Raw genomic sequence first — 72,089 nt, forward strand, 5'->3', positions numbered from 1 at the left:
ATTGATGTATGGTTAACGATTAGCAGGGATGCAATGGTGAAGGTTTTCATACAGTGAAACCATAATAGAGATCACCTAGGACTAGGGATACCCTATGGTTACCGGATTATTCTTGTTAATTTAAAATGCTTGGTTTCATTATAATCACCTAAGAACTTAGAGGTTAGATTGAATACCAAAGGTTTCCCTCCGAGGTCTTAGGGGGAAATAATCTTAAGATCCGGTGATTGAAACAATGTTCAGTATTAAGGAGATATACACTCAAGGATCATTACAGGAGATTTTTATACACCTGCCTTGGCATATCATATTAATCTGTGAAAATATTTATTTGCTCTATTTTTCCCTACAGTGAATTTTACCAAACCAAAACTCTTACTTTTGTTCAATTGAGTGACTGTTACTCCTATATTGCTGCACAATCCTCGAGATTGATCTTTGGGAAACATCCCTCTTATTACTACATCGGCAAAAATTGTACACTTGCTATTTTTCCGATCAAGTTTTTGGCGCCGTTGCCGAGGATTGCCAAATATAAGTTTAAAATCATCTCAATTGAAATTTTGTTGCTCTGCAACTAAAATTTATTTTCCGTATTTTTAATATTTTATTTCGATTATATCAACTAATATGTGTCTGATATTTGTATGCGAGGTAAGGCCTCAGCTAATTTTCCTTTTGATGCAGAAATCGAGAGAACCTTGCGGGCAAGACTCAGACAAGCTCTATTAGCTAGATTGGAATCAGACGAAGAACAACTTTCCATCCATTCAAGCTCAGATTCAGGTTTCGATAGAGAGATTGAAACTATGGATGATGTTCCATCACCAGCAGAAAGACTGTTGGGAGACTATGGAGGTGCAAATGCACAAACCGGCAGATTAACTATTGTCAACCAACCAGTGAACGTGGCTAATTTCCAGTTGTACCCGAGTACCATTAATCAGCTTGAAAGGAAGCATTTTACTGGAAAAGTGAATGAAGATGCAAACAAGGATTTGCAGAGGTTTCTGACCATGAGCAACACTCTGAAAATTGATGGTCACATTGAAGAAGCCAAGAAGTTGAGAATGTTCCCGTTTACCTTAGCGGAAGAAGCTGAAGAATGGTTTTATTTGTTACCTGCCGGTAGCATCACAACTTGGGAAGAAATGGAAAAGGCATTCCTAAATGAGTATTTTCCAGCGTCGGTATTTCTACGGAAGAGGTAAGAAATTCTAAATTTTAAGCAGAAGGACGGGGAAACTTTGGGAGACGCCTATAAGAGATTCAAGAGAGTCCTGGTAGCCTGCCCCACCCATAATATGGATGCAACTGAACAAATGCAGATGTTTGTGAACGGTCTTAAAATAAAGACCAAAAAGCTGATTGATACCGCAGCCGGTGGTTCCACAAATTTTTCAACAGCCACCGGTATCAAGAAGATCATTGAAGCTATTGCTGTTAATGAGCACATGGAGTTGTATGATAGGTGTCAAAGCAAACCAGAAGGGGTTATAGATTTAAAGCTGGAAACTACTAAAATTCGTATTTAAGATACTATAGCTGCTGAAGTTGAGAAGAAGCTGAAGGCGATGAATATAGGTACCCGACAGGTGGCACAGGTTCAACCGGCTCCTACTGTCTGTGTGAAATCTGTAATGGTCCACACCAAACTGTGTATTGTTTTGCAACTCCTCAACAAGTGGAGGAAATCAAATTTTTAAAGCAAAATAATCCTTATTCCAACACGTACAATCCGGGTTGGAAGAATCATCCCAACTTCTCATGGAAATACCAAAAAGGAACCGCTCCTCAAAATGGTCAGTACCAAACTCAATATCAACAACAACAACAGCAACAGGCCCCTAAGAAGGCTGATTGGGAGATTTTGTATTGAAAGAATGGCAGCTCATCATGTTCAATTTCAAGAAGAAACCCGGAACTATCAGAAAAACACCACAGCATCCATTAAATATCTTGAAGTCCAAATGGGTCAAATCGCTCAGCAATTAGCATCGAGTTCTCAAACACAAGGTGCTCTACCTATTGCAAATGTGCCCAATCCTAGAGAGCATCATAATGTGAGTGATGTGACAACAAGAAGTGGTAAATCGGATGAAGTTGTTGAGGAAGTGGATGAAGAGGAAGACCAATTGATCAAAGTGGACCTGGAGATCAAAGAAAATGAAGTTGTTAGGGAAGAAGTGGTAGCACCAAAACCTGTTGTAAAAGAAACAGTCATTGAGCCTAAGCCGGTTGTTAAGCTTCCCTTCCCCACTAGAAATAAGAAAAAAGGACAACATGAGAAAAACTTTGAAAAATTCTTAGAGTTGTTCATGAAGCTGGAGATTAACATTCCTTTGTTGGAGGCACTTGAGCAAATGCCTACTTATGCGAAGTTCATGAAGGATATCATTTCGAAGAGGCGTACGACCGACACTAACCCAATTATTCTAACCGAAACTTGTAGCGTTATTTTGTAGGGCATGAAGATTCCGATAAAGAAAAAAGATCGAGGAGTTGTCACCATCCCATGTACTATTGGAGATAGGTCGTTCAACAAAGCTCTTATTGATCCGGGAGCTAGTGTGAGTCTCATGCCATTATCTATTTACAAGAAGCTTGGTATAGGGGTTGTGCAAGATACCAGGATGATACTCTAATTCGCCGATCATTCGGTCAAGAAACCGTATGGAATTGTTGAAGATGTTCTGGTGAAGATTGATAAGTTTGTTTTCCCGGTGGATTTTGTAATTCTTGAAATGCCGGAAGATGAAGAGATCCCTCTCATTCTGGAGAGACCCTTTTTGGAGACGAGAAGGTGTTTAATCAACATAGAAGAAGGAACCATGATGTTGAAGGCTTATGATGGGGAATTGAAAATCAATGCTCGAAACACCATGAAAGACAAAGATGATATTTGTACCAGTCACACTATAGAGGTTCTGAATCAGGTGACGACATATGATAGCCCTTTGAATGCACCACCGTCACCTTTGGAAAGAGTGTTGAGTTTGTCCAATTCCGACAGTGATAAAGAAGAGGACAACGGGGACCCCCAAGTGCTAGCCTTGCTGGATGCACAAACCCCGTGGAAAGGATCTCGACCACACTGGTGGGAGGATTTACGCCTACCTCACTCTAGTAAGGAGGGTGAAGAGCCAAAGAAAGGAACGGAGTTGAATGTGGTTAACAAGGACCACTCATGAGTATCTGCAAGATGTCCATGATGGATAAGATGAATCAAAGGGAGTGAGAATCAACATTCAATATAAACAGTGTAAAGAATTCTAAGGTAGAGAATACACAAAAATCACGCATTCATTACACGATCCACAACAATATAGTCTCACACCCATTCTTAACAACATGCACATATTCGCAATCAAACGACAGCATCATGAACAATCAACTACATATGCAAATATGTAGGCAATGTACTCCACAACTGACTCATTATGCATGAGGTACCATTTATGAACACTCAGGTTCATCTCACTCTTGAATCTCCACCATAGGACCAGAGTACACCAAATCGTTACCATTACCATAGGTAACGCTTCACCAATTCCTATCTAGAACCAGTTACTCGCTCCTGAATCCCCATCATAGAACCAGAGCACACCAAAATTATACCAAAGTTCATACACCATGATGTATGACTCTCAATAACATGCATTATCACCAAAAGGTTCACAAAAATAATCACCATGCATATATCACCATTATGCACAATATCATTCATCATATGAAACAATTAGCCAATGTTACGACCATCAAAAAACAACACCAAACAACATCAACTCAACAATTTCATATTCATAAGCATTCAATCATGGTAATTCATTATAAAATCAACACATCATTAGGTAAACAACAACGATTCACTAATCGATCATACAAGTCATCATATACATCCCTATAGTAGACAAATGACTATAAATCAAATATTTCACCAAGCACTACCATGAGGTAGCTCTGCGTGCTAGCTTTCTAAGGCTTCTAACGGCGTCTCATTTGGACTTACGGAATGAAAGATACGGCCAAAATCGTCGAACAATGCAACCAAGGGTAAAACAGAATTTTCCATAATATGGCATATGACAATCAATTGTCACCGAGGGATTTTCTCTACCGACTTTCAAAAATACGCATTTAATCGATTGATCCCCTCATGCAATTGATTGCAATATCAAAATTTTCAAAAAATATAATTGAGCAATCGATTGCTCTAGTATGACAATCGATTGTCATGGCAAATTTTTCCATAAATAAATGCAGGCAATCATTTGCATCAGGAATGTCAATCTATTGACATTGTGAGTTTTTCCTGAAATTCCAATTTTCACATACGATCATCGTTCCCCCTTCATCCATAACCCGCATACATGATCCCAATCAATTTTCTCCAAAATCAAAAGACCCAAAACATGAATTTGGCAGTGAATCATATTATTATAACCATTACCAATTATAACATTCATATTCATTATGATCCATAGTAATTTATCAACAATTCTAACAATAATTTCATTAGCACTCATGAACACAATTTAAGGATTCGAACATTCATCAATGGCAGAATTTTATACATGCATATTCATGATTATTCGAACATAATTCAGTCATAGAAAACACATATATACACATAATCAATAAACAAAATTCCAGATTTCTAATATAATAACTATTCATCAAGACTAACCATGGAACCCTAACGAGAGTAAGAACCTCTCTTCTTTACCCCATCGTGCAATGCACACACATTGATAGCTTTTTCTCCCTCCTTACCTTAGATTTTCAGCAATGATGACAATTCTAGTGATTCCTATAAATTCTCCCTTCAAATTTTGGTTCTCCTTCCCAAAGCTCTTGTTCCTCTTGACTCTTTTTTTTCACGTACTGACAAAACATCTCCTTAACCTAAATTTCTCCCAACTTTTAGAATTTATATGGTTCTAATTATTTTTTCCTAATTATAATTATTGCCCATCAAGTTTTTAGTTTCTCTCCTTCCACCCCATTCTTTTCTCAATTCACCCAATTGGCTCAATTCTCCTATTTACCAATTTTCTCATTATATTTCTAATAATAATTAAAATTAAAATTATTCTAATTATTTTCTAATTTATTATACCAAGCTACTACATTCTCTCCACGCCCTACCATTGTCACTACACCCCTAACAACATAATCATACTATTTCATTTAAAGACACATCAAACACTAAATAATTAAATAAACATTCTAAATAATTCAATTAAATAATTTAATCAAAATTGGAGTGTTACACTCGTGGTTGTTGTTTATATTTTCTACTCCTGGTTTTGTGTGTGCTCTTGTATGACACATCCATTGACTGTGCTCATGGTTAATACTGACCTAGCTATTGTGCAAATGGAGCTTTGTCAAATTATGGAAAAAAGGGGGAGTAATGGTGTGTAGTGGAGTAGTGTGACTAGTAATTACTACTAACTGGCTACTAATTTTGTGATTTGGTGTATGAGTGGTAATATTAGTTGAATGACTTTATTGTGCTTAGTATTGTCTGGTACTAACTGATGGTTTGATTGTGTGCAGACATGCTGAAGCATCTGGCCTGGTATTTGGCCCTCAACCTTGTGTGATTGTGTGTGCAAAAAATATTTTGTGTTAGCAGTAGCTTCTGACCTTTAACTACTGACTGATAATTGTGTGTGCATGCATGACTAACTTATCATGAATGATTCCATGTTAACTATTTATTAGAGCATCATTATGTGTCAAGTGACTAATATGTAGCATCTAATATGCTATTAAGATGTGTTGTTGTTGCTCTAACTTATGTTGCTGATGTATGCTCTAAAAGGATACTTTTCAGTTACTGCTGGTGTTTTGAGTATGGGACTCCTTGATACTCGACTATGTTTTTGCTTGAAAAGTTGTTTTGCCAAAATTTTCCAAAGGGGAGATTGTTGTTCCTTTTTGATTGGTTGATTTATGCAAAATAATATGGAGTATGTTCAAGTTGTTTCTGGTGTAGAAGGGACACATATGGAACACGATGTTCTAACATGTGTGCTGCAATATATGGTCTCTAGCAATAGACAGATGTTATCGTAATTCTGGTTTAGATCTAAATTCAAGATTGGATATACAAAGAAAACTTAGATGAAGAGAGTTAATTTAGAGGTTATGGTGCAACATGTGGAACACGGTGTTCCAGCATGTGTGTCATGCAAAATCAGGCCCAGATCAGCCGACCATGATGGATGTTGTTAGGTTCAAAAATTCTGATTGAGAGTCAATCAGATTCGTTGCATACTGATTGGCAATATTTGTGTGATTTGTTTGATAGCTGTTTAAGATTAAATCACATTCAAATGGAGATTTAAATTTAAATTTGAAATATAGCAAATCATAGATTTTGGAGATTTTTATGGAGCATATCAAATCCAACAAGATTCAGCTATTGTTCTGGACAAATTCAATTCAGATATCCAAGGGAAAAAAGCCCATAATACGTTGATATATAAGGAGACTCAATTCTTATGTTTGAGTAAGAATTTTGTGCGCTAGATTAAGTTCTTAGTGCCTAGAGTTTGTGAGTCTTTTGTTTCTTGTATTTTACGCTAATATCATCATAAGTATTAGTGTTGGGTCTAGATTTGTACACCTCTATATGTTTCAATAACTTGGCATCGTTGTTGGGTTTTCTTACTTGAGTTGTAAATCCAACAATCATTAGAGTTGTTATTGAAGTTGATCACTAGGGGTTAGTGATTGAGAGAAAGTTAGTGGGGCTCTTATATTTATGGTGAATCCTAAATAGAAAATCACTAGGATTAAGAAGAGGTATTGAATATCATGGGGTTTATGTTCTTATAAGATTAATTGTACTAATTCAAAGTAATGAATTTCCTTTCTTGGGAAGAGTACCCCCCTGACATAGGTGTAGTTTCACTGAACTGGGTTACCAATCTCTTGTATTTTTTTTTTATTTCTGCATTATGTTATTGGTGTTGTTATTGATGTCTTACTGTTTTAACAAGTTGGACCAGTTATCCCAACGTCGTGTCCAATATTTGTCCCCTCAAGAATAGAATTTCATCAACGATTATGAAAGGTTTCTTCGGTGTTTAGTCTCTCTTATATATAGGCAAAGATGGTTGAACGAACCAGATCACCATGAAAAGGAAATTACAAAATCAACAATTGGATTTTCCCCTAGGAAACATAAACAACTCGAGTGCACTCAACTACATTATAAGCAACGACATGCCCTAACTAGTCATTTCAACCCACGTGTTAGAAGGAAATAGTGAAACATTTAAATGATAGAAATGCATTTAATGCACTTGTTCCCCCCTAATTTTCAATTGAATCCAAATATTTCACTTCTAGTTCAAATCAGATGACATCCTTGGAGACCGGTCACGACCGCTAAAGACTTCCTTGGCTCCCTAATTGTCCGGAAAGCCTTAGGGACAACTGTTATGGGTCAGTCAAAACCCCAAATGGAAGAGGCCTAAATCAATGCAGGTTCATTTGACTTGATCCAAGGTATAAAAGTCATCTTAAACAAAATGCAAGGTACACTTTTTTATCTTCACTTTTCACTACAACCATCTTGAATTTTGAACTGACTTAGGAGGTGGAGTGGTAACCTTACAAGTCCATCTTCGCGCCAATGTATTGAAGATCAGTACCACCGGCTCAGGATTCCTCACCACTACAATATGGTTCTAGTACGGAAATATATATATTGTAGTGTTATATTTTTACTGGGCCCTAAAGAGGGGTAGCTTACGAGGAAGGCCATTAAGGAGGGGAGAGACGAGGTGTCCAACGAAGCCACCGACCGCCCAGAATGAGCCTAAAGGTCTCCCAAATGCGGCAATACAACCCGCATAATTGGGCTCCCATTATCCTAATCGCCCAGTAGACGTGGTGATGACATGGACCCACAATGTCCTAATCGCCCACTTGACAATCATCACAACAACAAAATTAGAGAAGGATGAGGAGTTAGAAACTCTTTTAAACCATAATTGAGATTATAATTGACAGTTGCAAGGCAGTATGCATAATGATTAGCTTTTTGCTAAATATGTTTGATATCACACTTCAAATTTGTTTGATCTACGATCGGTAACGCTTCAACAAGGATGAGCAATTGGAGATTATGAGTCTTCCGAAAGATGAACAAATTAATCACAACAAGGGAATTCATCTTGATTATGCCCTAGAGCTCGTCCAAAACGAAGGTTGACAGCCCAAAGTTACAAGAAAACATAAAATCCCTTTGAGGCCCTAATGAGATCCCTAAATCTAAAATTCATGTACTACTAAAGTAGGTGAACATTATAAAAATACAAGAAATATTGGTTTGAATTATGTTTGCGTTTAAAAAAAATATTGTTTGTTTCAAATGTAATTTTAAGTCAAACAAAAATGTTTAATGTTAAAGAGATAAGGAATGAGATATTGACACAAAGAATTTATCATCCCCCCCCCCCCCCCTAACTTGGAGATACGTCGAGTCTTGTCACACTTGAGGTATTTTCACTATGATCCAACAAGTTACAATAACTGCTAAGGTAACTGATTGTGTGTTCACCAATATCACTCAAAACAAAGAACATATCAAAATAAGATCTCTTTGTCGTCTCAGAATATGAAAATAATATTTATCCCTTTGAGAAATACAATGAAATAAATGGGTAATTGATAGGGTGTTTAAAATTATGATTCAACAGAGGATGTAAACAAATATAATCATCATTACAAATGTTTAAGCTTTTAACAATAAGTATATACCATTAAACAATGAGAAGTTGTTTATTTAAAGTTATATTTTTGAAATTTGTCTTCTTTTCTCAAATTGCTTCTCAAATGTTCATTTAGAATATTGTTCAATATTTTGTAATTTTATAAATAAAACAGTGGGAAATTGAATCTTTATATAACTCCATTTTTGTTGATCATTGTTTTGATTTTGATATTTGATAACTCCTTAATATGTGTATTATTAAAGTAGGATATAACATGTCCTTGTACTCATAGTAAGTTTTGTCTCACACGATATTGTACCTTTGTACCTTGTCTATTATTACATAGTTTTCTCTGAAATTTGATATGTTCACTTTGAGAGTGAAATCATCAAAATTATTCTTTTAGAGAATTAAACTGATAAGTTTAAGTTTAGAGTTGAATAGACAAAACCGATGATTGGTTGAGTACTCATATTCAAATGATATGATGACAATGTGTACAATAGATACAATAGTGAAGTCTTCATGACAATGGTCTAGAGGATGCTTCAACATATACAATACCAATACCAAGATGTTTGATGATCACTTTGTTAAATTATATCTTTCAGATTCATCTTAAGATCATATGATCGTTTCGTAGAACCTTCTTACTCTTACTAAATGATAGATTATATATATATATATATATATATATATATATATATATATATATATATATATATATATATATATATATATATATATATATATATATATATATATATATATATATATATATATATATATATATATATATATTTATTATTGTTAATTAATATTTTTTTAACTTTTGAATCAATAATATGATTTTTTATAATGTTGGAGAATGTGAGAAGCCTAATAAGTAGAAACAAATGAGTTTAGTTAAATGAGATAAGAAATTCCATCACTTCAAGAAACACTGAATTTTATACATAGACATCACGGATAACCAATTAGGGTATCCTTTAATTTCATTACCATATAACTATGGCGTGAGGGTTATGTGTCTTATTCTATTAAGACACAAAATCTATGGGGCCATGAGAGGAATCTATCTAACCCTAGCCATTAACCATAGCCTATAATATTCCACCTACCATTCCAAAATTAATAATCTAATTACAATCTTTTCATCCCACACCTATTTTCTATTTAGTGTAATAAATAATTTTGTCATGTTTGGAAAATATCTCTTGCCTGCTTAGAAGTATGCATTATAAGATCCTATATGTTTTGTTGTCTCTTAATTAATATATTATATGCTTCTAAAGACATATTTATGAAAATTATTGTTCTTCATTATTCTTTCCCTGATTTAAACGTTGAAGTAATAATCTTATCTATCAATTTTCGAAAACATAGATCCAACATGCAAAAAATTGTCTCGTTATTTCACCGATCATTTCTAATTCAAACCATTACTATATTGCGTTTGTCTCATTGATATTTGATGTATATATTTGAAAGAAAAAAAAATGAAATGGGACATAGACATTGGGAAGGATGGGAGAGCAGAGATTCCAGTTCCTTTAATTGAAGAAAGGGATGGGGCATCCTTTCAATATCAACATCTGTTCCTTGACCAAAAGACTATTATGCCATTCTTTGATTTCTTTTTCTCCCATACCAAACTTGTTAATTACCAAAATCTTTATTTTTTTTCACTCTAAAAAAGAACAAAATATCCACTAGAAGGCATCAACACCTTTGAATAAAATCCAAACCTCATTCAATTGTTTTGTAGCCCCCAACACCACTTTCCTTTTGCTTACATCACTCTTTTCAGAGTACACTGTCCACTGTCTCCAACTCTCTACTACATCTTTCTTTGCACATTGTACACTACATTATGTTCTTTTTAATAGTCAAATAACAAAAAATTATCATCGTCGTTTCTGAAACCGTGCAAATACAGACTAATCTACGAAGAGTCTCCAAAAACTTGAGACGACCTGTGAACATTTATTTATATTCTCTTTCTGAGAAACTCACTCACAGTCACATTAACAATAATAACACGGGAAAACACACACAGAGAAACAAAAGCAATGTTAATGTTGTGGTACAAAACATTACACAGGAAGAATCCGTTTAGGAAAGCATGGAGATAGCAATGTGTGTCACTGTCAAGAAATGAAAGCAATAAATGATGATGTAATTAGGTAATCTAAATCATTAATAGCTGAAAAGAGAATCATGAGTTTCTTCATATATATAAAAATAATAATAATGAATGGTCAAAGGGATGGTCGATGATATGAAGAAACAGCATAATGAGCTGACAACAAGCTTTTGTGGTGTGTCAGATGAGAAATCAAAGTAATGACTTCTTCTTTTAGTCATTATGTAACTGTAAGAGGTGATAATGTAACAGGTGCAAAGAAAAGGAGAGAGAAGATAACAACTATTATCACATTTCTTTCCTATTTTCATCCATATAGCTACATTTTCTTCTTCAACTTTCTTTTCAATCTTTCATCATCACATTATTTCATTTGAAAATATATATATATAATTATATATATATATATATATATATTGGCATATGTAGTAATTAGTAGTGGATTTTGTGTCTTATTAGAGTAAGAAGTGAGTTATTACTTGGGAGTAGGTTCTGTGATGCAATAGTGAATGAAACAGTAATTTGATGTTGATATTTCGTTTTTACTAAGGGATTTATTCTGGCAGTGGCACTATTACCTAGTTCTACTAGTACCAGAAATCAGAAGAAGAAAAATGTATAGTATATAGATACATATAATATATAATATATGTATAGTATACTAATTAAAATTTATTAGGTGTAATTTTGTATGTGGTGGAATTGAAATGAATGGTTGTGTGTGGTTTATAGGAGTCATGAGAAGGTTGCTGATACCTTAAGAAGAGTGTCAGGAAACAGAACGGTATGGAGAGAAAAAAATGAATTCAAAATTTGAAGGAAAAAAAAATATGGAATATAGTATAAGATGCTGCTTCTGCAGAAGCATACTATATAATATAGATCTAGCTAAGAATTAAGATAAGAGTGTGTGTGTGTGATCAAATCAAAGACATGTTCTTGTTTCAACTTTAAGCCACATATAATAAACTACAGTTTATATATGTGAATAATATTGTTGTTGATTGAAGATGATTCATGAATTTGGGGTGAGGTTTGGTTGTGTTCAATTATAATATTGAAAAATGAGGATTGTTTTTTTAAGGTGGTGGGTCCTATGATAAAAAATTAAAAAAATTAAAAATTAAAAAGTATATGATTTTAATTTATTTCACCTCATTTCTTTTTTTCCCCACACACCTAAATGTGTGTGGGGGGTATAAAATATAAATGTGAGATTTCCTTGTTGGTGTGTGCTTATATAAAGGAGGAGGTAGGATGTTGAAGTTCCCTACTATTATTGAAGATACCTATAGCTAAAGGTTTTCAAGAGAAGATATATATATATATATATAATAGCATCTATAGTTTCTATAATTGTGAGTGTTTTTATTTTTATATATGGAAGAACATCATCTTACTCCATTAGCTGTTACTCATCTTCTTCAACACACTCTAAGAAGTTTGTGCATCCATGATAATTCTCAATGGGTTTATGCTGTTTTCTGGAGGATCTTGCCTAGAAACTACCCTCCTCCCAAGTAAGAAACTATTTTGGTAGATATATACTCCTTCTGAAATGAAATATAAGCATTTCAGAAGGAGTATATAGATATACTTATAGTGCTAATAGAAGTGATTTTTTTTTGTTTTATATTTTGGAATATATATATATAGGTGGGAAGGACAAGGGGCTTATGATAGATCAAGAGGAAACAGAAGGAATTGGTAATGATATTTTTTTTTTATGAATGTATTTGGTAATGAAGAATTTGTGTTGATGTTTATTATGCATGCATAGGATATTGGTTTGGGAAGATGGATTCTGCAACTTTGCAGCATCAGCAGCAGCACCTGAAATAAACTCTGCCGGTGATTGTCCTAACTCGTCCTCGTCGGTTTACGGGAACTGTGAATTAATTCAGCCTTACCAAGGTCTTCAACCTGAGCTTTTCTTCAAGATGTCACATGAGATCTATAACTATGGTGAAGGGTAATGTTATGTATCTTAATACCATTCACCAATTGCTTTTTTTTCTTGAGAAAAGTTCTCAGAAAATTTGCTTAAATGCTTAATTAGTTAGATTTTATGCAATTTTATGCGATTTTATGCAACAGATTGATTGGAAAAGTAGCTGCGGATCATAGTCATAAATGGATATATAAAGAACCTAATGATCAAGAAATTAATTTCTTGTCAGCATGGCATAATTCAGCAGACTCAGTGAGTAAAAAATGAAACTATAATATTGTATCTTGCATTCTTGTTTTATATTACTAACAAAGTACTAAACATTAATAGATTAATTTGATTATATTATTATAATCTATAGTTAATGATTTTGCATTAAAAATGTGTTGAAAGTGAATGATTTCTTTTACAGCACCCTAGGACTTGGGAAGCTCAATTCTTGTCTGGTATAAAGGTATGTGTATGAAATTCATACTAAGATTTTTTTTTTTTTCTATATTTGATTCAATTAATTATAAACTATATATGTATTTATTTTGCAGACCATAGCCCTCATTGCTGTTAGAGAAGGTGTTGTTCAATTAGGAGCTGTTCACAAGGTTTAATATCTCTCTCTCTTTCTCTCCTCCCTTTGCTTTCTTTTTCACACTTTTAATGAGAATAAGTCACATCATGATATATATATATATATATATATATATATATATATATATATATATATATATATTCGAGATAATTCAGTTTCAGTTAAATGCAGCACCGACGCTTAAAATTAAATACGTGACCTATACGATTTATGTTTAACACTCATTTGATAAAGACACGTGTAATTACACTCAATTATATTATTTTCTTAAGTAATCATCTGTAAGTCCTGCATAATTAAGTAAAAAACCATAAACTCGTAAATCAGTCCGTCGAAAGCATTATCTTAAAACATTACAAGCGCACTTATCTTAAAGCAAAAAAAAAACTATTATAGAATTATATTTGAAGAACTCATGTTTTGTGTTTTTTTATGAAATTCAAGGTGATTGAAGATTTGAGCTATGTGGTTCTACTAAGAAAAAAATTCAGCTACATAGAAAGCATACCAGGAGTACTTCTCCCACACCCTTCATCATCTGCATACCCTTATGGTGTTCCAACAGAACAATGGCATAATTTCCAACAACATCAACAACATGGTGATCAAATATATGACCATTTCATGAACAACAACAACAATAACATGCCAATGAAAGTAACTCCATCAATGAGTAGTCTTGAAGCATTACTCTCAAAGTTACCTTCAGTTGTTCCACCACAACAACATCAACAACATCAAACACAACAACATGTTTTAGCACCATTGGAATTCATGGGAGGAATGCCAAAAGTTGCAAAAGAAGAGTTAGATGAAGAAGAACAAGAAGAGGTTTATAGACCTGAACAGCTTGATGTTGGTGAGAGTAGTAGTTCTATGTCAGGATACCATCATCATCAACAACATCAACATCATTTTCATCAAAATATAAATAATGGATTTTGAAGTAATGAATCAATTATATATAATTAAGTCTAAGTTCTCCTAACATATTATTACTAGTTTAAGGTATGATATATTATGAATAATAATAATAATATTATTATGAATTTGAGTTTGTTGTTGGTAGTTTATGAAGAGAATCAATTCCATGCATGGTGTGAAATAGATTGAGACATTGTGTATATGTTAGCTACGTAGTCATATATATATATATATATATATATATATATATATATATATATATATATATATATATATATATATATATATTGAGAATCTATCACATAATACTGCATTTGGATCAACGTAATGTTTAAGGATGGAATGTATAATAACACTCAATAATTATTAATTATTGTTTAATAAATATTATGAATATTTCTTCTTATTTTTATATTTTTGCTTCAGAAAAAAATATTTAATTATAATTATAATCAAAGTTATATGTATATGAATGATTATTATTTGTTCTATGTTCTAATAATAATTTCTTTCAAGTATTGTCAGCATTTGTTCTCGCTGTCACCAATCTCTCTTTGAATAAGTAACTGGTTGAATTGGCAATGGAAGAGTTTCTCTCATTCAAAGGTTATATAGTATTTTCTTGACAAATATTGTGTCATTAGGCTAACTATTAAGTTGAACTTATTCAAGTGGAGAGTAATAGGGGATGAGGTTGCAACATCTTGTGTTTTTTGCGCAGACTTGTTGGGGTGTGAGGTTCATTTATTTGCTGGCTACTTTTGTGTTTTCTATCTTTATTTGGAATGTGGTTTGAAGATGGTTGGGATTGGTGATGGATAGAGGTTAAGCGAAACCATTATTCTTGAGGTTTTCATCTTTGGCATCTTCATTGTTTTGGGGAATATATAGAGTCTAAGGAATGGATGGGGTTTTTTAGGATTGACATTAGAGAGGCCAACTCTTATAGGAAATAATAAGGTGTTTAGTTGGAGATGATTAAGTTAGGGATAGGGGTAATCCAAGCTTGTATTATGAGTGATGTGCAAAGCCTTTATTATTTTTGATTATAGAAAGGAGGTTGATTTATAGAGTAACAATTCATTGGGATATATAATTAAAGATTTATATCTAGTATTGTCAATGGATATTAAATTAAGGTCAATTTAATTATTTAAGACGGCAATTATAATATTCATCAAGGTTTGTCATTTGATAATACTATTGTTGATGAGCTTATTTGGATAGGATCTATAAATGATGATTTATTTTTTAAAAATATATATAGTTGTATCAGTAAGGATCACATTAATTGTTGGACAAAATTTATTTGAATTCCTATGTACCTCATGCTAGATCATTTGTGACTTGGAAGTTGATGCATAAAGTTATATTGTAATAGAAGACAACTTGATTCAAATGGTAATGTATGTGGTTTCAATGTGTTTTCTCTACAATCCTGATGTAGAAATTATAGGTCACTTATTTCTTAGATGCAAATACGCCTTACTTTTTTGCAATGGATGAAGCGGTTGTTTGACATGAATATTGATAGAACTAATTATGAAACTTTATTCAAACTTGTTAATAGAAGTTGGAGCTCTCAAATTCATAATATGATCATGACTCTCATCATAATAATATTTTAGAAAACTTGGCACATAAGAAACAATATTAGGTTCTAAAATGGTAAAATTGACTTTGATAGAGACATTATTCATGTTAAACAATTGGTTTATATGACATATACTTCTTTCAAGGGGGACATGTATTCTTCAATTCATGAGTTTGCAATTTTTATATATTTTGCCATCAAATATTGACCTCCTCATACACCTACCACTACTATAAAAAGTATATACAACAACGTAAACGTTACCATGGTCCTTTGAAGGACCGTGATGACATCTCTAAATTCAAGCGTCAATATATTTTTTAATTAAAACTTGTAAATATATTATCACGGTTGTTTAGAACAATCGTGGTGATATCTTATATCTTTCACGGTACGATTCTCAGCGGCGACAAATTTTTGAGTTCTTCGCCTTTCACTTTTATATATTTTTAGATAAAAAATGAAAGTGATATCACTACGGTTGTTTACACTAACCGTTGTGATGTATTTTTTTATTTTTTTTATTTTTTAAATACTTAAAATCTAGCATTTTTTTATATAATTACACAAATGTAAACCATATATCACCATGGTTCTTTAAACTAACTGTTGTGATGTATTTTTCAATTTTTTTTAATTTTTTTTAATTTTTAAATGCTTAAAACCGGACAGTTTTTTATAAAATTACATTAAGTTAGTCATATATCACAACGGTCACACGCCTGTGGTGGAAAACAACATACTTACAACCACACCCTACCTCACAATAGTTGGTCAACCATTATGATATCCCTTTTCCAACCATTGTGAAATGGGGTTTCCTTAGTAGTGTACATACAAGTTAATTGGTGTTTTCCTAGTCATGATTGGATTAAATGCAACATAGATGGAGCTTCAAGAGGAAATCTTAAAATATCAACTTATGATAGCATATTCAGGAATAACTTAGGAACATTCTTGGGAGCTTTCTCATTTAAGATTGGAGTTTGAACCTTCTTTCAAGTTGAATTGCATGAAATCATGATTGTTATTGAATATGCTAACAAGAGAAATTGAAAAAGCATTGGCTTGAAACTGACTCAATGTTGGTTATTTGTGCATTTTCTAATGTGAATATTATCTCTTGGTGTCTTTTAATTAAATGGAAGAATACTTTACACATTATATGTTCCTTTACATTTAAGATATATCACATTTTAGAGAGGAAATGCATGTGCAAATAGATTAGTCAATGCATTTTTTTTTTGATTATGACACTTTGTAAGATTCACTTTTTCTTTGTGCTTTTGAAAGTCTTTTGAGGAATAAGTTAGGCACGGCACACTATTGCTTTTGCTAGTTATTGATGGGTTAGATTTTATGTTCCTCATCTTTGTGTTTTTTCCTTTTTGTTCAATAACATTTTTTATTATAAATAAAAAATAATTTTACTTCTTTTTTTTCTCTTTTAGATTCTTTCTTTTTTTCGTATTTTCTTTGATTTTCTATTTTCTATATGAGTTGGGCACCATATATGCTCTATTGATCTATTGGTTTTGTTGAAGTTACATTTGTTGATAAACTTTTTTGGTTTTGAAAAACCCCTTATAAAAAATCATTATTGCTTTTTTATTGGGAATTCTTTCTATTTTTAGAATATTCTTAATAATTTAAGGTTGTCTCTTCTAAATTTCATCTTCGATGTTGTTGTTGCATAAGTGTATGTGGGATTTCTCTTCTTGGTGTTGCATTTGTCTTTCTGATACGTTCTTTTTTCTTATTATATTTCTTACTTGTCGTGTAGTTATATGTTTTTTGTGTTAAAATTGGGTGTCTACCTCTTTGCCTCCCCCCCCCCCCCTCTCTCTTTAGCGTTTCTTTCTACTATTCAGATCTTACAAATGAGAAACTTAGGATTTGCTAGTGTACAAAAAAGGATAATCCATGAGGTCGTCTAACCTCCTTCTTTATGGACATGTATACATGGGTGATGATTTATGATTTCCCCTTGGTGTCGTGTTGTACCCACTGAATTGGAACTTCTAAGGGATGACATTCACGAGGTATATCTTGGGTTGCATTTTGTTTACTCTAACATGAAATTCTAAAACTATTCAACTATCAAACGTAATTTGGGAATCCAACATAGTGGGTCGTTGATTTCCCCGATGTTGAAGACTATGTGTTGGGTGGTACCCTAGTTGCCATTTTCGGATATATTATACATCCTTTTGGAAATATGGGCTTCAGATTCCTTTCACCTCATTTGAATTTCATTTGATGGTGAGCATGTTATTAGTTATTTCCCATACTTATGCTCATTCTTGGGCTTATATTACTTAGAGGTTTCCAACCTTTGGGTATTTCCCAAGGTGAAACTATGTTTTTCTGTCTCTTGCATTATGCTTCACCTACACTAAAAACTCTCAAAGCACACCTAAGGTTTAGTCATCTTCGACTGAGTTTTTCCAATCTTCAAAGTATTAATGTGTTCGCATGTTCGTTTTTGTTGCCAATTTACGTTGATATCTTCTCTTACAGGGGATTCTAATAAGACGATGTGCATTACCAATACTATGTGAAAGTCGTGTTTTGATCGATGTTGGTCTAATGACCACTTCAAAGTATGTGTAGAAGATCTGAAAGTAATGCTTGGGAATTTAAAAAGTAGTGATACATAATATTTTGGGAAAATCTATGATTATATGGTGTCTCGGGATTGGAGGAACTCTCCTCGTGGATAGATTATATTGCCCTTTTCTCAACTATAAGAAAAGAGACTCTTATTATGTTCGATATCTCTTAACACTGTTTCATCATATCTTTATCATGTTGTGCGTTGCTTATTTCCCATATTTCTTGGTTTTCCATTAACATGGTTATGGGAAATATTTTGAAGAAGATCATATAGCAGAGAATAAGATTTTTTACGTCTAATGTTTCCCTCATTCTAGTAGTGGTTCTTCTATTGTTGCTTTCGGTGAGGATTTCACCATTTATTATGCTAATGATGTCATAAAATTTCTATATATCTCCAAGAATTTAAAACCATATGTCATTTTGTTAGCAGTGGGTCGCCTTAATGATGATGATGATGATAATAATGATAGGTTGAGGTAGCCACACTCCATTTCATATATCCTCCCTTCCACTCTAGCAAAGCTCATATCTTTAGTCCCTGATAATAATGATGTTAGTTGTATATACGTTTTGAGGCCTATGGGTCATCAAGCAGTTTTAACTTGATTTTTGATGTCATCAGATGAAGCATATCAGGCCAAAGAAGATAAATTAACTAGCAACTTATCTTAAGCCAAAACACAAGCTTGTAAGTACTTGGGTATAAAATTTCAGTTGAGGGTTATGTTAGATGATAATTGGAATAGGTAAATCCGGTGTGAAGAGGATTTAAAGTTGATTAGAGAGAACTATGAGACTTCGAGAAGAATTCAATAGACCATATTCACTTTCTTAATGAAAAAATAGAATATCTGAGGCCATAGCCACAATACATTTTGAACAGTGGAAAATAGTTGAGGCTTAGTTTGTATCCTCTAAACAAAACACGTTTCTCAACTTTGTGCTTAGATTGTTGATTGAAAAGGCCCGACGGTAAAGTTCAACTTTCATAAATGGAAATAAAATTGGTGTCTCTTATTGTGGAGAATGTTGAACTTGAAAGACTTCACAAGGAAAGTTTTCTTCGGGATTTTGAGAAAACTTTGGCATCGAATTTGGTATCGCTTTGAATTTCTAAAATGGTGGCTTTGGAAAACCTTGTTAGTAAGGTCATTCGATAAATGTGTGTGGAAAGAGGTAGTTTCATTAAACAATAATAGAACAAGATTTGAAAGTTTCAAGATCGGCGTCAAATATGGTTACCATATCCTCCTTAATGCGGTATTTTAAATGTAATGTTGATGATGTGGACACATGGTAGACATATTTAGCATGTCGATGATACAACTATATATCAATTTTCACTCAATCTCTAGATATTTTGTCTTTCATGTCTTCCTTAACTCCTTTTCGGATGACGCCATAAGCTTTATATATCCCTACCATTTAGACATTGAACCATTAAACCCTTGAACATCCCTCCATTTGTACAATACTATATCATGTCGTGTGACATGTAGGGCATCAAGAAGACTTGCATACATAATGTTGCCAGAATTCATTGATCAATTAAAACTCGTCAAATGTCATAGTTCGCCATTATTACTCTTATAAAACAAACGGATATGATAGTTTGGTGTACCGCTAATTAGTTCCTTGTCATAAAATAATATTGGGGCTTAATCTTCTCCGTCAGCCTCAAGTATTGCTTTGTTTCGTGTAACATCATTTCTTTCAATTTACTCATCACTAAACCACGGGATACCCCTTAAAATTGGGAAAACCTTTTGATACCCTCTCTGCAACTTCTGTTAAGCTCCATTTTGATGCATTGGTTGGGTATATAGAACCCTAAAAGGCACGTCATGTTACCATTTCCAATTCTACATTTGTTCATGGGAAGGTATTCACATGACTCAAAAGGTTTTTCCTAAACATCCATTATAATGGGGATGTTCTCCCATTTTGATAAGGTCACTTCGGCAATGGCGTAGGCCACTAAAAATTATTTATATTCCTTATTATCATATTCTCTTCCTTCTTGGTTACTTGTGACACTTCCCTTTTTTTATCCTCTAGGGATATTTATCCATGGATCTCCCATATTTTGATCTTCCTTTATCTTTGTTAGAAAATATTGATAACTTTTGTTGTCTTGTCAAATCTTATATTGTGTATTTTAGTTATATACATTCCTCTTTGTTGTAGTCATTATAGTTATAAAAATTCCATTAATGGGATATGTCAAGATCATGAAGCTCTTGGGCCTTCTTGGTAATTTTAACCTCTTCGTCACGGAACTTCATGTTGAAGCGCCTCTATTGGATGCACTCTCTATATGTTTTTAATGGGGTGTAATCTTTGTATTTGGATAGAAATTTTCCTCCCTCTCGACTCTCCAAACTAGGCTAATGGTCCTTCATTTTATCCCTGTTAGTTTATTTTCTAATGTCTCCCTTAGATTTTTTATTTATCCTTTTACTTACATAAGCATTCTCTATACCTCCCCATATATTGGTTTGCTTGCAGCAAATTTTTCTTCATATTGTATGGATTACTCAACCCTCACAAGCAGCCTGTTGAAAGTTTCAAATGCCCTAATTTTGATGCTCTTTACAAAATTGGATCTGCTTGAAGTCCAAGGCTCATCTAGTACTACTTCATCTATCTGTCTGAATATTTCACCAAGATAGCCTCTACGTTAAAATGATTAATGCATGATCATATGGATTCATTATTTTTCTTCCTTATTGATCCCAGGCACTCCACTAATTTTGGTTTCTTATTTGACATAGTAATATGGGTGTTAAACACATGTGTGGTTCTTCTAGGAATCTAAATACTTGACCCTCAAGCCACAGAACGAAGTTATGGCTCTCACCTTTAAGTTAAGGACGAAAACCCCACACTTATTTAGGCGCTTTCATCCCGTAAATATAGAAGAGCATCTACGAGTTCTATGTGTTTGTCTAGGTATGTTGTCCTAGTTTATGTTCCTATCCCCAGGGGTTTCTGGAACACTCTTAAAATAGGATATCCATTTCTATGGTTCCTTTAGAATAGAACTAGGTCGATGAAGTCATATGGTATCGATCATGAGGATATTAGTACCCACGAGGTTCTGATTTGGAAGGTTGGTGTTTTTGTGTTGTGTGGGAGAAGGTTCTTTGTCTCTAGTGACTCTATGGTCTACGATTGCTAGACAACTCTTTCTAATATTTATCATAGTATAATATTCTTTCGTCGTTGACTTGAATAGATACATTATTAAAACAAAATTTGTTTATGCCTATAAAAGGTTTTGATGATAACAAAGTATTTAAAGAACAGTGGGGTTCGCTAAAATTTTGTCTAAGTCTGCAGGATCACAAGCACATAATTAATCTTGATCGTTAGCATATGTGACTAAGGAATTTAAAGTTTAATTCTAATTTATCAGAATCTGAACTAGTTCATTGCCTCTGAAGGCATCAGACTCTGGCGTCATGACCCAGCTTATGATGATAGCTCAGACTGTGAAGGTGTGAAGAGAAGTTAATTCATACCCTGAACCAAAGTGGTCTTATCTTATCAAAGCTCCAGATTTCTGGATAAAGTTAACCATGGTTTTCGGTTTGCATGGCTTAAGAAAAAGGAATGTGACACCTTCATATTATTCTACCTTTTGGTATATACCTAGTACGATGAAAGATATTGAGAGAAACGCTATTATTCAGTGGATAAAGCTTATGACCAGATGCAAATATCCAACGTCTCTCTTGGAATACTTCCTCACTAAGTTTGTTGTTTTTCAAACCTCCCACGACTTTTTTCTATCTCTATAAAAGGAAGCTGGAGACTCAAAGGAAGGTTACAACATCACAACATATAGAAAGATCTTAGCATAACTCTAAGTTGTTATGTTTGTATCCTCATTGGTAATATGAGTCGATGGTTTCGGTGAAATGGGTGTGTTTTCGTCACCCTAGGTATCAGGAGATGGTGGTAGAATCCCTCTAGCTAGTAAAAATATTGTTGGTGGTTGGACATCTTTGATATGCAAAAGGAGATTATATGAAAGTTGTGATTGTCGGTGAAGGACGCAGGGGAACTGATTTCCATGGTGGGAACTGATTTCCATGGTCACTTGTTATATTATAGTTCATGCAAGTATTATTTTTCTATAGAATTCATATTTAAGTCTTTATCATGGGGTAATGAAGATGTTTATAAGATACATTGGACTAATTGGAATGAGGTATGTTTGGATAAGGAAGTAGGTGGATTTAGGGTTTAGAGGGTGAGTGAATTCAATTTAGCCTTGATTTTAAAATGTTGGTGGAGACTGGATATTGATCATAATGATTTGTGGCACTAAGTGTTAGCACTAAAGAATATAGTATATGGTGTTCGTATGAAGGACAGAGGTAGTAGGACATGAGTGTAGTTGAGGGATTTACCGAGTCGGGGAATTAGAAGAGGTGAGTGGGGACTGATGGTAAGATGACTATTTAGCACGGTTAATGAGAAAGAAACTTCATTTTTGACTGACCATTGGAGGGATGGGAAGTCAACGTTCTACGTTCTGTCGATTTTATGATGTAGTTGCATGTCCCTAATACATTCAAGGGGAGTATCCTAATACAATTGTTTTGTTGCTTGTCTTATCGCTTTCATTTTCATTTACTTTCATTTATTTAGTTTTTTTCATGATTGCATCTCTCTTGATCGAGTTTTTAAACAATTCATTTTTTATAATTCATAAATAAATTGTTATATTTGTGTTTTGATCATGATGGTTTAAGTCAATTTCCTAAGTTAGTGAAACACGAACCATAGGTGATATAAATTCAATTCATGTGGGAAGTGAAATCTCAAACTATTTTGAAAAACTTGAAAAAATGATATTTCTTGTGTGTGATTCGAATCACTCGAAATCCATGACTTGAATCAAATAAAACTGAAGAGAAACAAGAAAATTTAGGTGTATTTGATTCGAATCACAGATTACACCTGATTCAAATCATGCAACTCTGTGATTCAAATCACAATTTGCGCATGACTTGAATCACAAACTTCATATTTACCACTCCCTTGTCTAATTTGAATCAAGCTTAACACGTGATTTGAATCATGAACCTGAGTGACTCAAATCACAGTCAAGTTATAGAAAAATGGTTTGCTTTCTGTAAGACCCCAATTTTGACCCTAAGATCCCTCGTGCTATTCTCATCATATGCATTAGCATTGGGATCACACCTTGGCATTCTCCTTACCCCTTGTTCATTGGGTTTGCATTGGGAGAGATCACCAAGCACGTTTGATTGTATCATACTTCATTTTTCATTATTTACTAACCAAAATACCAAAAAAATATGTCAATGTATAGTTTGTTGCTTTTGTAGGTTGTGTGTATGCTCACCTATGTTCTAGCAAGCTCATATCTAGGGTTTGAGACCCTCAATGCAAGAAGCTCAATTAATAAATGGTTCACATTGGCTATAATTATCATATATGGATCCCCATGATCTTCACATGTTATTTTGATCAAGAAATCATCAAAGGTTTGGAGTTGGTTTGCCTGGGAAACCCCAATTCATCTGGGTATCTTGTGTGACTTCTTCAACAAGTTTCTTCAACAATTGATCAAATATTTCAAGGGATACTTCACCTTACATAATATTATGCATATATGATCCTCCATGAGTCCCAAAGGCCAAGAGAATGTCAAGCTAGCAAGTTGGTTCATGGTGGTTGACCAGAGAAAGTCAACTGGTCAAAACTGGGGTTCCCTAGACCCTATCTCCTACAATTTTTGTCATATGAAAATGATTCCAAGATAAAAGTTACTCTAAATGACATTCCAAACAACTTTAATGTTTAGGTCAAGAGCTAATTTTTCTTGGAAATTCATTTTTTATGGTGAAAGATTATAGGTCATTTTGTCTAAACCCTAGTTTGGAGGTGAACTTCCCAAGACCATATCTTGCTCACTTTTTATGAGATGAAATACATTAAGATTACATGATCACATTCAATATGTCTACTTCAACTTTGATGTTTTGAGGAAGTGCAAATTCAACTTGCAAATGCATATGCCAAGAGGAAACATTATAGGTCATTTTGGACCAATATCATTGAACAAGTGATTTTCCTCAACATCTAAAATGCATAACTCCTTCATGCCAAATCCAAATGAGGTAAAATTTGTTACCAAATTTAAGAGGATTGAAATAGATACAACTTTTATGAAGGAACGTTTCTCATTTGAAGTCCATAGAAAAAGTTATTCAAGGTGGAATAAGTGAACATTTGACTTGGGACTTAGAAATTTTTCAAATATGTTTGATTTCCCAAACTTCCACCTCAAATTTCATCATGATCCAAGATTAAAATGAAAAATTGTTCAACATGAAAGTTGTTCCCCTTAATCTCACCTTTCCAAAACATCCAAGATCATCTGATTTGGACTAAATTTGAGGGACCTGCGCATGGCTTCATTATGGGAAATGTTTTGGCAAGATTGAACTTCACATGATCATTTCCATTTGCATGCTTGCACATGATGGTTTCAACAAACTTTGTACATGATTTGGAATTGGATTGCATCACTCTTGAGGCCCAAATGATTGCCCATGCACCCATGCAAGGAAGTTCATAATTTTGTCCAATTTTCAAGTGGTGCAAATATCAAACACATTGCCTATTTAAACAAGCTTAAGGCTTCAGATTCATCATCAATACCTTTCCCAAGCTTTGCTAGACCATCGCAAACCCTCACTGCCGTAGAATTTTCTGAGATTTCTCTTGAAATCAAGCTTGAACTTCACCATCTGTTTGGAAGTCCAAACTCCAGAAATTCACTTCCATTTTTATTCCATTTGGTTTCTGCAAGCAAGAGGAGGAGAGAGCAGTCAAATCCAGATCAAGATCAAGTGAAATTGGATCAACTCGAAGGTGATTTTTCAGAAACTTCTCCTCTTCGATTCTCTCTCAATTCTCCACTATTCTTGTTGATATTTGGTTGTCTAAAGTCCTACCAATGTAGGCAACAAGATTGAGTTGCTTTAAGGTCAAAACGAAGCAACTCAGTTCATGATCCCCAAAATTCAACTCCCTGTATCTTCTCATATACTTGGAGTTAGACGAAATTGAGGCCAGATTCGAGCTCCTGGGCATTTTTTCTTTAAATCCATGTCTTGCTTTTTCATTTTGGTGATGGTTGAAGGTGGACCAGTCCGGTGAGGTCCACTGGAGAAGAAGACCGGAGCTCTGGCTCCGGCGATGTGTTGGGAGCATCTCAACCATAGGATCCATTCAAATTGTTTTAATCATGTGCATTGGTTTTGATTACCACGCGTGCATCTCGTTTGACTAAGGAACACATAGAATGCGCGTTTTGGACCATCTGATTTGCCACCTCAATTAATGAGGGAGATCAGATGGTCCACGTATTTTTGAATTTCTGAATTTTCATTTTAATTGCTTTATTTTCATTAATTCATATTAATTTCATTATTGATCCAAAAAATATGGGACTTTCCCCCAAAAAAATCAAATATTTTCCTCTTTCATTTTCTGAATTAAAATTATTTTTTGGATGAATATTGATATTTTTCATGATTTAATTGTTTTTGTGAAGATTCTTAATTGTTTAAAAATACTTTTGGCTTTCAAAAAATAGTGAAATTTTTCTCCAAGGTCCTTTGACCTTGTTTGACCTATGATAAATCTCTTGGCCATTTATTTGGTGTTTTGAAGAGGTTTTAGGTTTTTGATAAAACATAATTTAATTTAATGCATTTTAAATTGATTTTTAATTTGTTTAATTGTGAATAAATTATGTTGAGCCATTTTTATTGACTTGTGAAGTTTGACTATGTGTTTGGGCCTTGGTCAAGGTTGATTTGACTTTTGTTGGATTAAAATCATTGGATTTAGGGGATTGATGAAATGTACATTTCATCTTCCAAAATGAATGAATGATTTTAATTTGATAAAATTCCTCCCATGACCAATTTGTGTTTGTCTCATCTCCCCTCCCCCTTCATCTTCAATCCCTTTTTATCCTATTCCTCTCCTTGGCCAATGACATCTCAATATCCTAAGGCTAATTGGTTCATGAACCAATACAAGTATGGATGAGATTAGGTCCACCCTTGGATCATTTTCTTTTTGTGTGTGGTATGTTTTAGGAGCATGGTTCATTATACCATATCTCTAACATGCATTAACACCAAAAAAATCATTGTCCGGCCTCAGATAGTTGTGACTTCTACATAAATCCAATTACGATTACTTAACATAGCGTTAAATTTTGACACAAAAAGCATAGCATTCTAGTAAGTCAGATTGTAAGTCTCCCCCCTTTCATGGTATTGTATGGAAACTTGGCATTTCTACCTTCCTTTGGAAGATGTCTTGGTTCAAGGATCCATGCTTGTGAATAGAAGGTTGAGTGTTCTCCAAAGAATGACTTAAACAATTGAAAAGCAAAACTCCACTAACTTCTAATAAACTAACATTTGACTAACTTTTTAATTTCAAGTCATTTACTTTATGCACTTTAAATTCAAGTCATTTATCATTTGTCATTATACATCTCATTTAACTTGTTTATGTTTATGTCATTTTCACTTTGCTCATTTGAGCCATATATTGTGATTGTATATACTTGTTTGTGTATCTTGTTTGTGTTTGTGGTCTTAGGACCTTAAAGTACTTAATAAGCAACAAAAACCCCTAAAAATGGTTGTGTGGACTGTTGGATTTGATATGAGCTTTGGACTTAGAATTAGGCAACATTCCTTATGCAAAAGGACTTGGCCAATGCCAACATTTCTGAAACCAAGTCATTATGATGTGAGCTTTCATCTGATGCAAGTATTAAGATCCTTTGGAGTTCATCTACTACATGGTCTTGATGCAAATGTTACTTTGAACTTGTGTCTAATGCCTTATTTTGAGCCATTCAAGGAGTATGTCATCTGATACATGGGGAAGATTATGAAGAAGACTAAGAAGTTGCTGGCTTGGATGTGGCTATCTTTATTTGATGCCTTGCTCTTCATCTTGCTTGCTTATTGATATTGCTTGATTTTAAAGTCCAAAGGAAAAATGGGTTTCTATATGACATTTTTGTCTATTGGATTACATCCCATTAGTCAGATCTTTTCAACTCTTAACTTTTAAATTTTTGCTTAGGTTAGTCTCTTCATCTCCTCCCACTTCTTAAATTTCAAATCTCTCCCTCTTTTCAAAATCTTCTTTGCTTGTGATTTCAAATTTAGACTTCATTGCAAATTAGAAACTTTGGCCTTATGCCATTGCATTTTTAAACTCTTTTCTTAAATCAAACTTGTAAATGAATCTAACCATATTGACTTAAATTTTCAAAAGACAAAAAGAACTAATACTCATTCAAACTCTTTTAGGACTTTTGTGCCTCTTTCAAACTTAAATTTTTGTTAAAAGAAATTCACTCACTTTGAAATTGATACCACGAACTACGAGGTTTTGATCCCTCATTTTTATGTTGGTACGTAGGCACAAGTCTGAAGGTCTTGTCAAACACAAAAATATAATTAACGAATTCTTTTCTCATTCCCTCACTCTATTTATAGCAAACATCATTTCATACTAAAACACATGCACACATAAAAAAGGGCTCCCTAGGAGTACCTAGGACACTTTGGGTGCTAACACCTTCCCTCTGTGTAACCAACCCCCTTACCTGTAATCTCTGGAATTTTATTAGTTTTGATTTAAAAACTTCTTATCTTTGGGTTTTGTTCGTACTTTTCCCTTTTCCTTTGGAAACAATAAAAGCGCGGTGGCGACTCTGGTTATATTGACGTTAAGTTTATCCATAGCTTAATGGTCATGAGTTTACCGCTACAGAAATTAAGTGGCGACTCTGCTGGGGAGTAGTCCTCAGTGGGTTTAGCCTACTTTTTTATGTGTATATATTTGTGTATTTGATGTTTGTATATTTGTGTATGTGATATAATCTACTTGTTGTGCTTGGTGAGATATGAGTGGTGAGATAAGTTCTAACCCGAACTTGAGTGCAATTAAGATAGGAGGATGGTATAGTCATGTTCGACTTGTGTGGAGTAGTCCTTAACAAGTAGGCTTGAGACCCATCTACTCAGTGGAGACCCTTTTGGAGTTATGAATGTCACATAAGTCAGTTGTGGTCAGGCATTACTTTCTCTGATTTGGGGTCCGAGAAGCTGAGGATCATAGAACAATTAACCCAACTTGGCCTATTTAGGACGTAGTGCGGAGATTGTTCAAGTGTAGACTTGATAACAGTTGTTACGCGATACTACACTCAGACGAGTTTCTCTTGAGAATATTATGGGTTGATGAGTCAGTCATCCAAACCTATAATATCTGATAGATGGAATTAAGACTCTGGGAAATTTTTAGAACATGATCTACAGGTTTTGATCCTTAGTACACTCCTTTGGGATGGTTCTTAACCGGACTCCATGCTTGTGACTCACAACAAACCCTTGATTCTTGGTTGATCCAATCAAGTCTTGTCAATATCAATGGAACTTGGGTGTTGATAAGGTGAAAACCATAATCCACCAAAATGGATGATTGATTTTGACAATGACTTAATTCATCCCTTGACCTTTGTTTGTTTGCCTTGTGTGTGATCCCTTATTTGTGATTGTTACATTCATGCATTCATGCGCATTATGACATTCATCACACGGAAAAATAACTTCAAGGAACTGAGGTTTTATTTGCAAATATTTTCAGACCATGGATTGTGGACAAAGGAACACTAAGAAGTACAGTTTCAGATGTTCCGACTTGAAAGAGTTAAGGAAGCTATCATCTTTTGTATTAGATCCCTTGGACTTCAAACAACGTCATGGGAAGCTTTTGTCTGTATTATCTGCTGATGTAGTGGAAGGACTCTTGAGTGTGTTGGTTCAGTTTTATGATCCTTTCTATCGTTGCTTCACTTTTCCCGATTATCAGCTTGTGCCTACGTTAGAGGAGTATGCCCATCTCTTGGGAATACCTGTTTCTGACAAAGTGCATTTTAGTGGATTGGAGAAGATTCCCATATCTCATATTATAGTTGAAGCTCTTCATCTGAAGAAGTCTGAGATTGAGGCTCATTGGGTGAAGAAAGGAGGAATGTTTGGGTTGACTTATGAGTTTCTCATAGGGAAAGCTATTGTCTTTGCTCAAGTCGGTAGTGTGAATGCTTTTGAAGCCATCTTTGTATTACTCATCTATGGTTTAGCTTTGTTCCCTAACATTGACGATTTTGTTGATGGTAATTCCATTAGAATCTTCTTGATTGGAAATCGGGTTCCTACTTTGTTGGGTGATATGTACTTTTCTTTGAATATAAGGAATTCTAAAGGTGGTGGGACTATTGTGTGTTGTGTTCCTCTTCTGTACAAGTGGCTTATTTCGCACTTGCCTCAGACGCCTGCTTTTGTGGAGAACAAACAATGTCTATGATGGTCTCAGAGACTTATGTCTCTCACTAATGATGATATTATTTGGTATGATTCTTCATTGAGTAGCTTGGATATTATTGATAGTTGTGGTGAATTCTCTAATGTGCCTCTCATTGGTACACAAGGAGGAATCAACTACAACCCTTCTTTGGCTCGTTGTCAACTTGGGTTCCCCTTGAGAGACAAACCTAATAACACTCAGTTAGAGGGTCTTTTCTATCAAGAGGGTAAAGATCCCCAACATTTGAAGCAGAAAATGGTACATGCTTGGCATAATGTGCATAGGAAAGGAAGATCCGATCTTGGTCTACGCAACTGTGTAGCTTTGGAAGCTTACACTCTTTGGGTGAATAAGAGAGCTTTGGAGTTGAAGATGCCTTATGCTTATGAGAGACCTATGTATATGGTTGTGGTTGAGCCATTAACTCTCCCTAACCAAGATGTAGAGGAGTTGGAAGACGCACTCGCCAAGATGAAGCAAGAGAAAGATATGTGGGAAGAACGGTTCCATGCTTTGATCCGAAAGCATGAGGAGTTGTAGCTTGAGTCCAAGGATAAAGACGCGCTTATTGAACTTCTTGAAGACCGAGCAGCGAAGAGACAAGGAACCAGAGGGTCCATCTTCCTCTAGTATGCCTCAGCCTTCCGGTGCTTGGAAGAAGATTGTTGATCAGCTTGTCCTTGAGAAGGCTCAGATGAAGACATCTTTTGAGGCCGAGATCCGACGCATCCGAAGGAAGTATGCGCCTGCAGCCAGATCATCTGACACTGTTGTTAGGGGATCCTTAGGATGACTAGTTTCATTTTCTCTTGTATTTGTATTTTGGTTTCTGAAATTGTACTCAATGTAATCCTTCCAAAATTATATGAATAAAAGAGATTCTTATGGTCAATCAAATTGTTATTGTTGTTATTATATATATTTGCAAATAAAATAGTATGTTCCTTGAAAATAAAAACAATCCAAACATTGCATTTCATGCATCATTTGCATAAGCAGGTTTCTTCTACTAGATTGGTTATTCTTTTGTGGTTCAGCCAAGCTGACTCACCGATACAACACTCGCGTCAATCAACCGAGAATCATGGAACATTTGGAACAAGAGAATCGAGAGTTGAAGGACGAAATTGCCCTCTTGACTGCCATGATGGAGTTTGTTTTAGCTGCTCAGAGTCAGTCTTCTCCAACGCCTGCAACTCCTCCTCCTCAGAGGACTGTCATTTCAGAGGTTGCTACTTCAACTATGTCTGCCACTCAGTTTGCTCCGGCCATGCCTGCCGGATTCCCGTGGGGAATGCCACCGAACTTTGTGCCTGAAAGGTTTGCACCTACTTTTGCTTCTATGCTGGCATCTAGCCCGGTCATGTTTGTTCCGCCTATAGTGGTTCACACTTTGCCTTGTGTTGAGGACACCATCTATCATTGTGAGACGTCTGAGGACCCTGATGTTTATGAGAAGATGGACGAAATGAAAGACCAGTTCCTTGAGCTGCGAAAGAAATTGAAGACCTTGAGGGGAAAAGATTTTTTCGGTAAGAGTGTCGTTGAACTTTGCCTAATGCCAAATGTCAAAATCCCGATGAAGTTCAAAGTCCCTGACTTTGAAAAGTATAAGGGAAATACATTTCCACTTAGCCATCTCGTCATGTATGCCAGGAAAATATCGACGCAAACTGATAATGATCAGTTCTTGATTCATTATTTCCAAGATAGTCTGACCGGTACCGCTCTGAGGTGGTACATGGGATTGGATAGTGCAAGTGTTCACACGTTCAATGATTTGGGTGAAGCCTTTGTGAAGCAGTACAATTATAATGTGGGCGTTGTGCCTGATAGAGACCAGTTGAGGTCAATGTCTCAGAAAGACAAAGCAGATGACGGGGGTGTTGCGCGTTGTTTACGGTAATTTCTTGTTACTAATATTTTCATAATTAATTTGTTACACTTGTTATTAAAATTATATTTGAACCATTTTTAGTGATGGATCATCTCCCCCTTCCCTTGCATCACTGGGTTTGAAGTTGGGCCTAATTACATAGAGAATTTGCCTCATGCAGACGCTTTTATTTTGTACAGGGTGAATGGTGTGGTCGAGCTATTCAGAGTTTTTCTTGACCTTATGGTATCAGATGATGTTTGCTTCTGTCCATTGGAGGGTCATCATCAAACATGCTAGTTTGAAGCCATTTCCTTATACTCTGGCTGAATGGGATATGGGGTATCTCTTATGTATCTTTATCTTCCTGAGCGAGTCATGCGCCAGTTTGCCTACTTATAGAATATCCTGAGACCTCCCCATGAGTCCACTCCTCCACCGTCCCCCACAGAGACCTGCAGGCGATACTGGATGATTTCGAGAGTCAGTTGGTACTAGAGAAGTATCGTCGGAAGTCGACTCATGTACATTAGGCTTGTGTTGAGGGCTACTTGACATGGTTCTATAGGGTGTCAAACTTTATCATGACGTTATATGCTCCTGGAGAACCACCTAGACCAGCTAACCTAAAGGTATTTGAGGTTCAGGATAAGTAGGCAGAGAGTGTGACGGCGGTATGTCTGCGTGTTGCGGAGATGGGTAGAGCAGCCATAGAGTCAAGACTCTTTGAGGGTGGCAGCCCCCAATTGTTCCTAGTGGAACGCATGGTTTTTGAGTTACTGAACGTCGTGCAGTACAAGCGGCAAAGGAGGCAGACACTTAGACATACCCAATACTTTATATTGGAATGTATTTTTATTTTATGTTTTGTATTTTCTGATGTATTTTTAAAAAAAAATGTTGTGTATGAATTTTCTTGATTTTTTTTATTAATGTATGAATTTTTACTTTTCTTTAATTTTAATATAACTTTACTTTACTTTGATTTTACGTTAATATAAGTTAATATAAGTTAGTCTCACAAAAATTGAATGTTTAGACAATTGTGTTGTTTCTGATATGATTTAGGGAGGAATTTGGAGATGTATCTCCAAAATAATTTCACATTTGTATTTTCCACGTTTTTAAAAGCTTTCAGAAGACATTTCGGAGATGCATCTCCGAATATACCAAATATTATACGAAGATGCATCTCCCGACAATATTTTTTGTTTAGAATGAGATGGATCACAAAATAGCACATTTTAATTATGATTTGGGTGTGTCCGAAAATACATCTCCAAACATACGAAAGACAAATTTTGATTTTCAAGAATACGTTATATTTATATAAGGGTGTAATGAACAATTCCTCTATTTTAAAACGTCTATGGGCTCATCTTGTATTTAGAGTAGCTTTTCCAATATATGTTGACGTTTTCAAAACAAAACAAAAAAGAATTTCATATACTCATTAACCATATGATAAAAAATTTATAGATTTTTAATATGTATTAAGTTCTCAAGCTTTTGTTTCATGAGATTAATTTTTAATTTTTTGAGCTTGTGATTACAAACATTCGAAATTACGACTATATATAATTTTTTAATTGATAAAAAAAATTGTAAAAGTAAAAATGTAAAAGAAGAGTAAAACTGAAAGAAGAAAAATTGATATCGTCTTTATAGTTATAGATGACTATTAATATTAATGTTGCTGATATCATCTTATATACTACCTCTCTCCCAAAATCTAAAATAAATGTCATATTTCTAAATGACATCTTAATTAGTTTGTAAAACTGTCATTATCTCTTTTTTATTTATCATGTTTTATTAATCTGAGTGAAAGTATTATCTATGATATTTATTGAGACAGGGAGAATAGTTTTTCTATTTTTTGGAAGAATCATCTTTCTTGGAAGTTGGAAATAAGTATACTTACAATCATAATATCACAGGACAGAACATACGTGGAAAATATGTTATTTTGCGGTTTCTCTCATAAGCTCGGAACTATACTAAAATGCATTAGACTCGCTTTTCTCTATTATTATAACTTTTGGTCATTATTATAGATATTTTGGACAAATTATTAAAGTTTGAAAATTTTAATTAGTCTCTAAATATATAAGGGATGGGAGTCTAAATTGCCTTTTCAACAAACAAGTCAACAAAAAAATGTGCTCAAAAATGCCTCAGAGTATATTACAAACATTGGTAACATTCTCCTCTATAGTTCTTAGAATATACGAACCTAGGCGAGTACACTCCAGGTAAGATTCGAATCACATCCATCATGACAGTAATGAAAATACATTAAACTTCAAAATCATGTCTAAGATTAGACTCCATTTTCAGGTTGATATGTAAATAATGCACACATATTCTGTGTACACCTGCAAATTGGGGGTATAAACTTCTTTATCAGTTTTCACAAACAAATTATCAGTGGAAAGCTGCAACCTCGTCATTGAAGTGTTTGAGCAGATTCTCAATGCTCATAACGCTATGGTCTGCCTTATCCCTGACTCGTACACTCACCTGGAACAATGAAACAACTCTTAGCTTCCTATACAGAGTAAGACGACTCGTCTTGTACTATACAGCACTGATTAAATCATAAACCATAGGACAAACACAATAGAAAGGAAATGGTAGAGGTTGATTGGAGGTTTTGGGAACAAAACTAGCAGAGTAAAAATTGAAACCATTCTATTAAATCAGATAGTGGAAATAGGAAGAACCTGTCCTGAATTAGCCTCCTCTTCCCCAACAACCAAGATGTAGTTGTACTGTGCTAACTGTGCTTCTCGTATCTATAGAATGACAACTTGTTAATATAGTTCTTTCTTTAAACCTTAGAATAATAAAAACTTTCTAAAATAAAATAGAACTTTTAAATTGGCACTTGAACGGGGCCTTTTTACAAATTCAAAATAGAGAAATGCTGCATCGCAAAGGGGGAAAAACACTAAATAGTGACTATAAGCAACAGAACACAAAGGGGGGAAAACACTACTCAATATAAAACTCACTTTGGCAAAGCCTAGTTTCAACACTAGCAGAATATTTGAACATTATTAACTGACAAATTTTCCCTTGAATGAATAGCATGAAGTACTAAATAAAAATGTATTGGTTCTAAAGGTATGTGATACCTTCTTCTGAATCTTCCTATCAGTTGTATCAGCATCTACATGATATCCTGCTTGGTGGATCTGATCTCGTACCTAGAAAATTACAGCACAAAAATGTTACAAAAATAATCAGAACCTGATTTTTCAGGTCAAAATATTAGTATCCAACAAAAATAGAATTAGAACAATAACAAAGTTAGGTAATAGAACTATTCAAGGAAGATTGCTCAAACTTCATGAAGAAGCTATCACATGAAAAGTATATCTAAAAAGGCTTGTCGCAGATTCAAAATACACAAATTGGTTCAAGGATTTGATGCAATTGTATCAGCTGCACGGAGTAGCAGACCACGATTTAAAAAGCATGAAAAATGACATATGATACCACAAAATTTACCCTCCAAGGGATTAAAAGTGTTATCCAATGATATGGACTACACACCATCGCCCGTCTAACTGTTATCATATGACTTCAACAAATATACAACAGATTGAAGTCAGGAAACAGAGCTGTGTACCTTCAGAGCATAAGCTTGTGATTTCTCAGAAACCGGGCACAAAATTGCTTGACGAGGACTGAGCCAGAAGGGCCATTTACCCTTGAAGTGCTCTAAAAGTATAGCAAACATGCGTTCAACCGATCCTAGAATGGCTCTGTGTATCATAACAGGCCTCTCAATTTTGGCTTCATCCTCAGCTGAGAATTCCAACTTAAAACGATCAGGAAGCTGAAAGTCAAGCTGCAAAGAGCCAGTTTATCCAATAGTCAGTAAAAAAAATTAACTGAACCATGTGAATGCAAGTCAAGCCAAACAGTGTAAACCTGTAGAGTTGCACACTGGAATTTCCTACTCAGTGCATCAGATACACTGATATCTATCTTTGGTCCATAGAATGCACCATCCCCTTCATTCAACTGCATAGTTTTACTCAGACTATAAGCACATAATTGAAGGTAACAAATGATGCATTACATTGAAAGTAATAAAACAGATATACAGAAATAAAATAAAAAGGATGTATGAGTCATGAGAAAATAAAAAATAGTATCAAGCAAACCTATAGTTGAATTCAAAACTTGAAAAGCATACATCATATCTTATACAATATATTAAAGACTTCTAGAATTACCTGCCATGGCTTGCCAAACTCATCCAAAGCCTCCTTGAGAGCACTTTCAGCCCTGTCCCATGTTTCATCATCTCCAAGCTTATTCTCTGGCCTCTACTCGAGTATTTAACACAGGCAAGGCAAAATAAATAACTGAGTCATTAAATAGATTAATCCAATTACTAACAGAAGAGGCTACCAAGCTTATCATGTACTACTATATCATGTATCAGAAGAAAAGAAAATAACAAGAGCAGAAGCTACGAAGCTAGATAATGATCAATATTCCCAAAACTGCCAATAGTGACAGCAATCACTATCGGCAAATATGCAGGTTTGCATTATTGATCAAAAGAGAAGAAAACAACTAGAGCAAAAGCTCCCAAGCATGAATGATCAATGATCTCTAGCCCCGAAACTATTTGCTTACTACTTTTCCTATATAAGGAGCATCTCTTATTTCTCTATCACTACCCTTATATCACCCTCATTTACCGTCCAAAGTTAAATTAGGATCCATGAAAGGGCAATACAAGCTTTTTTTTAAAGGCAAGCCATACACGCATATATTGGCAAGAAAAAAAACTTAACCCTTAGCAGTAAACCAAAATAAAGAAGGAAAAATTAATTTCCTCCTTCATATGAGCATCAATGCTAAGTGATGGACACCGAAAATAATAAAGAGCAAACGCATACCGTTGAAAGTTTCAGTTCATATGTGAAACCAAATATTTGATAGACATAATCAATAAAGTCCAAGCCTTTTCTGACTTCATCTTTAACCTGTAAAATGAATTGATACAATAATTTCAGCTTCAGCTTAAAAGATATTATAAAAAATTATATACATGAATTTACGTTCAACGCACCTGGGACTCCCTGCAGAAAATATGTGCATCATCCTGTCCAACACACAAAGTAAAGGGCATAAACAATACAGAACTTCTAATAGTATAGAAAATAGAAGTTAAAGACAAGGTGATAATCAGTCAATAGCTTCCAATGTTCCCCCTGCTGTAATTGTACCATACCTTTAGATAAATGAAAATAATCATGGGAAAAGAAAATTTGATAATTTATCTACTCTATAACTCACATCCACACAGGGAATATAAGAGTGGCTTGGCTTGGTGGTAGGGATGGAGGAGATAAGGACTGGAGTGAATGCCATTCACACCATGAATACAATCACGTGTGTTAGATTGGCAAATCATTGTACTATATATATCTGTGTGTATATGTAATTTTCAACACTGGAATCCATAATCCCCAGTTTGTTTAAAAAATCTAAACATTTCCAATACACCTTTTAGCATTGTTTCTGCACCAAGTTGCAACATTTAATTATCAAGACACAACTGTAGTTTGAATTCCCATAGGAGATTTTTGTATTTCCTAGTATTCACGGTGTCTGTGTGCAAGCCCACAAAATTGAAAGAATTCGCTGGGTACCCTAACTTACATATGAATGTGGTATCAATGTGAAACACCTCCTACGTGATTTACATGTGAAGCATAAATATCCACCATTGGGTAAATTAATAATTAAATCAACAGTTTGATTTGATTAACAATAAAACTGTGCTGAGACATAATTTGATTTCTTGCAATTGACTCCTCCTCAAATTAAATCTCCGGTTCCACACACACCTTTCCCCCACCTATTCACCTCTCCAAATCTTGTGTAGAAGATGTGGTGAGCACCCGTGTTTGGGACTGCAAGCCAAGCCTCAATTGCAGTACATGGAGCTGGTTATTACTGAGAACCGCATCTAAGGAACCACAAGTGGATCCAAACACGGTGGAAAGGCTAGTTTTGGGGTCCCATTAATAGAACTCTCATGTTTTGAAGTGCAACTGACAGACTGAACAGGGTGCATGTGATGGTGGCAATATCAAATACTCCCTCCGGAATGAAATATATGCAAAAAAATACATCAACCTTCAACTATGCTTTTTACTGGTATTTCATTCCAAAGGGAGTATGATGCAATCAAAGAGATTGATATCCCATTTTTCGATCCAGTACTCCCTCTCACCTCACCCCTCACACACTTAACAAATAACCATGGTGACCAAGGTGATGTCATTTCTCCAAAGCAATGACCCGGCTTGCCTACAATACAGCCATGAGACCTTCTCCACTCCCCAACGTGAGTTTGAATTGTGGTCTTACCTTCAAAGCAGCTGCACTAAATTGAAGGTCAAAAGCAAAAGCCACCACCAATGTTGAGGATCTGCATTCTGGGCATTCCAAGCCTGAGATGCCATTTTAAAAACACTCAACCTTTTTTCAATTTTAAAACAATTAGGGAGGGACTCTACATTGATGTCGCATTTTTAAAATGTCTATACACAATAACCGACACCTTTATTGCAGGTCATTTTACAGATGTATTGGTGAACATCCAATGGGGTGCTCCACAGGTCACAGCAGAAGCCAACTATAAATGTAATCAAGATAAAACAAAGAAAACTGATCCCATCCATAGTTCCGCCAAAACTTTTATTTTGTTATCCTTGTATGTATAGTACAGGATAAAGATTTACCTGCTGAAATCTCCTAACACGCGTTAATCCACTTAGGGCACCACTGGCCTCATTTCGATGCAAAACCCCAAAATCAGCAAAACGAAGAGGAAGTTCTGCAAAACCATAACAGTGTTGTGAGATAATATTTTATAGAAAAATATGAGCTCTACCTAAAAAAATTCAAACTATAGTCATTCAAGAACAAAAATGGAAACTAAATTATCTCTACCTCCCATCACAGCAAAATTATAATTTTTAGTCTATTTCCTGTTCAATTTTTGGACATGATTGAAAAAATCGTGCTCTTTATGCCAAAATGATTTTATAAGGAAAAATACAGCTTATTAATAAATCACTTCCTTGAGCTATATGTGAATATGTAAGCAAGAGGAAAGATGAGACCATATAAAATAACACTGGACATGTATTACTCAATTTAGGCGTATTCAAATAAATGTTAATCCACTAACCAAGTGGCCCAAACAGATGCATTATACTGATTTCAACAATAAATTCTGGACTAGCTTGGCCACCATGAGTATAGATATAAAAGATGTCATTTAAAAACATATGTTTATGCAAATGGAAATTACCTCTATATGAACGAACTCTGTGTTTAAACATCAAGCAGTGTCCTGGGCAATTCATTGGTTTCAATCCAAACTCTTGTTTGTCAACCTAAAACACACAATATTTATAATTTGGTTAGATAAATTGATTGTGTTCAAAATAAACAACCTCTTATGAAGGTTTTGTAGAAAAATTCTTCAAAAAGTTATCATACTAAGACTTCTCCATTTCACTCTTAAAAATTATCTACAAATAGATGCCCAAAAGTAACAAGGCAAGCAAGAACAATGAAGAGATAAGGAAAAAATAAAGACAATAAAACTAAACAACCAACCAGCTGAAATATTTTTAGCACAAATGGCACTCAATAAGCTCGGACGAATTTACAGTTAGGCACACAAGCTGGTAGATTCAAAAGTGAATGGAACTGTAAATTATTACCTACTAATTAAAAGAGACCTGATAGAGTCCTGAGCATAGACTCTGTTGTTAGATCTAATGGAAATGTCCTTGTGGGCCATAATCAAAATAGGCCTGGGGTTTGGAAAGTTTATGAGCGTAACAAAAATGAGATGGGAGAGATAGTCAAGGGTATTGCTGAAAGGAGCTGCTGCCACCTCTGCTGTTAGTTAGAATATTACGATGTAATGATATGGGGGAGTTCGAGTGTGTTGGTTGAGTATTATATAAGAACCTGTGTGGTTAAGAGAAACTCTCTTCTTCTCTAAATACCATTCTACTGCTACGGTTATCGTTATCTTGTATGAGAGTTTGCTCTCTTTTCTTGATATTTTAGCAATATCACTCATATTTTCTGTTCCACTTTTCTCTGTTCTACCAACCCCCTCTAACAGAAGGAGTTGTCCTAGGTTAAAAAATGCAGCACACCAAAAGGACTAATCCCTCAATCTAGAGCAATTAGCTCCTAATTCCAAAATGACAGAAAAAAAGAAACTTAGCTCTCATCCCACAAACAGATTCATAAAAGTAATTAGTACAAGAGCGATAAATTACTTGACCACAAATATGATTCATCTAGCAAGATAAAAAGACACTTTGCCCAACACTCTCTTATAGAAAAATACATGCAAGCAAAAAAAAAAATCTATACCTCTAAAACAAACATATCATCTTTATACTTTTCTGCATGACCAGATGCCTTCCACAGCTCCATGTTATAGATATTTGGTGATATAACCTGATGACTCCATCCAAGTTGTAGTAAGCACTTGCAAAAAGATTGCTTTTAGTCATATCACGAAACTTCTATAATGAACTTTACCTCTTGATAGCCCCTGTCTCTGTACTGATTTCGAATGAAGTTCATGAGTTTGTTGTAGACGCGAGCACCGTGTGGAAGAAAAAACCAGCTTCCCGGACTAACATAAACAGGACAGAGTCAGACCAAGAGACAGCAGTAAGAAAAACTAACTAAATTCTGAAATCAGACAAGAATGAACCCATTATACCTCCACTCATGATGAAGAATAAGCTCTTGTTTCACCCCCAAAATCCTATGATCGTACTTTTTAGCCTCTTCAAGCCGATGCAAATATTCCTGAAATAAGGAGAGAGAAAAAGAAACATAATCAAATCATAAAATCATAAACAACCATATGGATGGCCACAAACCACAACCCAATTACTTGACTACATAGATTCATAAAATACAATAAGGAAATTGTCCAGTTTCACATTGAAGAATAATGGAGCAACATGTTACTTAATAGCTGTTAACTCCAATGTCTGAAAAAGCAAGCAGGTCTTTGAATAACAAGGAAGAGGTTTGAAATATTAAAATCAAACCAGGTCGTAACAGCATCTGACATTTTTGTATATCTTATTACCAGTTAATTGATATATATTACCAGCGTCTGAATTTAATGTTACATATCATTTCTTTAAGGATTCTAAGTAAATAAGTTATTTATTCAAACAATTAAATATTTCAATTTCCAATGTATTGAATACACAATTTTTAATAAAAACTTACTATTTTAGATTCTTAAAGAGTACCCTTAGAGCTCTGATTAACATTTTCTATATTATAAATATAAAAAATACACAATAAAGTCATATATATTACTCCTGGTACTATCAGTATTAGAGTGGTATCAGAGTCATCCTTAGGCTCGGTGGGGGAGCGGAAGTGGATTCCTAGTATGAATCAAGGCTAGTGATGCGGGTGAATCACTTGTGGGGGAGATTGTTGGATTCAAGTGTGAGTGGTTAAGCCTCGCATCGGGTTAGAAATTGAGGAAATGTTGAGTATATAAGAGGAGGTGACTCATACCCCATTGCCTTAAGATTTTGGGTGGATACGTGGTGTCAAGGTTTCTTGGATCCTGAGCATTTAACTCATTGACACTTCAGACATCACAACACAGACTATAATGAATATTGTCAGAGTTGTAAATTATTTCGAAAAATGACAAAATCATAATACTTAAACATGATATTATTTAGCAAATGTTTGCGTGTAAAAATATTTAAAACAATGTGAAATGTAATTTATTTTTTAGATACATGGAAGCCATTAAAAAAATTGTGGTCTTTTCTAATGAAAGCACATCAAAATCAATTTATAACATCCTACAGATATAGTTAGTATACAAGATAATAATATACTTGTACATAATAGCATACAGTAATTGAGTAGGCATTTTTTTCAAATAAAGAAGACTTCGACTAGTTCAACTACCCAGAGCTCGAGTTGTTCCCACAGCTTGGCCAGTTCACCAATAGAAGTCCAGTTTGGCCAGTAAAAAAGTCTGGCTGGAATATCTAAAGGACCAGCTAAATTTGTTTACTCTAGAGCTTTATAAAAAGGGTGAATACTTAATATCTAGAAATGGTCACTTTGGACAATAGATAACTCAAATGGCCATCACATATGACCTAGCAGCAAAGTTACTAGGAAAATGGCACATACTACATCCAAAAGTTGTATATTAGATATGATTGAACCTATTGTGTCAATAGCGCAATACAGCGTAATAGCATAGGGGCAGTAAGGTTCAGCAATAGCGGGTGTTGCGGCTGCTATTTGTGGCTCAAACTTCTATCGCAACCGCTATTAGGGTTTTGGGGGGAAATTCCTCAAAGCTTTTCATCTAAACCCTTGTATTTTTTAAGGGTATAAAGTACCAATTCGAACTCTTGTAAGAGTACAATTTTGTTCTTGATTCCGTTAAATGCTTGCTCACAAACAATTGCTATGTTCCTCCTATTTTTGGTTCAGCTCAGCTATGTTTTTCTTCTTTGTTTAAGTTTTATTGCTATATACTTTATGTTCTTTAACTAGTAAATATGAGGGTCTACCTAATTTTGTGTATTTTCTATTTTTGAGCATTTATGTTTAATTTGCAGTAGCGCCTGTCCCGTTATCCGCTATAGCATTTTAGGGGGTGGGTGCTACATGACGCTATCTGGGATTAACACCATAGAAATTAACATAGCATTACATAAGCATAGTGCATATGGCAGCACAATCCAAACATTATTCAAAAATACCAGTTACACAGGGCAGAGAATCTAAGGCACGGATAAAGCTATAGCACACTGCTATCAACAATTGGGTATTTTCTTATTCTTAACAGGTTATTCAACTAAACACTCAGTCTGTCACGGCTCAGTCTGTGATTTGGCATAGCTAGATGGTTTACTAGAGAAATAACGTATGAATTGAAATCACCTTTAAGCTCTTCTGATCAGGATAAGATATGCCATAAACTCTTTGTAAACTTTCTCTATCTTTGTCTCCCCTCCAATATGCTGACGAAGCCTAGAATTGCAAAACCAAAAACCGAAGTGTTTGCGTGGATATGATTTTTTGGATAAACAAAACTCAATTATAAATGGTTCCATAAGACATATTTAATACATACCTTCAAACATGCAATTGCTTTGACAAAGGATGTATTAGGAATATGCGGTCCTCGACACAAATCAATTAGGGGTCCACATCTGTACACTGTTATTGTCTTGTCAGCGGGCAAATCATTGATAATTTCAACCTGATAACAATTGCCACACAGCCAAGGCACCAAATGGTGAACAAAAATATGGAATATAGTACATGTTAATATGATTACCAGGTAGAAAAGATAAGAAAACTAATATCAGAAACAAGAGTGTAAGTGTACTTGCCTTAAACTTATTATCAGAAAATATCTCAAGTGCCTGGTCGCGTGTCACTTCAATACGCTCAAAGGGTTGTTTTTCCTGCAAATATAACCATTATCATCCATCACATTTATTACTAACATAAAAAATGTTCTATTTGTAAGAATGAACATTAACATCCATGAATTCTGAGTTCATTGTTTTGATTTTGAACACACGAGTTGGGAGATGAAAAAAATGGAAATGACAACTGGACCAAAATTTCTAGATTAAAGGGGATATTATAACATCTTGCATAGTGTTTGGAAACTTCAAAAAGATGAAATGATTTGATTTGCTATTGAAGTCATCTTATACATTTGGGGCCCATTATGAAAATGAGATCCAGATTTAGATTTTGAGAAATAAAGGTTACATATGGAATTCATTTGATTTTGTTTCATCAATTAAAATATTTAGTAAGGTTGGAACAGTCTATCTATATCGAAGTAAATTTAAAATAAAATAAGTTGCCACCAAATCATATACGAATTGTCAAACAAAAGCGATGACATCCATGGGTCTTTAAAATAATCATACAAGATTTAGGTTACTCTAAAGTGAGTTTGCAGGTAAAATTACTTGTTTAGACAGTGTATAGAGATCCTTACTTGTTTTAACATTCCTTCCTAACCCATGATTTGATTAACAAATCAAATAAAAACTCATTTTACAAATTTTTCAACATGTTGGTGAACACATACTTCAAGAATAAGAAATATATGCAAAGACGCTAAAATTTGAAAGACAACGTGACACTTAATTCCCCCAATGCTCAACTATGAAGGTCCTGCCATAACACTAAAACTCCAGGCTTCAAGGACAGAGGAACATAAAAAGGGGGAAAAGTATTAAATTAAATGTTAATCACTGTAACTATAAACAATCCCAATAGCAAAGCAGCAGCTAAAGAAGCTGGCAGGACTAAACCAATGTTTTAAAAACTAGACAATTCAACACGTTGAACTCTAAAGTGGAGGTCTCAACCAAGGTTTTTTAAATAACAGTCGCAATTGCGATACTGATTATGGTCGTGGTAGTGTGAATTAACCACAATTTCTTTTACATCATAAAAACAATGTTTTTATGAACCAATGTTTTAAAAACTAGACAATTCAACACATTGAACTCTAAAGTGGAGGTCTCAACCAAGGTTTTTTAAATAACAGTAGCAATTGCGATACTGATTATGGTCGTTGCAGTGTGAATTAACCACAATTTCTTTTACATCATAAAAACAATGAATACGGATAACATTTTGTCACGGCCGTTTTCCAGTAATGAACTTCATTTCATTTTTAGAACATTAGACTAAACATTAAATATAAATGAAATAAAACAAAACATACAATGCAGGATAAGGATGAGAAAAACTACCGCAACAGCCTTCAATGCTCCAGCTTCAATTTGTTTAAAATGATCATCATTCAAACCCAAGTCACCATAATGAGCGTCATAATAGAAACCCTAAACATAACCAACTTGTCATTCAAAAATCCTCCCATACAAAACATCAACAAAAAGAACAAACAATGTACACACACCTCTCCTCGGGTAGTACAAGGCCCAATGCAAAGCTTGCATCCATATTCCGTTTCAAGAGACTACACACACAAAAACACCATCACCATTTTTAATACAATTAATCTCAATTGAATTGAAATTGAAGCAATAAAAAAACTATTGAAACACAACCTGGCCAAGAATGTGAGCACTAGAATGCCAAAAAGTGTCACGTCCTTCATCATCATCAAACTTAAATATCTGAAGTAACGAATCCTCTTCAAGAGGACGATTCATATCCCACAGGACACCATTGACCTTAGAAATAAGAGCATTATTCGCTAAATTCTTAGAGATTTCACGAGCCACATCGAACGGAGTTGTTTGCCATTTCTTTCCTTCCTTCACTTTTCCGTCGGGGAGTGTTACCTTAATCGGATCCGGTGACAGTGATAGCCGGCGAGTCTTTTGCTCCGCCTGAATCGCCTCGAATAAACTGATGCGCTTTGGGATGGTTGCGTTTAGGTAGGATTCGTCCTTAGCGTGAGCAACCATGGCGGCGGTGGTGGAAGGTGAATAGAAACGGTTGCTGAGGTGAGGAAGGAATGAGGTTGAAGAAGAGTTACGGCGCAAACGGATTAAAGAGCATAGCATAGCATAGTGTGTCTTTAAGGGTTTGTGGGTTTTGGTTCCTCTGGTTTATTTATGGTTTGTTTTATCTAAATTTGTTTTCTTGTAAAAATGAAAATGATTTGTTTTTTTTTTCAATAATATATATATATATATATATATATATATATATATATATATATATATATATATATATATATATATATATATATATATATATATAAAAGTTTCACACTCTGGTTTCAAAATCGAAAGTAATTTTGTAATTTATTATTTATATATTTATATATTTATTTATTTATTTTTATTATTTATGTTACTAATTAATTATTTTTTATTTTAATTGATAAATTATTTTTTTTAATTCTAATTTGATGGTTACTCTCACTAATTTATTATTTTAAATATCAAAATTCTAATTCAACTTTACATAAAACTCATCTCAAATTTATCATGCATAAGCTTAGAAAACTCTTTGACAAGTTGAATATTAGGGGATACAAAAATAAAAACATCGACATAAATTTAAACTAGAAGAGTATACTTTCCTTGATGCTTAATAAAAAATGTAGTATCTACCTTTTTCCTAGAGTACCCTTGATCAATCCAAAACTTACTAAGTTGCTCATACCAAGTCCTAGGTGCTTATTTAAGGTCATACAAAGCTCGTTTTAGTTTGTAAACATGATTTGAGTACTCGTGATTTTTAAAACCGGGAGGTTGGGCTACATACACTTCCTCATTAATATAGGCATTAAGGAACACACTTTTCACGTCCATTTGAAATAACATGAAATCTTTGAAACACGCATAAGCTAGTAGAAGGTGTATAGCCTTGAGGCAAGCAACTGGATCATAAGTCTCCTCATAGTCAATGCCTCCTATTGGTTATACCTTGAGCCACTAATCGAACTTTATTCATAGTTATCACTCCGTTTTCGTCAATTTTGTTTCTAAAAACCCATCTAGTGCCAATTACTTGATGATATTTGGGATGAGGGACAAGGTCCAAAACATCATTCCTTTTAAATTGGTTTAATTCATCTTGCATGGTCATGAGCCAATGTTCGTCGAGTAATGCATCTTTAGCGTTTTTAGGTTCAACTTGTGAAACGAATGCAAAGTGATAACAAAAATTATTTATCTTGGAGTGTGTTGTCACACCTTTTGTGATGTCTCCAAGAATGTTGTCGATAGGATGATCTTTGGATGTTCTCCAAGTCAAAGGTAGTCTGTCCACTACAGTTGGACTTTCAACCTTATCCTCTTCACAATCTTTATCTTCTTCTTTCTCATGTTCCACCGATTTAGGCTGATCAATTCCTTGTTCGGATTCCTTGAGAATATCTTGTGAAAATACACCTACATCATGGAAAGAAACACATTTTCTGACATTTTTCGGGTAAGACTCATCAAAGGAAGATAATTTCATCGGCTTTCGTATCAAACTTACCTAGATTATCCTTTCCATTATTCAAAATTAAACATTTGCATCCAAAAACATGAAGATGTGACACATTAGGTTTTCTACCCTTAAGTAACTCATAGGGAGTTTTGTCTAGAATATGACGTATTAGTATCTTATTCAAGACATAACATGTCGTGCTAATGGCATCGGCCCAAAAATACTTAGGTAGATTGCCTTCATTGAGCATATTCCTAGCCAACTCTTTTAAAATATGATTTTTCCACTCCACAACACTATTTTGTTGTGGAGTTCTAGGAGCAGAGAAGTTATTCTCAATGCCGTGTTTTTCATAATACTTCTCAAATAGATGATTTTCAAACTCACCTTCGGGATCACTTCGGATAGCAACATTTTTCAAATTCATTTTATTTTGGAATAATCTAGCGAATTGCTTGAAAGTCGACAAAGTCTCATCTTTATTATACAAAAATATGACCCAACAAAATCTTGAGTAATCATCTACAATCACAAAACCATAATAGTTACCACCTATGCTCTTGGTCCGTGAGGGACCAAATAGGTCCATATAAAGAAGCTCAAGAGGTCTCTATATGGAAACAATGTTTTTCGATTTAAATGAGACTATCGTTTGCTTCTCCATTTGGCATGCATCGCATAAATGATCTTTTGAAAATTTCATTTTTGGTATACAGATTACTAAATCTTTTGAGGTCACTTTGTTTAGTAAATTAAAGTTAATGTGAGCTAGGCGTTTATGTCATAACCAAGAGTTTTCACTCATGGTAGAAAGATACTTAGTTCCAACCAAGGATACATTATCTAAGTTAAGCATATAAGTATTATTAACCCCCAAGCCCTTAAACATGCAATCCTTATTCTTAATATGTTCAAACAAGCAACAAGTTTTGGTAAAAGTAAATTTAAATCTCTTGTCACATAGTTGACTAATACTAAGTAAGTTATGTTTAAGACCTTCAACTAACATAACATCGGAGATAGTAGGAGATGAGAGGTTACATACACTACCTTTTCCAAGTATAGCTCATGTGTTGTTATCTCCATAAGTAACATAGCCCTTCTTCTTTGGCACAAAGTCAATGAATAGAGATATGTCACCCGTCATATGTCTTGAGCATCCATTATCGAGAAACCATATCTTCTTTATAGACTCAAGACATTCAACCTATAGAATAAAACAAGGGAGATAGGTACCTAATTTTCATTGGGTCCTTAAGAGTAAGTGAAATCAAGGTTGCATTTGGGCAACCATTGAAAAACTCCTTAGGAACCAAAAGTTTTCTAAATTTACATTTTTCAATGGTACGACCTTTCTTGCAACAATAGAGACAAGACAAGTTTTGATGAGATGTTCTTTTGCTATTGGTCTCCTTTTTGACAAATTTATGCTTCTTATATGAATAGTTTAAAGACTTTTCACACTTTGATGGATCAATAGCAAATGCAATCTTTGATTGTAAGGCTTTGTCCAATTTGACTTGAAGAGCGTTTATCTCTTTTTTCCAATCATGACAATATTCACAACCAAACCTAAAAGGTTTTTCATCCTCATTCTTATCACTTTGAATATCTATCATAGATCTCTTAATAGCTTCCAACTTTCTTTCGGATTCTAACACTTTTGCTTCTAAGTGTAAAAAGACTTTTTCATGTGAAGCTAATTTGTTAAAGGCATTTAAGGCCTATATATGAAGATCTTCAAAAGTTTTTGTAATTGAAGATAAGATAAGTCATTAATAGTTTCAAACTTAGAAAGACCCACATGTTTCTTATTCTTTCTATTTGTCATAAGGAAAATTAGGGTCGATTTCACACTTGAAGTAGAGCTTTCATTACTTGAGGTCTCTTTGGACTCCCCAAACGAGTTTCATACCAGCATGATTCCTTAAGAAAGGTATCCCTAACAACATTATCCTCAACAAATCTCTTTGAAGTAGTTGTCTAAGATGAACATCTCTTTACAAGCTAGCAATATCCCTAGTGAGTCTAATGGACAAGAGTTCCATAATAGATAGGATTTACTGAATGATCCTCAGTCTATCTCCAACAAGTCTCTTGTGCGTTTATTTCCTATATAGTATCTTGTATTCCCCAATAGTTTACTTCAGTTAATCCCCGGCAGAGTTAGTGTTCCATACGGATATGCTCTCCGAAGAAGCCTTGGATTGGACTTGTTAGTCCAATAGTTGAGAGTAATGATAAGCCTTTTGGTTAGTATTAATCTTTCATCCCTAACAAGTCTTCATGATCATCTTATTCCCCAGAGGAGTCTTTTGTGTTCCGAGAGCAGCTGAATATGCAGTTATTCCCCAAAGAAAGTCTTTTGTTTATTTCCCAGCAGTTTGCTTCAACCAAGAGCATTTGAATGCAATAGTTTCAGCTAAGAGCGGCTCGATACTATTTTATTTTCACAGTTTTGCTTCAACCAAGGGTAGTTGAATGCAGTAGTTTCAGCCAATAGCAGTTGGATACTATTTTATTTTATAAAGTTTGCTTCAACAAAGAGCAGTTGAATGCAATAGTTTCAGCTAAGAGTAGTTGGACATTATTTTATTTTATAGCTTTGCTTTAACTAAGAGAAATTGAACGCATTTATTATCATATAATAGTTTCAGCCAAGAGTAGTTGGATACTTGTAAGACCCTAATTTTGGCCCTAAGATCCCTCATGGCATCATATCATACCATATCATTGCCTCAAGGATCTTTGTGCACCTTTGCTTCCCTCCTAGTGGGTGGGTTATCTTGTGAGTGTGGTTCTTGATCACCAAGCATGTTTTGCATTTGTATATCATTGCTTTTCATCTGTCTATTAACCAAAGGTACAAAAATATTGTCATCTAACCATGTTACTTGCAGATGAAGCAAATTAGGTCAAATCAGTCAAAGTCAGTCATTGAGATAGATGGTGGCCATTCTTGAAGAATTTGGGCACCATGATCATTCATCAAGAGTTCATATGGGTTGTGACATCATTTTGGATCAAGATATCAAGTGGTAGGGGCTTAGAATTCATCAGAACATGGTTCAGCCAAGCAAAACCCTAGCAAAGTCAACTGAAGTCAACCTTGGTCAACTGTGCATTTAATCAGTGATTTGATGGTGGGAATTGGTTTGAGAGGTCTCATTCATGTCCATATAAGCCTCATATAACATGTCAAACATCCACATTGAAGAATTTGAAGTCAAACAAGAAATTTCCAAAAATAGAAAGTTGACCTGTAATTGGAATTTGCCAAAAATGGAAAGTTCTTCTCCCCAAAATTACATCATCATACAAGCTTCAAATGAATTTTTGTCCAACATGAAAGTTGAAGATCTTGTTCTCCCATTTTCAAAAAGTCCAAGAACACTCATTTATCATGTGTGGTTGTCAAGTTATGATCAAATCATTCTCAAAAATTTTTGAACTTCAAAGTGGCATATCTTCTAAACCATTTGGCCAAATTGAGTGAGGTTTTTTGCTACAAGTCATATTTGATGTGCTCTATCCAAATATTTCATCACAATTCACCAAAAATCAACCAATCAAAATGGCATTTTTTAGTTGACTTGAATTAAAAAGGAAAGGTAAAAAAGTTGACTTTCAAAATAGCCATTTGCTACACTTTCTACCAATTGAACTTGACTAAAAATCATATTTGGAGGTTGTTTAAAGCCCAATTTCGTGCACTAACATACACCCCATGCATTTTTGGTTGGTTTTTAGTAAAATGACCAAAACACTTCATTTAAGCTAATCTCCATTACCACTCAATTAACCCAACTTAAGCAATACTAATCAGAGTATATATTTGACATTTTCTGCTGCAAAAGCCCTAGCCACACTTCACCAAACCAGATCAAAAAATCTCATTCTCTCTCAAACACTCAATTCTTCATTTGAAACTTTTTTCTGAAAATTGTCAAGGGAACTCGTGCCCTGTTGGTTGCTTCATCACCTACCAACATTCTTGGAGCATTTGTGAGCATCATTTTCCAACTGTAAGCAAAGGAAGAACACTGTTGCATTGAAGCTTCTCACATGGCAGATCTTGATTGGAGCTTTTTCAAAGGTCGTTAAGCTAAAACCCTTCATTCATTCATCATCTGGAACTTGAAGAAGCATTTGTTTCTACACAACACAACCAAATAATCACTGTATCATCACTGCTCTTCAAATTTGGTAAGAATTCGAATCACACCATTTTCAAAATCATGCTATGCTTTAGAAAGGTCTTTCCATGCTGAACATGATGAGCTTTAAATCATTGAAAATGGTCGAGTATTGTAGAAGTTATGTTGAAATGAAGCTTGATATTCAAATATGTTTTTGCTTGGTTCTTTCATGATAACTTGAATTAATGAAAATGGATGTTGTAATGTTGATGTACGCTGTTTGCTGGTTTGAATGATGTATTCGTTGCCAAAATCTGGAAAGTTTGCTCTTCATGTTCATGAACACGACCACTGTAGCTATAAACCCTAAAATGTTGAACCCAGATTTTGTCTTGCTCGTGTTTGGCTGTGTGGGTTTTTGTTTTGCATGAAAATCACTATTCCATTGCCATGAACCAATAAGCATGTGACACGCAGTCTAATTGGAACGCAGCGTTCCATTTAAATGACTCCCAAATTACAAGTTTGCCATTCCCGGTTTCATTATTTGATTAAATCATTCCATTTTGCAATTTTTATTTCATTTGGCATGGCTGACTTCAAAAAATCATAAGTCTTTCATTTTTAATCCAATTTTGGTGGGATTTTTTGTGGATTGCTCCTCTTGACCTCTAGTTTTTTATGATATTTTTTCCAGATTTTTTGCACGTGTGGATTTTAAAATGTGCTAGGGTTTGTTCATGTTGTCCATTTTATGTATGTCTTGCCAAATTGATTGTGAAATGATGATACATTATCCAATGCTTCCCAAATTTTTTGTGCTTAAACTAGACATGTTCATGGTGATTTTAGTGTAGTGTTTGTGAATTTATCATTGCTGGTTGTGGAGATATGATTTTTTGATCAGGGGTGTGACAATTTGTGTCACACCATTCATGTCCAACTTCATGATTTTTATTACCATGCTTATTGAACTCAAATTGGTTTGGATTTTTGCATGAACATACTTGTGGATGTTGAGAATACATGTGAATTTTTCTGGAATTATTGATCGCATTTCCTATTTGATTGGAATTTTCTCCCCTGTTTGGTCATTTGTTGACTTTTTGTGATACATGTTTGTATTTGATTTGTGAAATCCTCATACATTATTGGATGGACTTGAAATTTTACATGTGAATTGTAGACATCTTAATGTTTATCATGGTTTTAGTCCCATTCATTTATCATGTGCTGTCACTGTTTTATGATTTATTGAAGTTGGTGCATGTTTTGATGCTTTGTATGAGTTGGTTTGAACTTGCTTTGACTTTCTGATTTTCATTGACCTACTTCCCTTGATCCAAATGAGATTAAATTTGGTATGCCTATAATGTTATGGATGATGTTTGAGCATGATTTATTTGAGAAGTTTTTGAGATGTTTATGATTGGTTTTGAGTTGAATCATTCTGTTGACTTCTTTGAGGTTCTATATGGCATGTTTTTACCTAATTTGCTTGTGAAATGATAATGATGAATGATATGAATGTGAAACCACTTGGGTTTGTTTCTTAATTGTTTGAACTTGATTTTGGATATCTTTCACTTGCTGTTTTAGATTTTTATCTCCTTTTGACCCTAGGCTTGTCCTAGTGGTCTTCTCACTCATGTTTAAGCTTGGTTTTTCAGGTTAAGCAACAAATGCTTCAAAGAGACCAATACAAGTTGAATGAGTTTGATTGTTTATCATGAACTAACTTGTTTGTTTTGTAGGTTGCCTAGCTCACTTGTTATGAGCTTGTGCTTTGCACATATGCTTGACTGTGTTGTCTGTTGGCTTATGCTGTTTGTTTTAACTTTGTGTCTGGTATACTAATTGTGTTTGACTGATTTCAGGTACATTAGTTGCTATTAGTTCCTTGTGAACTTTGCTTTGCTTTGCTTGATAAGCAATTTGCATTGAGGTATAATTTCCTTACTCCATGTAGTCTGGAAGACCTGGCCTATTATTTGGCCAGACAACTGTCTGAAGTCCTCCTTAAGAGGCGATGTTTTTGCTTGTTTACTTTTGTCCCAAGCAGGAAAAGTCCTTTAAATAAGGCAATTGGTAGAATCCAAGAGATATGTAACCTATCTCCTACTATTCTGTGAGTCACTCACCTTGCTCACACTACTTGTGTTGATGCATAGTGAGTAAAAACCCAAGATCTATCGAGTCTAACTTGTGGAGAGAGTTCCATCTTTCTGAACTCCCACACCTTCTGATATTTAAAGCTCTCCCTGACCAGGGATAAGAGCATGAGGCACACCCCTCATATCCTTTCATCTGCTTTACCTTGGCTTTCAATGTCAAGGTTAAGAGCACCATTAACCCTATTCCAGTTGGCTTCAATGCCTAACCCTTTGTATGAGCCTAATTGCTTGGTTATAGTGTGTGCTGAATGCCTTTGATTGATTGATTGTTTACTTCATATGCACATGTTTGCTTGCATGCTTTGTACATTTATCATCATTAATTGCTCATTAGTGCATGATCATTTCATTTGTCTTTGTGACATATCTTTGTTGTTTGCCCATTGAGGACAATTGTAAGACCATTCATTGGCCATTGTTCCTATGATATGGAAGTGAGTATAAGACCATTTCATTGGCCACTCATCTTCTCTTTGTTTGATGCATTTGTTTGTTGTATGTGAGGATGCAATTGTAAGTCCGTGTAATTTGGCATTTGTTTTCCTATGATCATATGTTGGAGGTTAGAGTAAGCCCAGATAGATTGGCATCTGACATCCAAGTGTTTATTTTGTTGTTGTTGGAGATTGGTATAAGCCCAGATAGATTGGCATCCGGTATCCACTTTTTATTTCTTTGTTGAGGAGATTGGTATAAGTCCATAGAGTGGCCTCTGATATCCGGTTCTATTTTAGGAGATTGGTATAAGTCCAGTGATTGGCATCCGGTATCCGCTTTTGTTGACTTTCCTCTTTTGCTTGTTTGTTATTGCTCATTGCCTATTCCAAAGGACACACTTGAGTCATCTTCTATATGATTTCAAGAGGTGAACCTTCTAGGAAGTTTTACACTCCATCTTCACCCATTCATCCATTTTGTCCTAAACCTTTTCACACATTGCTTTCAAAACTTGAGATAGATATTGTGCAAACATCTTCATGCTTTTAAATTAAAAACCTGGACCCAAGTCCTTGACTTTTTTTTCAAACTCCATTTCATAATACTTCTTTTGAATCAATCTTAATCATACTTTGACCTTCCTTTTGTGAATAATCATAATCAATTAACTTCACTCATTCAATTGTTTTGTGGCTTCGTCCATTCTTGTTAAGTTTTCATACATTAGCCATAGGTTTGATTTATCCTAGTTGGTTGATGTCAATCTCACCTATTTGTCCTTAGTTGATTGAATTGTAAGTCTTCCTTGCTTATTATAGGGTTAACCCCTCACTAGCAAGTTGAAGCTTTTCTCACATGGTGGACTTGTTGTTTGTATAAGGTTGAGTTTTCTCCCGTGGATAACGTAAGACCTTAGGGCTTGTGTTTAAAATTGAATCCACTAACTTTTTGGAAATCTTTTAGCCGAACTACGGCGTTTTGATCCTTACCTTTGATGGAAGGTACGTAGGCAACGGGTTCATCCGTTCGAACACAAAAATAATAAAAATTGTATATTCTTTTCTCATCATCCCAATCATGTTTGCACAATAAATATTTCATAACAAATAACAATTTTTTACAACAAGTGTGAAAAGGGCTCCCTAGGAGTACCTAGGACGTAGTGGGTGCCTAACACCTTCCCATTGCGTAATTTACCCCTTACCCAGACTCTCTGATCTTTTTATTAGTTTTCTACGCGTAAAACTTCTTAGGCTTTTGTTCGCTTTTTAGCCAGTCCTTTGGATAAATAAAAGTGCGGTGGCGACTCGAATTCATTGTATGCTTTGCTTATGGTTTAACCAATAAATCATATAGCGACGAATACACCGCTACAGAAAAGTGGCGACTCTGCTGGGGAACACCGATCCCTGGTTGTATTGCCTACTTTTCACCCTTGTTGTGCTATATTGTTATTTGTTATATGACATATTTTTGTACCATTTGGGATAACTGTATTGATTGTAATGTTTGAATTGCTTGATATACAATTGCTGTTTGCTTTGGTGATCTGTGAGATGAGTTCTATACCCGAACTCGAGTGCACTCTAGGATAGGAGAATGGCATAGTCTTGTTGACTGGGGTGGAGTATTCCTTATCCAGTTGACTTGCGAGTCCATTCACTTGGTGGAGGTCATGTTGGATTAATAATGTCACACAAGTTATTTGTGGTTAGGCATTATTCTTTCAATCATGTGCCGCAGAAGCCAAGGACCGTAGTTTACCAAACCCATCTTGGCCTATTTTTAGGAACGTAGTGCGAAGGTCGTTCAGATGTAAGATCTGATGCGATTGTTATGCGATACTACACTCATAAGTGTAAGAACAAAAATTGTTCTACAACAGATTCCTTGATTTTGATGATAACAAAGGATGAAACCAAAAATGGCACCCTAACGAAAAGTTTCTAAGTGTGCAGGGTTCTAAAGATAGAAGAAATAAATCTGATGATGTCATCAGATGCACAACAAGATCAGATACAAATTATCAAGTATCAGAAGCATCTAAAGTGGAATCTCGTTTCAAGAAGCTCTGACTCTGGACAAAACTGCAAAGTATCAGAAGCATCTGAACATGAAGTAAAGTCTAGAAGCTCTGACTCTGAACAAATGCCTTCTATAAACTCTGAAATTTATCAGCGCTATCTGAACTCTCAAGAAATAACATCAGAAGCCAGATCCCAAGATTCTCCAGATACACGAAGACTCTAATCAGATTTGTTAATCATGATGAAGTAACGTTTAAGCCAAGTTAAAATTCTGCAAATGGATTTCCTCATTTAGAAAGAGACGTTAATCTCCTCTTCCAAGAGAGAAGATACTACTTGTGGTAAGTAGTCACTTCTAAAAGAAAAAGTCTCCTGCAGAAGCTATTTATGGAATGGCGTAATTACATCTCATTATCCAGCAGATTTAACTCTACTTCAACTCTATTTCAACACTACTTCAACTCTATTTCAACACTACTTCAACTCCTATATAAATAGAGAAGAAATCAACTTTCAGCAAGCAAGAAATCAACTAGCCAAAACTATACTGAATTATTTCACGCTCAAGAAAATCATCTTTGTTCTCAAAGAATTTCACTAAGCTTTTGCTTATCAAGTGAAAAATCTGTTCTTAAATTTGTAATACTTGCTTTCTTAGAAGCACTCTAGATTACATATCTTGTATCTATTTTTATTTGATTTCCTCAAGTGACTCTTTGTAGTCTGTAGACTTGAGAGGACTAAGAGATTTTCTTCTCTCTTAGGGGTTGTTTGTAATCTTTCAAGATTAGTGGATTAAGTCCTTGTTGAAGGCGAAATCACCTTGGCCGGGTGGACTGGAGTAGCTTTGTGTTATAAGCGAACCAGTATAAAATCATTGTGTGATTTTCATTTTGGAAAAGCGCTTATTTTTCAAACAATTCAAACCCCCCCTTTCTTGTTTTTCTCACCTTCAATTGGTATCAGAGCTCCGGCTCTGTTATTGATTTTCTAATCAAACACTTAACCGTGTAGAGAGATCCAGTACGAGAAAAACATGGCCCACTCAAATGAGAAAGATTCTTACAATGCCAAGCCTCCTGTTTTTGATGGAGAAAAGTTTGATTACTGGAAAGATAGAATCGAAAGTTTCTTTCTGGGTTATGATGCTGACCTCTGGGACATTGTCACAGATGGATACAAACCTCCAATCTCAAATGGAGCTGAAGTTCCCAGAAGCAAGATGTCAGAAGATCAGAAACGTGTCTTCAAGAATCACCACAAGGCCAAAACAATACTTCTAAATGCTATATCATACAACGAATACGAAAAGATCACCAACAGAGAGACGGCTAAAGATATACTTGACTCTCTAAAGATGACCCATGAAGGAAACTCCCAAGTCAAGGAGACGAAGGCTCTGGCGCTGATCCAGAAATATGAAGCCTTCAAGATGGAAGATGACGAAGCTATAGAAGCTATGTTTTCCAGATTCCAAACTCTTATTGCAGGTCTTAAAGTGCTAGACAAAGGATACACGACTGCAGATCATGTTAAGAAGATTGTCAGAAGTCTGCCAAAGAAATGGAGACCAATGGTTACTGCTCTAAAGTTATCAAAGGATCTGAACAATATCAGCCTTGAAGAACTTGTTAGTTCTCTCAGAAGCCATGAGATTGAACTAGAGGAGGATGAGCCTCAGAAAAGGAACAAGTCAGTGGCGCTGAAGTCCAGACCTGAAAGACGGAAGTCAGACAGAACCAAAGCTCTCCAGGCAGAAACTGCAGATACTGACGACTCTGAACCTGAAGACTCTGATGATGAAGAAGAACTGTCCTTACTAACCAGAAGAGTTAAGCAACTCTGGAAAAGAAGGAACAACAACAACTTCAGTAGATCAAGACCCAGAGGGGATCGATCAGAGTCAACTTCAAAAGGTAAACCTAATAAAGATATTACCTGTTTTGAATGTAAAGAAACAGGTCATTACAGAAATGAATGCCCCAAGCTGAAGAAAGACAACCCTAGAAAAGAAAGCTTCAAGAAGAATACCTTCAGAACAAAGAAAGGATTAATGGCCACCTGGGACGATAGTGAATCAGGATCATCAGAATCTGACTCTGATGAACAGGCCAACGTAGCTCTTATGGCTACCACATCCAGCAGCTCAGATGAAGAATCTGAAGAGGTATTTTCTGAACTTTCTAGATCTGACTTAGAATCATGTTTATCAGAAACTCTTACCTCTCTTCAGAAATTAAAACAAAAAGTTAAAGACATTAAAGGCCTTCTTAAAGCAAAATCTGAAGTATGTAGTAGACTTGAGACAACAATTCTAGCACGAGATGATACTATCAGATCTCTAACGATAGAAAGAGATGGAGCTAAAACAAAAAGCTTAGAATTAGAAGAAACGTTGTCTCAAGCACCACAAACTTCAAATGAAATTATTTATAAATATGAAGAAGCCTTTCAACAATTTCTGAAGAATGGGATAGATAGGAGTATTATGGCATCCATGATTTATGGAGTAAGTCAGAATAATAAAAGGGGAATTGGGTATGATTCTGAGGAAAATAAAACCTCTACCAGTAACCAGCTTAAATCTCCGTTTTCATATCATTACACACACACACAAGAACAAAAATTTAAGAATGCTAGAAGACCCAAAGTTATAAGAAACTCTGGGAAGACTAATCTAAAAGGACCCAAGAGATTCTGGGTACCGAAAGATAAGATTATCTATGTTGCAGATATCCTATGCAGCAAAGTTCAGACACCAGTCATGGTACCTGGACTCTGGATGCTCGCGACATATGACGGGAAGAAAGTCTATGTTCCAAAGCCTGGAACTTAAAGACGCTGGATTTGTAGGCTTCGGAGGAGATCAGAAAGGAAGGATCAGAGGCTCCGGAACTATTGGTAATGGTACTCTTCCCTCTATATCTGATGTTCTTTATGTAGAAGGATTAATGCATAACTTGTTATCCATAAGTCAATTAAGTGATAACGGTTATGATGTAATCTTTAATCAAAAAACGTGTAAAGCCATTAGTCAGAACGATGGCTCTGTCCTTTTCACAGGCAAGAGGAAAAACAACATTTATAAAATAAATCTTTCTGATTTAAAAGATCAAAATGTTAAATGTTTAATGTCAGTTCACGAAGAGCAATGGGTATGGCATAGACGCTTAGGCCACATTAGCATGAGAAAACTTTCTCAGCTAACTAAACTTGAGTTAGTCAGAGGCCTGCCTAAACTGAAGTTTTCTTCAGATGCTCTGTGTGAAGCTTGCCAGAAAGGAAAGTTTTCAAAAACGTCTTTTAAAAGGAAAAATGTTGTTTCTACCTCTAAGCCTCTGGAGCTTCTTCACATTGACTTATTTGGTCCTGTGAAAACAGCATCAGTCAATGGAAAGAAGTATGGACTAGTAATCGTTGATGATTACAGCCGCTGGACATGGGTAAAATTCCTAAAGCACAAGAGTGAGTCTCACTCTGTATTCACCAGTTTCTGTTCTAAAGTGCAAAAAGAATTTGACTCTAAAATTGTTAGAGTCAGAAGTGATCATGGTGGAGAATTTGAAAATAAAGATTTTGAAGAATTATTTGATTCTAATGGAATATCCCATGATTTCTCCTGCCCTAGAACTCCACAACAAAATGGAGTTGTAGAGAGGAAGAATAGGACACTCCAAGAAATGGCCAGAACCATGATCAATGAAACAAATGTAGCAAAGCACTTTTGGGCAGAAGCTGTAAATACAGCGTGTTATATTCAGAATAGAATCTCTATTAGACCTATTCTGGAAAAGACTCCCTATGAACTGTGTAAGGGAAGAAAACCCAACATCTCATATTTTCATCCTTTTGGATGCATTTGCTTTATATTAAATACTAAAGAACATCTGAACAAGTTTGATTCCAAAGCACAGAAAGGTATTATGTTAGGATACTCAGAACGCTCTAAAGGCTACAGAGTATACAACACAGAAACCAAAATTGTGGAGGAATCAATTCATGTTAGATTTGATGATAAGCTTGACCCTGAAAAGTCAAAGCTAGTTGAAAAGTTTGCAGATTTAGAGATCACTCTGGTAGAATCTGAGAAAACTCCAGAAGCAACTGTCACTCCAGACTCTAAAGAAATTAAATCTCCAGAAATTCCAAGGAAAGTTAAAAGTCGTATTAACGTATCTGAAGATTTGATTTTGGGAAACAAAGATGAACCTGTTAGAACCAGATCTACCTTCAGAACTTCTGAAGATATTCCTCTGGGACTAGTGTCTCTGATTGAGCCTACGTCCTGTGATGAAGCTCTTCAAGATAACGATTGGGTGGCAGCTATGCAAGAAGAGTTAGATCAATTCTCCAAGAATGATGTCTGGGATCTCGTTCCTAAACCCAGAGGCACTCATGTCATTGGAACCAGATGGGTTTTCAGAAACAAGCTGAACGAGAAAGGAGAAGTTGTCAGAAACAAAGCTCGACTGGTAGCTCAAGGTTATAGTCAACAAGAAGGTATTGATTATAATGAAACTTTTGCTCCAGTCGCGAGGTTAGAATCTATTCGTCTTCTTGTATCTTTTGCTATTAATCACTCTATCAAATTATACCAAATGGATGTCAAGAGTGCATTTCTAAATGGTTATATTTCAGAAGAAGTGTATGTAAATCAACCTCCAGGTTTTGAAAATTCAAACTTTCCAGAACATGTTTTCAAACTTAAAAAATCTTTATATGGACTAAAACAAGCCCCCAGAGTTTGGTATGAACGTCTAAGCAATTTTCTTCTGGAACAAAATTTTATCAGAGGGAAAGTTGATTCTACACTCTTCTGTAAAAACCATAAAAATGATCTCATGATATGCCAGATTTATGTTGATGACATTATTTTTGGTTCTGCTAATATCTCTGTTTGCCAAGAATTTTCTAAGTTAATGCAGGCAGAATTTGAAATGAGTTTAATGCAAGAACTAAAGTTCTTTCTGGGAATTCAAATTAATCAAACTCCAGAAGTCACATACATTCATCAAAGCAAGTACATTAAAGACGTTCTGAAGAAGTTTGATATGTCTGAATGCAACTCTGCAAAAACTCCTATGCACCCAACTTGCATTCTGGAAAAGGAAGAGGTAAGCAACAAGGTTTGTCAGAAGCTCTATCGAGGTATGATAGGCTCTCTTCTCTATCTGACTGTTACTCGTCCTGATATTCTCTTTAGCGTCTGTCTGTGTGCCAGATTCCAATCAGATCCTAGAGAATCTCATTTAACAGCTGTTAAGAGAATTCTTAAGTATCTGAAAGGAACTCCTAACCTGGGCCTGATGTATGAGAAAACATCAGAGTATAGACTTTCTGGTTACTGTGATGCAGACTATGCAGGAGATAGAATAGAACGAAAAAGCACATCTGGAAATTGCCAGCTTCTGGGAAACAATTTGATCTCCTGGGCTAGCAAAAGACAGTCAACTATCGCTCTATCAACTGCAGAAGCAGAGTATATCTCAGCATCACTGTGCACAACTCAGATGCTCTGGATGAAGCATCAGCTAGAAGATCTTCAGATATTTGAGAGTAACATTCCTATCCTTTGTGATAATACTGCTGCTATTTGTTTGAGTAAGAATCCTATTTTACATTCCAGAGCCAAACACATAGAAATTAAACATCATTTTATTAGAGACTATGTTCAGAAAGGGATAGTAACGCTGAAGTTCATTGATACAGAACATCAATGGGCAGATATCTTTACTAAGCCTCTAGCTGAAGATAGATTTCTTTTTATATTAGAAAATCTGAACATTAAAAATTGCCCTGAGTAAAATTTGGCTCTGAACATGTAAAATGAGACTCTGATAAAAACAAATACACTTCTGCCTCTGACTCTGATACTTCTACATTGTTAAGAAGATATCTGAGTTAGACATCTTCAGAACCAATCTCTTGGTATTCCTGAAGATCAGATACATCAACACGTGGAACTCTGAGCGTCAAACTTTAGAACTTCTAGACAGCTGTCAAGAAATTCAAAAGGCAGACGTTTGAGTTTTCCTCGAGCAGTGTGCAAACTGTGGGATTAGACATTCATTTATGAGCTGTAATCATTTTTCCCCCCAAGCGTGCCATTTTGAGTTTTGTGTCTAACGCTTTCTGAGGTGTCGTTTTGCATGTGTTTACTTAGAGTATATAAACACTTTCTCTCACATTTCACACTTATCACTCTCACTCACTCTAAAACCCTAAACCCTCTCTCGAAGTTTTCTCTGCAACTCTTTCAAATCTTCATCTTCTTCATCTCAATGGATGCTCAACAACAACAACTGTTCAACTACTCACAGCAAATGGAGTCAAGTTCCACCGCTCAAACATCTTCTGTTCCAACTCCAACCGTCACCGGTGTTTCTATAACCCCCGTTTATCAAGAACCTCACATTTTGGACCGTGAACGCCACATTCATCTTGCAACCCCCTTTGAAAGTTTGGATGTACTGTGTGAATCGCTGGTAGATTTTGAAAACTTGAAAAGAAACGGTGTTGATCTTACTGAAGATCTTCGCAAGCAAGGTTGGGAAAACTACTTCAACAGGCTTTATGGTCCCATTTACCCTCTTCTTGTCAAAGAATTCTGGAGACATGCTGATGCAGATGACCAGTTCATTGTTTCTTTTGTTCTGGGAGTGAAGATTGTTATCACTGAAGCTTCAATTGCCTCCCTGCTGAACATGGAGACAACTGGAGGAAAGAGGATTTACAACATTCCTCCTAGGTCAAAACGCATCACTGAGGTTATCAACCCAACTATCTTCAAACCAAACGCTGAGGGAAACCCTTCTAAGAACAAGGAATTGCATCAGAACCTCCGAGTGTGGTTGAAAATAATTCTGGGAACCATTCACCATCGCCCAGCCTCCAACTCCTCTGACTATATAAATGCTGATCAGAAATGCATTTTATATTGCATTCAGAAGGGTATCAAGATCAATCTCCCTGTTCTTCTTTTCAAATATCTGAGGGATTCTGTCAAAGACACCAGAAACAGTTTGAAGCCAAGATCTTATATTCCTTTGGGGAGATTGCTTTCTGACATCTTCATTGAGCATGGCTTGGTAGATGATCTGGAGAAGACCAGATGTATGGATGATCTGGCAATCGATGTAGGGAAGGCTTTAAATGCCAGAAACCTCAAGAGCATGGGAATCATCAAAGAGATTAGAGTCAAGCCAACTCTGATTACATCTTGGGAATCCTTGAAGGATCAGAGGAAGATGCCTCATGGCCTTGACAGGTTCTTCAAGAATGAACCCAGAGATGCCATTGCTATCTACCTTCAGCGTCTGCTGGATGAAGGTATTGATGTTTCTGACTTCAGAATTGAAGACTGTCTGGATTCAGAAGAAGATCTTATCAGATACAAGAGAGGTCTTTCTGAGAGGAAGATAGCTGATGAAGCAAGAAAGGCAAAGAAAGCCAGACTTGGAGAAACCTCTGGAAACAAATCTCCAGCTCCTCTGCAAATTTCCTCTTCTGGTAAGTCTTTTCCTCCCGCTACTTCTGTACCTATAATGGCTTCTTCTACTCCTCTCCCAACACCTCCCATCTTTACAACCTCTGACATTCCTCCTTCAACCATCAGAACCTCACAACCTCCACCTGTTTTAAAAATTGCACGTAATTTCATACCACCCTCTGAACCTAAACAACTATATCACCACAGCCCTTCCTCTTCATCATCCTCAGCACCAGAATCACCCCCATACAATAGTGTTTCATTATCATCATCAGAACCTTCTGACCCTAAATCCCCAACAATAGCTGAAATTTATGCTAGAAAATTCGCCCCACAAACTCAAACACAATCTGAAGTAACCTCAACCCTCCGAACTTCTCTTCCACAACAAACAACCACCATCTCCTTTGAAAATCAAACTTCCCTTCCACCACAAACAACCACCATACCCTCTGAAACTCAACCATCTGATCCCTTCATCTCTAATATCACTCCACCAATTATTCCCGCTGTACCTGGACCAGACTCTGACCCATTAGACCTAAACCCACTCTATGCTTCATCCCCCAGTCTTCAACCAGAAGCAGATTCTGAACTTCAAGCAGAATCTGAACCTCAACCAGAATCAGAAACTGAACCTCCCTCTCTAAATCTCAGCCTTCAAAACTCTCCACCTCATTCACCTGAACCTGAACCTGATCTTACCATACCTACCCTTGAGGAGGCCATTATACAGGTTGCAGAAGCTTCAGTCCAGAAGGTCAAGTCTCTGGCTAAAAACTCTGAAGTTAGTGATGATCCTAAATCTGTTAGGACACACTGGAACAGAGTCATTAGTTGGATGACCTCTGAGTCTTATAGGCTGAAGAGTATCTCTGAACAAGTCAGAAATGGCTACATCAGAGATGCTGAGGAACGGCTCCAAGAGAGATTGGCCAGAGAAGCTGAGGCCAGAAGATTAGAGGAGGAAAGATTGGCTAGGGAAGCTGAAGAAGAAGCAAGAAGGTTAGAAGAAGAAAGACTGGCAAAGGAAGCAGAACTTCTAAGGATTAAGGAAGCTGAAGCCAAGGCTCAGGCGGATGCAGAAGCCCAAGCTGCTGCTGAAGCTGAAGCTCAGCAGGCTCTGACTCAGGGGGAGTCTTCCTCTGCGATCCCTATGATTCTTCATGCTCTGAAAGAGATCAAGCAAGATCAGAAAGAAATCAAGCAAGATCAGAATGAGCTCCGTGCCAGGATGGACAAGCAAGACGCTTTGAATGAAAACATCCAGAACATGTTTGCCATGTTGCTTCAGAGACTTCCTCAACCTCCAAACCCTTAGGCACTTAGGATTTCTTTTGTTTGCTTGCCTAGTGTCTTTGCTTCTGTCTTCTTTAGCTCTGATATTCTCTTGGATCTGATGTTTTGAATGCCTTTGTGCCTTTGTGCTTCTGTTTAATGAAATGTTTTTCTCTTTATTATCTTGTTATTTTTTTTTTATATCTACCTTTTTGATTCTGACAAAAAGGGGGAGAAATCATTAAATAGCTCTGATGAAAATTTGTCTAAAACCTTAAGCACTCTGCAACATTTGTAGAAATAGCTCTGATAAAAATAGCTCTGATTAAATAACTCTAACATTAAATTTAAGAATTTGCAGAAAGTTTCAGAAATCTCATTACTTGAAAAGCTCTGGTAAGAACTTCTGAACTCCCTAGCACTAACTCAGGGGGAGCTTCTGTCTATCTGATCTTATTTATTTCATGTTTCATCTGCTATTTTAAGTTGTTTTGTCATCATCAAAAAGGGGGAGATTGTAAGAACAAAAATTGTTCTACAACAGATTCCTTGATTTTGATGATAACAAAGGATGAAACCAAAAATGGCACCCTAACGAAAAGTTTCTAAGTGTGCAGGGTTCTAAAGATAGAAGAAATAAATCTGATGATGTCATCAGATGCACAACAAGATCAGATACAAATTATCAAGTATCAGAAGCATCTAAAGTGGAATCTCGTTTCAAGAAGCTCTGACTCTGGACAAAACTGCAAAGTATCAGAAGCATCTGAACATGAAGTAAAGTCTAGAAGCTCTGACTCTGAACAAATGCCTTCTATAAACTCTGAAATTTATCAGCGCTATCTGAACTCTCAAGAAATAACATCAGAAGCCAGATCCCAAGATTCTCCAGATACACGAAGACTCTAATCAGATTTGTTAATCATGATGAAGTAACGTTTAAGCCAAGTTAAAATTCTGCAAATGGATTTCCTCATTTAGAAAGAGACGTTAATCTCCTCTTCCAAGAGAGAAGATACTACTTGTGGTAAGTAGTCACTTCTAAAAGAAAAAGTCTCCTGCAGAAGCTATTTATGGAATGGCGTAATTACATCTCATTATCCAGCAGATTTAACTCTACTTCAACTCTATTTCAACACTACTTCAACTCTATTTCAACACTACTTCAACTCCTATATAAATAGAGAAGAAATCAACTTTCAGCAAGCAAGAAATCAACTAGCCAAAACTATACTGAATTATTTCACGCTCAAGAAAATCATCTTTGTTCTCAAAGAATTTCACTAAGCTTTTGCTTATCAAGTGAAAAATCTGTTCTTAAATTTGTAATACTTGCTTTCTTAGAAGCACTCTAGATTACATATCTTGTATCTATTTTTATTTGATTTCCTCAAGTGACTCTTTGTAGTCTGTAGACTTGAGAGGACTAAGATATTTTCTTCTCTCTTAGGGGTTGTTTGTAATCTTTCAAGATTAGTGGATTAAGTCCTTGTTGAAGGCGAAATCACCTTGGCCGGGTGGACTGGAGTAGCTTTGTGTTATAAGCGAACCAGTATAAAATCATTGTGTGATTTTCATTTTGGAAAAGCGCTTATTTTTCAAACAATTCAAACCCCCCCTTTCTTGTTTTTCTCACCTTCAATAAGAGTTTCTCTTGAGAATATTTTTGGAATACGAGTATTCGTTCCTCCGATAATATTCGAAAGATGGAACGATGATTATGGGAACCTCTGGTAGAACATGTCTGGCAGGTTTAAACCCTAGTACACTCCCTTTGGGTGGTTCTTAACCGAGACTCCATGCTCGTGACTCTCAGCAAACCCGTGATTCGTGGTTGAGTCGTTCAGACAACCTTAATATCAATGGAACCTGGGTGTTGATCAGGTATAAAACCTAAATCCCCCAAAACGGATGGTTGATATTAAGGATGTTCGAGCCGGTTCGTGTACCGTTAATATCAATGGAACTTGGGTGTCGATAAGGTGAAAACCTAAATCCACCAAAATGGATGATTGATATTAGGGATACAATGAGCTTTCCTATGACCTTTGTTTGGTGTGACTTGTTTGATCCTTGAGTGTGATTGTTGCATTCATGCATTCATGCATTCATCTGCACTTCATGTCATCAGAAAGAGAAAATTTTCAAGGAACTTAAAAGGGTTTATTTGCAAAATTTTCAGACATGGAAAGACCAAAAAGGCATACGAAGAAGTACAGCTTTCAACAGCCCGATGTAAAAGAGTTAAGGAATCTGACATCTTATGTATTAGATCCCTTGGGTTTCAAAGCTCGCTATGGGAAGCTCCTACCTCTGCTGACTACTCAGGTTGACGAAGGGCTGATGAGTACTCTGGCTCAGTTTTATGATCCACTGTATCATTGCTTCTCATTTCCGGATTTCCAGCTGTTGCCAACCTTGGAGGAGTATTCTCATCTCATTGGGATTCCGATTCTGGATCAAGTGTCGTTCAATGGCCTAGAGAGTATTCCGACTGCTCGAGAGATTGCGAGCTTGTTGCACATAGATGAAGATTTGATTAGAGCTAATCTAACTACCAAAGGCGGAATTCAGGGTTTTCCTTCCGAGTTCCTCATTGCCCAAGCTACCTTTTATGGGAAGGCCATGAGTGAGGATGCCTTTGAGGCCTTGTTTGTGCTGCTCATCTATGGATTGGTGTTGTTTCCCAACTTCGACAAGTTCGTGGACATGAACGCCATTAGGATCTTCTCAGTTCTTAATCCCGTTCCGACTTTGTTGGGCGATGCCTATGTCTCTTTGCATCTGAGGAATGCAAAGGGTGGAGGAGTTATTGTCTGCTGTCTACCTCTGCTGTACAAGTGGTTTATTTCGCACTTGCCGCAGACAGTTGCTTTCAAGGAGAACAAGGGATGTCTACGGTGGTCTCAGAGACTCATGTCTCTCACCAATGATGATATCACTTGGTATGATCGCGTGTATGATACCGTCCAGATCATTGACTATTGTGGTGAATTCCCTAATGTGCCTCTTCTTGGCACATGTGGTGGGATCAGCTACAATCCCATTCTCGCACGACGTCAGCTTGGGTTCCCCCTAAAGGATAAACCTCATAACATTCTGTTAGAAGGCGTGTTCTTCCAAGAGGGTAAAGATCCCCAAGGCCTGAAAGCCAGATTTGTCCGTGCTTGGCGCAGTATTCACAAGAAGAGTAGGAATGAGTTGGGTCCAAAGAATTGCATTGCTTTGGAGCCATATACCTCTTGGGTCAGACAAAGAGCTGCCGTGTACTTAATGCCATATGATCACCCGAGACCTACACCGTTGGATGTGGCTGGGCCTTCAACCCTCCCTACCCAACGTGTAGAGGAGTTGAGAGAAGAAGACCTTTCACGTGCTTGGATCCGTGAAAGAGAAGAATTGCTTCAGCAGCTTAAGGAGAAGGACGCTATGATTGAGTTCCTCGAGCATCGAGTGATCGATGATCCGAACGACACTTGGACCTCTCTGCTTCCTCAGTCTTCCAAATTCTGGAAGAGGAGGTATGATCGACTTGCAAAGGAGAAAGCAGTTTTGGAAGCGGCCTATGAGAGAGAGATCAAGAAGCTGTGTACTTCTCGTCTTCCAGCATCCCGAGCTTCTAGGGATCCATAGGATGTTTATTTCCCTTTTCTCTTTGTAATGATCAAAAATGTTGTACTCCTTTGTCTTGATATATTGAATGAAATATTTTCCATGAGAAATTAAAATGCTTTAACTATTCAAAATATTGCAAATAATACCCTAAGGGTTCCTTGAAAATAAATAAAGCATCTGCACAAGCATTTCATGCATCATTTTTGCATAAGCAGGTACCCTTTGTTTCTGGTCTTCTTGTCCTAACTATGTGTTCTTCATTTATTTTGAAGACAAGCTGACTCACCGGTATTATACTCGAGTCAATTCTGCAAGAGTCATGGAGCAGCTAGAACAAGAGAACAGAGAACTGAAAGAAGAGGTCGCCAGACTTGGCGCTTTGATGGAGCAACTCCTCGCTGCTCAAAATCAACCTTCTCCACCTCCTGCAACTCCTGTCCAGAGGACGGTCATTTCAGAGGTCTCCACTTCGACTGTGCCAGTCAGTGCTCATGTGCCCAATGCTATGCCAGCCGGGTTCCCTTGGGGAATGCCTCCAGGTTTTATGCCAGATCGGCCTGCGCCAACTTTTGCTCACATGCCGGCATCTAGCCCGGTCCCTGTTGTCGCTCCTCCTGTCATGCATACCATGCCAAGGGTAGACGACACCATCTATCACTCCGAGCCATCTGAGGGCCCGGACGTTTATGAAAAGATGGACGCCATGAACGACCAATTCCTGGAGCTGAGAAAGGAATTGAAGACCCTTCGAGGTAAAGATCTCTTCGGCAAGTCTGCTGCCGAGTTATGCCTTGTTCCCGGTGTGAAGATACCGATTAAATTCAAAGTGCCTGACTTTGAAAAGTATAAAGGGAACACCTGTCCACTCGCACACCTGGTCATGTACGCCAGGAAGATGTCTACCCAGACGGATAATGATCAGCTCCTGATTCATTATTTCTAGGACAGCTTGTCCGGTGCTGCGCTCAGATGGTACATGAGCATGGACATTGCCAATATCATATCCTTCAATGACCTTGGCGAAGCCTTCGTCAAGCAGTATAAGTACAACGTCGATATGGCGCCTGACCGAGACCAACTCAGGTCCATGTCGCAGAAGGACAAGGAAACGTTCAAGGAGTACGCCCAGAGGTGGCGAGAGCTGGCAGCTCAAATCACTCCACCGCTTGAGGAGAAAGAAATGACCAAGATCTTTTTGAAGACTCTTGGCTCATTCTATTATGAGCGGATGGTAGCAAGCGCTCCCTCTGATTTCACCGAGATGGTGAACATGGGGATGCGTCTCGAAGAAGGTGTCCGTGAAGGACGATTGGCGAAGGATGAGAGCTCTTCCTCTAAACGATATGGAGCATTTAAGAGGAAGGATGGGGAAGCACATGCTGTGCAATCCCATCCCAAGCATAGAAGACCCTCTGCTCAGAGGAAGCCTGCACGCCGTGCCGGTCATCAGCACCAGGTGGCTCATATAGCACCTGTCTTTAAAGACAATGCTCAGCAGCATCAGCAATATCAGCATCAGCAGCAATATCAACAACCACAGTATCAGCAACAACATCGTCCACAGCAACAGGCTTACCAGCCTCGTGGCAGTACAACCAATCAAGCTAACGTGAATTATGATAGGAAGAAGATCAACTTCGATCCAATTCCTATGACATACGCAGAGCTTTATCCTTCCTTGTTGGAAAGGAAATTGGTCTCTCCCAGGGATCCTCCTGCCATTCCTGCAAATCCGCAATGGTGGTACAAACCAGATCAGCACTGTGTTTACCATTCCGGTGCTCCGGGTCATAACATCGAGAATTGCTTCCCACTCAAGACTAAGGTTCAAGACCTTATGAGATGTGGAATCTTGAGTTTTGAAGATTCAGGCCCGAATGTCACCAAGAACCCATTGCCTGCGCATGGGAAGTCGGTTAATATGGTTCAGGAATGCCTTGGGAAGTACAAGGTCAGATATATAAGCCACATCAGGCAGTCGTTGGTTGAATTACACCGTTTGCTGTGTCAGTACAGCTACTTGGAGCATAACCACGACAAGTGTCGCGTCTGCTTGGTTAACCGCTTGGGTTGCGATCAAGTGCGAAGAGAACTCCAAAAGTTGTTGGATGAGGGTACCATTGAGATTCTGCAGAATCGCAATGTGGACGAAGACGAGCCTGAGATTAATGTTATATCTCCAGTATTCAAGCTGCCCGAGCATGTTGTTATCCGCTATGATAGCAGCAAGCCGAAGGTTTCCCCTTCTTTGGTCATTAAACCTGCCGGCCCTGTGCCCTATTCATCTGATAAGGCCGTTCCATTCAGATACAATCCGGTCGCCGTGCAAGATGGGGTAGAAGTGCCTTTGCCTTCAACTTCCGTGACCAACGTCGCTGACGTAAGTGGGTTGACCCGAAGTGGTCGTGTCTTTTCTGCGCCTCCTAAGGCTGTTGCTTCTGATGTCGAGCGTCCGGTTGGGACCGCTGTTAATAGTCAGAATCAGGCACGTGATGTTGCCAAACCATCCTCCTCCGTACAAAAAACTCCCGTTTCTTCAGTTGGCCCGAGTGGCATTGTAGATGAAGAATCTGATGAGATGTTGAGGCTCATCAGAAAGAGTGAGTACAACGTTATACACCAGCTTCTACAAACGCCATCCAAGATTTCCATTCTTTCTCTGTTGCTGAATTCAGAACCCCATAGGGAGGCTCTGCAGAAATTCTTGGATCTGGCGTATGTCGATCACGACGTCACCATCGAGCAATTTGATAGTATTGTTGCAAACATCACCGCTTGCAACACTTTGAGCTTTTGTGACGCTGATCTCCCTGAGGAGGGAAGAGACCACAACATGGCTTTACATATCTCCATGAATTGCAAATCTGATGCAATGTCCAATGTGCCGGTGGACACTGGATCGTCTCTAAATGTATTGCCAAAAACCACACTCTCCAGATTGTCATATCAAGGTCCTCCTATGAGGCAAAGTGGGGTTGTTGTGAAAGCATTTGATGGGTCGCGTAAGACCGTGATTGGGGAAGTCGGTCTCCCAATCAAAATTGGACCAAGTGATTTCCAGGTTACCTTCCAGGTAATAGATATCCACCCATCTTATAGCTGTCTCTTGGGCAGACCATGGATTCACGAGGCTGGCGCCGTGACATCCACCCTACACCAGAAGTTGAAATTTGTGAAGAATAAGAAACTGGTTGTAGTAGGGGGAGAAAGGCTCTCCTGGTTAGCCATTTGTCTTCTTTCTCGTACATTGACGCTGAGGATGAAGTTGGAACGCCATTCCAAGCTTTATCTATTGATGAACCAATCGAGAAGAAGTCTCCTTCATTCACTTCCTACCGTGATGCGAAGCTGGCCATTGAATGTGGTGCAGTTGCTGGATTAGGGAAGGTGATTGAACTTGAAGATAATAGAACCCGGGCTGGCATTGGCTACTGTTCTGGGGCATGTAATGAGCAAGGTTTGTTCACAAGTGGAGGATTCATCCATGATGATCAACCTGAAGAGGAAGCTGCTGCCATCTTGGAAGAGGACGCAAAAGACGTGAACAACTTCGTTATTCCTGGTGGTGTCTGCCACAATTGGGTCGCTGTAGATGTTCCTACGGTCATCCATAGATCAGAGTAATTGTTCACTTTGTTTGAAACCCTTCTCCCATGCCAAAAGGAGAAGTGATGACATTGTTGGCAAAGCATATATACAATGATGTTTTCATTCAATTAATGCATTGTTTAACATTTGTTTTTCCTTTGTTTTCACTTTTTGCTTTTTTGCATGAAATCAGTGATCACAAAAAACCCATAAAAAACAAGAATAAAAACAATCTTTTTCGTCTGCATAATGGTTTGCTTGTTTAAATTCTAAGTTTTTCATTAACCAAAATCATTATGCAGGTTGATCCTAAAACCCATTGAACATAATGATCCAACGCCATCTCCCAATTTTGAATTCCCTGTATTTGAGGCAGAGGAAGATGACGTTGAGGGGATTCCTGATGAGATTACCCGTCTCCTT

General features: G+C 36.1%; 3 protein-coding genes across 4 annotated transcripts; 2 read left to right on the forward strand and 1 right to left on the reverse strand.

The window, feature by feature from the left end:
- The first annotated feature begins 1,883 nt into the window (after positions 1 to 1,883).
- LOC127123070 (uncharacterized) lies at positions 1,884 to 2,645 on the forward strand. Its single transcript, XM_051053330.1, has 2 exons — positions 1,884 to 2,351; positions 2,466 to 2,645. The coding sequence occupies exons 1-2, from the start codon at positions 1,884 to 1,886 to the stop codon at positions 2,643 to 2,645; spliced, it is 648 nt and encodes a 215-aa protein (XP_050909287.1).
- A 9,427-nt stretch (positions 2,646 to 12,072) lies between these two features.
- Positions 12,073 to 45,631, reverse strand: LOC127119343 (threonine--tRNA ligase, mitochondrial 1). Of its 2 annotated transcripts, XM_051049567.1 has the most exons (20): positions 45,076 to 45,631; positions 44,925 to 44,984; positions 44,758 to 44,847; positions 43,366 to 43,440; positions 43,104 to 43,232; positions 42,911 to 43,000; positions 40,686 to 40,774; positions 40,499 to 40,595; positions 40,328 to 40,414; positions 39,240 to 39,324; positions 38,665 to 38,759; positions 36,984 to 37,016; positions 36,811 to 36,897; positions 36,136 to 36,228; positions 35,828 to 35,920; positions 35,523 to 35,744; positions 35,026 to 35,097; positions 34,612 to 34,683; positions 34,287 to 34,408; positions 12,073 to 12,084 (listed from the first exon to the last, which is right to left on the reverse strand). In XM_051049567.1, the coding sequence occupies exons 1-19, from the start codon at positions 45,535 to 45,537 to the stop codon at positions 34,313 to 34,315; spliced, it is 2,127 nt and encodes a 708-aa protein (XP_050905524.1). In that variant the 5' UTR covers positions 45,538 to 45,631; the 3' UTR covers positions 12,073 to 12,084; positions 34,287 to 34,312. The 2 variants fall into 2 exon arrangements, with proteins under 2 accessions (XP_050905524.1, XP_050905523.1); XM_051049566.1 differs by lacking the exon at positions 12,073 to 12,084 and having other exon boundaries at positions 33,994 to 34,408.
- Positions 12,113 to 14,537, forward strand: LOC127119344 (protein RICE SALT SENSITIVE 3). The gene is made up of 7 exons (XM_051049568.1): positions 12,113 to 12,401; positions 12,538 to 12,588; positions 12,662 to 12,853; positions 12,979 to 13,084; positions 13,245 to 13,286; positions 13,375 to 13,431; positions 13,863 to 14,537. Exons 1-7 carry the CDS (start codon positions 12,262 to 12,264, stop codon positions 14,361 to 14,363), a joined length of 1,089 nt encoding a protein of 362 aa, XP_050905525.1. The 5' UTR covers positions 12,113 to 12,261; the 3' UTR covers positions 14,364 to 14,537.
- Positions 45,632 to 72,089: the final 26,458 nt, after the last annotated feature.

This window comes from Lathyrus oleraceus, chromosome 2 (assembly GCF_024323335.1).
Source record: "Lathyrus oleraceus cultivar Zhongwan6 chromosome 2, CAAS_Psat_ZW6_1.0, whole genome shotgun sequence".
Taxonomy (NCBI): domain Eukaryota; kingdom Viridiplantae; phylum Streptophyta; class Magnoliopsida; order Fabales; family Fabaceae; genus Lathyrus; species Lathyrus oleraceus.

Excerpts from the sequence above, each read along its gene's own strand:
- LOC127123070 (XM_051053330.1), top strand. The coding sequence starts at position 1,884 with ATGGCAGCTCATCATGTTCAATTTCAAGAAGAAACCCGGAACTATCAG. Across the intron at positions 2,352-2,465 it reads TTAACATTCCTTTGTTGGAG|GGCATGAAGATTCCGATAAA; the intron begins GCACTTGAGCAA and ends GTTATTTTGTAG.
- LOC127119344 (XM_051049568.1), top strand. The coding sequence starts at position 12,262 with ATGGAAGAACATCATCTTACTCCATTAGCTGTTACTCATCTTCTTCAA. Across the intron at positions 12,589-12,661 it reads AGAGGAAACAGAAGGAATTG|GATATTGGTTTGGGAAGATG; the intron begins GTAATGATATTT and ends ATGCATGCATAG. Across the intron at positions 13,287-13,374 it reads AATTCTTGTCTGGTATAAAG|ACCATAGCCCTCATTGCTGT; the intron begins GTATGTGTATGA and ends TTTATTTTGCAG.
- LOC127119343 (XM_051049567.1), bottom strand. The coding sequence starts at position 45,537 with ATGCTATGCTCTTTAATCCGTTTGCGCCGTAACTCTTCTTCAACCTCA. Across the intron at positions 40,415-40,498 it reads GAGACAGGGGCTATCAAGAG|GTTATATCACCAAATATCTA; the intron begins GTAAAGTTCATT and ends TGGAGTCATCAG. Across the intron at positions 35,921-36,135 it reads AGTTTGGCAAGCCATGGCAG|TTGAATGAAGGGGATGGTGC; the intron begins GTAATTCTAGAA and ends AAAACTATGCAG.